Source organism: Miniopterus natalensis, chromosome 13 (genome assembly GCF_054644295.1).
Source record: "Miniopterus natalensis isolate mMinNat1 chromosome 13, mMinNat1.hap1, whole genome shotgun sequence".
Taxonomy (NCBI): domain Eukaryota; kingdom Metazoa; phylum Chordata; class Mammalia; order Chiroptera; family Miniopteridae; genus Miniopterus; species Miniopterus natalensis.
In genome coordinates, this window is record NC_142093.1 from 48,041,101 (window position 1) to 48,110,493 (window position 69,393).

General features: G+C 44.0%; 2 protein-coding genes across 2 annotated transcripts; one reads left to right on the plus strand and one right to left on the minus strand.

The window, feature by feature from the left end:
• Window positions 1–14,678: 14,678 nt before the first annotated feature.
• Window positions 14,679–46,780, minus strand: SUCLG1 (succinate-CoA ligase GDP/ADP-forming subunit alpha). Its single transcript, XM_016202530.2, has 9 exons — window positions 46,684–46,780; window positions 39,317–39,420; window positions 33,806–33,922; window positions 29,922–30,134; window positions 29,729–29,786; window positions 24,162–24,245; window positions 22,277–22,428; window positions 16,412–16,600; window positions 14,679–14,925 (listed from the first exon to the last, which is right to left on the minus strand). Exons 1-9 carry the CDS (start codon window positions 46,778–46,780, stop codon window positions 14,899–14,901), a joined length of 1,041 nt encoding a protein of 346 aa, XP_016058016.1. The 3' UTR covers window positions 14,679–14,898.
• Window positions 46,781–58,799: 12,019 nt separating this feature from the next.
• On the plus strand, window positions 58,800–60,478 carry LOC107529185 (uncharacterized). The gene is given in 3 exon segments (XM_087823754.1): window positions 58,800–58,832; window positions 59,644–59,966; window positions 59,968–60,478. Coding segments are annotated over 3 exon segments (867 nt in total).
• Window positions 60,479–69,393: the final 8,915 nt, after the last annotated feature.

Sequence of the window (69,393 nt, forward strand, 5' to 3'; positions counted from 1 at the left end):
CAGGCCAAAGACTTAAAAACAACAACAACACAACTTCAACAAGTTGGTCATTCTGTCTTGCCATGTCCCTTGCTGGAAGAGATAGTCCTTCATCTGATCTCAAAATCGTGGTCCAAACTCTAACTCTCCTGCCCACACTCAAGGTAAAAATAAGGGGGAAATGAATGATATCAGCCCCGTGGGCTATTTTTAACAATAAAACTAAAGTTTTCCCAAAGCTCCCACTGCCTCTTCCTTTACATTACAACTAGGCCACACGACCCCGTCGAGACCCGAGGTCAGCTGGGATCACGGAACCACAGGCTTACCTAGGGCTGGGCACATACTGATAAGAAAGGGGAATGGATATTGGGCAAGCAGCTAACAGTGCCAGTCACAAATGCTGGCAGGAGGAGAGCCAGGTTCAACAGGAGCAGCCTGTAAGAGAACAAAAACTGAGGGCGACAATGGGCTGAGAACCAGGCCCCATTCTTATTCTTCGGACATCAAGGAAAGAAATGACTCTAAGACTTTAGAAAGGAGGCAGGGTTGCCCCATTAACATTAGATTTCTTGCTAGCCCAGATACAGTGCCAGACTTATTTGTAAAATAGAATATCATAGGTTGTGTGTTTTTTTTTCCTGTACTCTTAGAGTGTGGAACAATCTACCAACTACATTTGTCTTCTGAGTTCTCTTCTGCTCTGTCTTTTCAGAAAACCTGGCATTTTAAAGTAGCCCTCCACAGAACCCAGGGCAGTGAATCGTGCGGAATTTCCAAACCTTTTGGCAATAGCAGCAGGGAGAAATTTTTGAGTACAGATGGTTTCTGAGCACAGAGAATTGAGCATCACCTAAGAATGTGACCCTTGGGCTGTGTACCCAACTCTCTTTATGTGGACATCTGTGTGATCCTGGGAAACCATCTCAGATGCACATTGGGATGGAATTAGACGTTCCATCTGCTCTGCTCTTCCCTTCCAGACACTAGGATGGACTATTATAAAAGGCTCTCTCATGCTGTTACCTAGTGTTCCTGTCTGGGGCTTGGAGACTGGCTATTTCCATACATAAGTCTCCCCACCAAGTCTCCCCTTTGTCTCCCCCCCCCACCAATTCACCACCACCTGCCCTTGAACTAGATTACAAGTGGGTAAGATGTCAGGGACAATCTTCTTTTTAAAAATTGCACAGTTCTTATGATCTGATAAATGGAAGCATTATCACTTATTCAAGCTAGGTAGATTCACGTCTCCCAGAAAGTAGGTAATTAAAAATATATTTACATATGCAAATATATGTGCAATCTAGCTTAGGAGCAAGTCATCACCAGCATGTAAAGGAGACTAAGCCTTCCTTGCAGAATCTCCAAATTGCCCAAAGGAGAAAAAGCTTGTAAAAATTCTGGAGTTCCTGTAGCTAATGAAGGACAGGGGCCTCTATCCATTGGAATTTGTTATGAGAAGTGAAAGTGGGGATCTTCAATGACTAAATGTCAGAGTAAAGACGTTTCTGCATTCTCAAAAATGACCCTTCAACACCACGTAAAAAAAAAAAAAAAAAAAAGAAGAAGTAGAGCCCTAGTGGTTAGAGCGTCGGCCCACAGACTGAAGGGTCTGGGGTTCGATCCTGGCCAAGGGCACATACCTCAGTTGCAGGTTCAATCCCCAGCCCGAGTCCGGAGGGTGTACAGGAGGCAACCAGTGGATGTATCCCTCTCACATCGATGTGTGTGTGTCTCTCCCTCCCACTCCCTCTAAAAAGCAATGGAAAAAATAGTTTCAGGTGAGGGTTAAAAATAAATAAATAAATAAATAAATAAATAAATAAATAAATAAATAAATAGATAAATAAATATAAAAACTCTCCGACAACCTAGATGATAACACTAATCATGGACCACTATGTATGAAGACAGACAGCAGACGGATTGATGAATGTCAAATGACATAAGTCGACTCGCAGTCCCTATGGAATAGAAGGATGCAGAAACTAATGAGATACAGCCAATTTGACCCCAAGGCACCCTGGAAAAGGTTAGGAATTAGAGGAACCAATCTAAAGCAGAAGGCGTGAAGGAAGTCAGGAGCTAGAAACAGACTGACGGAAAGTTTTTGTTAGGCTGAACTACATGCAATTGGTGTAGGTTGAACTATGGCTTCCCATTCATGTGTTGAGGTTCTAGCTCCCATTATGTCAAAATGTGACTTTATTTAGAAAGATGGTCATTGCAGATGCAGTTAGTTAAGATGAGATCATTGGAGTGGGCCCTAAGCCAATATGACTGGTGTCCTTATCAAAAAGGGGAAACTTGGGCACAGACACACACAGGGAGAACGCCATGTGAAGATAAAGGCAGAGGTTGGGTTGGTGCACCTGAAAGCCAAGGAATAAAAAAAAAAAAAGCCCTAGCTAGTTTTGCTCAGTGGTTAGAGCATCAGCCCACGGACTGAAGGGTCCAGGGTTCAGTTCTGACCAAGGGCACGTGCCTCAGTTGTAGGCTCAATCCCCGGCCCTGGTTGGAGCGTGCTCGGGAGGCAACCAATTAATGTGTCCCTCTCACATCAACGTTCTTCTCTCTCTCTCCCCCGCTACTCTCTCTAAAAATCAATGGAAAAAAAATCCTTGAGTGAGGATTTTTTTAAATCAGACTCTATGAAAAAGCAAGCCACAGACTGTGAGAAAATGTTTTCAAATTGCACATCTGCTAAAAGACTTGTATCCAAGAGTACATAAAGAACTGTCAAAAGACAATAAGGAAACAAACAACTCAGTTTTTAAAAGATTGGCAAAAGATTTGAACAGCCATGTGACCAAAGATATATGAATTGCAAATAAATAAACAAAAAGATGTCAGCATCATTAGTCTTGGGGAAACGCAAACCAAAGCCGTAATAAGATATCCCTGCACCTACTAGAATGGCTAAGATTCAGAGGTCTGACCACACCAAGTGTTGGGGAAGATGTGGAGCAACTAGAACTGTCTTCACTGCTGGCAGGAGTATAAAACCGTGCAAACACTTTGCAAAACACCTCAGCAGTTTCTTTTTTTTTAAAGGGTAGTTGATTGATTTTTAGAGAGAGAGGAGGGGAGAGGGAGAAAGAGAGAGAGAAACATCTATATGAGAGTGAAACATCAACCATCTGCCTTCTGCACGCCTCCTATGAGGGATCCAGCCTGCAACCCGGGCGTGTGCCCTGACCAGGAATCCAACCCGCAACTTTCGATGCAGGACACGATGCCCAGCCAACTGAGCCACACTGGCTAGGACATCGGCAGTTTCTTAAAAAGTTAAAAGTGCTCTTAGCGTACACCCCAGCCATTCCACTCTGAAGCATTTACTCAAGGTGACTGAAAGCATATGTCCACACAAAGACTTGTGAATGTTCAGTGCAGTGCTGTCCACTGACAGGCGAAGAGATGAGCAATTTGTTACACGTCTGTTCAATGGATGCTACTTCACAGTAAAAATAAACTACCATGCTGAGTGAAAGGAGTCAGACAGAAAAGGGAACAATACTGTATAAATCAACTTGTATAAGGCTGTAGAAAATGCAAACTCATCCATAGTCACAGAAAGCAGATCAGTAGTTGCCTAGGGGTGAGAAGAAGGGATTCCAGAGGGACACGAGGAGGCTTTGGGGGGGTAACATGTTCATCACCTAAATCATGGGGATGGTTTCATGATTTCGGGGGTGTATATTATGTCAAAACTTACCAAATATTACACTTTAACTATATACATCTTATTGTGTATATTATAGCACAGTAAAGCTGTAAAAAAAAAAAAAAGCTAAGAAAATAAGATTCTATTAAGCTGAGATTTGTATTTTCTCCCTTCGCTCCTTTTAAAGAGTATTTTAGAGTGATTTAAAACACGACACACATAGAAAATTTAGTTAAACCACAGCAAAGCCATAATAAGAAGGATTCGTGTCGATGTTAATGTTAACACCAGAGGTTGTATTTGCTGCAAGTAAGCATTGGATCTGGCTTTGAGAATGTTGACGGCTGAGGATGAGAGGAGGGCAGGAAATGTAATGGGTTGCACAGTTCTTACTATCTTATAAACAGAAGCATACCAATTATTCAGTAGAGAGTCGCTCTTGAATTCTGAAAGGAATTTAGCACATGGGACATGAATGATTTAATGAACAATTCTTTTAACAGCAATTTCATAGTAACAGCCAAAACCTTCTTATGCAGCTATTGCCTCAATTCAGACAAAGGGCATAACGTGAAATCTAACCATTCTTTAAGGTTCTAATCAATGTGGTCAGAAAGGTAGCCTTCCGGCTTTCTATGTAGAACAGTAGAGTTATATGCTCGTATCCTTAGTTATACAAATAAACTGCGCCCTGATCTCCAGGCCCCTCCTGCTGGTAGATGCACGCCTGGAGTCCAAGCAACTTTCATCTCGCCGCCTGCCAGTGTCCTCGGTGCTCTAACAAATCTGCTGTCCTTCCAGCGTTTCCGCCAGATGCAGCCGCTGCTCCTGCAGACCCCCGGTGCAGACCTCCCCTGGCACCACTCCGCGGCTGCTGGGCACGGTGCTCTGAGCCCGCTCCGGAGGTCACTCCGGCTCATTGGGCCACGTACGCTGCTACCCACCCGCCTTGGAGAGGCCCGATTTCAGGCACATTGTGAGAGGGAGCAGAGGAGCGGGCTTCTCTGCTGGGACCCAGTGCTTTACAGAGCTTTCCCTGGAAAAAGGCTTGCCCCTTCTGCTCACAGCCCTCTCCCCCCAGGTCTGAGACTTGCAGGCACGACACTAGGCGGGGGGCGAAGCGAAGCGGAGGGACCCAGAAGCAGAGCTCCAGCGTTCACAGCTGGGCTGCCTGGCTCCTTCCTCCCTCAGGATGCGTTCCCCTCTAGAGGCCACTCACCGCCCCCTCCAAGTAGAGTTCGTTTTATTTTGCGCAAATGCCTGGTCTCCCCCAAACCCGTGTAGTTGGCACAATGAGCGCCAGTTCTTCTCAAACTTGCCCGCAGGTTAGAATCACCGAGATGTCTCTGGCAAATCGCAATGTCCAGGGCACGCCCAGGCCAGAGGAGCTTGGGTGGATCCCAGGCATCAGGGTTTTGAACAGTCTCCGGGTGATTCTACGGTGCAGCCAAGTTTAAGGGCCTGTGGTCTAGGCAGAAGCTGAAGTTCATGCCACAAAGGCATCCACAGTTCTCTTTGGTCTCCCAAGACGAACGGAACTGAGAGTTAACTGACCTTGCATGGCGTCTTCACACCCTCAGTTTTGTGCCCTTTATTATAAATGCATCACCTAGAAGGAAGGAAGCTGAGGAATATTCAATAGGAAAAAAAAAAAAGTAAATTCAAAAGTGAAAACCAGAGACTGTGAAGAGTCTCAGTATAATCAGAAAAACAAATTTTATGCTCAGGCAAAAACACATAGCAGGAGTCATCTACTCCCACCTTTGCTTTCTGTTTGTTTTGTGCTGAAATGATATTTTGTAAGGAAAGCGGATTTCAGACTCAGCCTTCCCAGGAAGCCGTCTGCATGTTCTGTTTCAATGATGGCACTTAGAATGATGTATCAATTTCAAGGGGGCGACGTCCAAGCTCATCTCGGGGTTTCCTCGGGCGTTGGGCGTTGTTATTCATGAGGCCCTTTCTGAGCTCTATTCAGGGAGATCTGCAGTGTTTCCAAAGACGGGACCTACTGTAATAAACGAGTCCTTTACATGGGGAAATGAGAAACCTGCCACGTGTGCCAAATGGAGGCAGGCGTGCCTGAGCGAGAGGGACTGATAACATGAGATTAGAGAAAGCAGAACGCTGGCCTAACATATATCACATTTGCCGAGTAATGGAGAATATACCAGCAGTCCACAGGCACGGATGTTAGTATCTAGATCATGCTGAATTGATTTTTTTGATTTTTTTTTTTTTAGAAAGCAGTACCTATGAAAGCTCTAAAACCTAAAATTTGGCCAAATTATGGCCCAGGGATCTGGGACACCTGCCACATCCTGTGAAGACTAAGTACCTTTCTTACTGCTCCTTCCCTGTGACCAGCACAGCACAGGTGTCCCTCCAGCCTAAATATATACAGACCCCCTGTCATCTGTAGTCATCGGCAGCATCTGGGAGGACAGCTCTGCCTGATAACATAGCAGTGGCCACCAGCAGGAGGTGGCAAAGGCCAGGCAGCAAGGGGCTGTGGCTCGCTCCACCCACCTGTTCTGCGTCCCCCTCATAGGGCCTATCCTGGATCTCATCCCGCAGAACCTTCAGCTTCAAGTTCATTTCGTTAATTCACAAGCACTTACAGAGCACCCATTCTGTGCCAGGCACTGTTCCAAGCACTTGTCCGTAGGAACTCGTTCATTCCTTACAGCAGCCTTCCCTGCCAGGTAGGTACCACAGTGCCCTCGGTGTTACAGATGAGGAATCTGAACCCTGGAGAGGCTGAGTAACGTGCTCAAGGTCACACAAGGAGTATATGTGGAGGCGGGTTGTGAACTCAGCTGACTCCTGGCCTCACAGCTCTTTCCCTAACGACTATTCTACCCTGCTTTCCCGGCTACTGTGTGACCTAATGGTGTCTTGCTCTAACAATTATATAACTGTTTAAAAATAGGTCTGTGCTGTTGAAATGTCTTTAAAGTAATTATGAGGGGAAGATTGGGGGAAGGAGACATGCAATCCTTTTATATCTTTAGCCTAAGATCTTACAGCAGTGGTTCTGTAGGAAACTTCATCCTATATCAGAATCCCCCAAGGAGCTTGTTAAAGCACAGGCGGCCACCTCCTTGGAGTTTCTGGCTCAGTAGGGGGACCCCAGAGTGTACACCTCCAACAAGTTCCTGAGCGATGCTGATGCTGATGCTGATGCTGGGGCTTATGCTCTGGGGAACGCACTTTGAGAACCACTGACCTAAAGCACGATTTTTAACTGTCAAGAGACATTAGACAAATACACTTTTGGTTATTAAAGGATTTCATTCTAAGTCATTTTTTATATCATTAGGAAGGAAGGCAAAGAAAAAAGAAAATAAACACAAAAGGGTACGCATAAGATTCTGTGCAGATAGAGGGTGAAGATGCATGATTTTCTTAGCTTTTCTATTTCTGAGAAAGAAAAGAAAAAAAAGATTAAAATTAGTGAGTAAACCAGAAAGAAGTTTCAGGAACCTCTGAGATGGGAGGGATGGGGCTCTCAAGGAGCCTGGGCTGCTGACTGATTACAGCACCTCGTGGCCACATGGCACAGGCTCCACTGAAGGGGGAGTTCATTTAATTTATTTCACAATCCCTCAGAATTTGAACCTTTTTACATATGTCCCCTTGTTCAAATAACCAGTACATTATTATAACTAATTGTCACATCCTTATTTTTTTAAAACGGAACATTGTATAGGTAAAATGTAAGTGATCTGAATGGATGCTTCCATTTAGACTCTCATCAATTACACAATATTTTCTAGAATTTTGTTGTATACTTAACACTGTGCTGAGTTCCCAAGTGGCACCGACCAAGTATAAAACACAGTCTCCACCCGCAAAAAAATTCACAATGCAGCTGGGAAGGCAAGTCACTCTCACTGAAACAGAAAAAGAGCATACAACTATCAGAAGCGAGAGTGATGTTATTCATAATGTATAAAACAAATCCTTTTTCCTTATAATAACATCATCTTAGTGTTTTATTTATTTATTCAACAAACACAAGTTGGGCCAAGTACTGCGCTAGACCTTCCCTGGGAAAAGAAATACATCCTCCTTGCCATTGAGAAGTTCACAGTCTAGGAAACAAAGACGCTTAAACACTGTCTTACCAAACAAATGTGATCAGCAGCGTGACTAGTAACAGAGACCCGCACCGGGTGCTGTTCACAGAGAAGGTGGCCGTGGACGAGGCATGAAAGGTGGGTGGAAAACTGTCAGGTGTACAGGGGTACACTAGAGAGGACTGCGCACCCCGCAGAGGTGCGAGCCCCCTGTTAGGACTCACACCGCCTCCTAAGCACACACGTTCCCATTCAGGCCGGCATCCCAAAGGGAGCAACGATGTGGGCAGTCAGGGTTCATTTCATCATTTAACAGATATACAGGCATTTGTTAAGTAAAGCCTAAAATGTATCATTTTTATTGAAAATTATAGAGCTCTTAATAGGCTCTGAGCATGACCCAAGGAGACATGTATTTCACATCTGCTAGGTACCAAGCACTCTGCCAGACCCCAGCGATGTAGCTGTGAATTACGTACACTCGTAGGCCCTGTGGGTTGGGCATCTTGCATTTGCCTTAGCAATTTTTAAGGAAGAGAGGATTTTAGGTCTCCTGTGAAAGCCTAGGCCAATGACCTGGTCACCACCTGGTCTCATATGCCTGAGAATATGAAGTCCTTTAAAAGCAGGACCATCGCAAAGACTCTCATAGAAAGCCTGCCTGTGAGAGCGATCGCCAGCATTCTGCTGCTGCTCGTCTTTGCAGATTTTATGTATATATAACGGCTCCTCTGTGGGAGACATTTTAGTACTTACCGGCTAATTAGTTTGATTTTGTAGGCAGAGATAAAGTCTGGTGAGGAAGGAAAGTACAGAATCTGTACACGTGGGTTTCTGGGAGTGCGGTGTCCGTCTTTTCCAGCAGAGAGGCAGTGAGCAGGATTCAACAGTGGCCTGAAGGCTGGGCTCCCGTGGCTGACTCTGATCACCAACTGCCCTGAATTCACTCACGTAATAACAACTCCAAGAGAAGGGAAAAAATATTGGGCCCGGCCTCATTTTTAAAAATGCTTTTAGAGGGAGACACATCCTCAACTATAGGGTGTTCCGAAAAAATGTACACACACTTTGAATAATTACAAAGGCAGTGTTAATTAAAATGCATTTCCTTTTCAAGATTGAGCTATCAGCTGTTCAAGTGTGTATACATTTTGGGGGGACACCGTGTATTATCATTATCAACTGTGCACAAGTAGTGTGTAGCTACATTGAGTTCAGGTTGAAGGTTCATCGGTTGACTTTGAATGTCCCGCAGTGGAGGTGGGTGGAGAGTTTGTAGGTTTAAATATCTTAACACAGAATTCGAAACATGCAAAATTTTCTGCTGTTTCCTCCCTTTCCAGAGTATAGCAGTACCTCATATAACCTCTGTTCAATGACCTCCAAGCAGTGGCTGGATCAGAATGGTTTATTACAGTTTCACCCAGAGTCATCCTGATCACCATTGTCCCAACTGGCTGACTTATTACATTCAACACACCCAGGCTCCTGTTGCTTCCTTCCAGTGTGAATGAATTTTGTGATGCATAATTATCTAGTACAAGGCAAAAGCCTGTAATAAAATGTTTATGAGATTACTCCATTTTGGTATATGACTCTAGGTGACCGGGGGCCCTGTACCCTTACATGTCACCTCCTATCTATGAGATACAACAGAAATACAAGGTAATTTGGGGTCTATTAGGGGCATAAAGAATCTAGGAAACCACACCTTGGAGACATCATCAAAATGAAGATTGCAAAAGGAAGCGATTTTGCTGGGGTTTGGCTTTTTATTTCTGAATTTCATGCATAAAACAATTCCTTTGAGCCTTGCAAAGTAGGGTGTAAAAAGTACCGGTTTTTTCTTGAATATTTATTAAACACCAAGTAGGTCTAGGGCATGCCTCCAGGAGTCACACAGAGACATAAAATGCAAGCTCTGCCCATCAGAAATATACAGTCTGCTTGGGAGGCACAAGATAGGTGTAGAAAAGATAAATAGCAGGTCCCACTGAACATCCTGAGGAGCACAGACCATTTGGCTACAGGAAGTCAAATGCTGGACATGGTCTCTAAGACCTTTGGGGCAGATGGGGGATGGAGGAATATTGATGGAAAAGGAGGGGAAGCATGTAGGTTAAAGTTTTGGACAGATTTAGACTTATAGGAAGGTGGATTTTCAGCAGCCAGGTGGGCAGAATGAAAGGGGGAATATACATGATTTATCTCAGGGTTCACCAAACTGCGGCTCACAGGCCAAATTTGTTTTTGTAAGTCCTACCAGCTAAGGGTTTTACTTTTTTAAAAAATATTTTTTTATTGATTTTTTTTTTTTTTTTTAAGAGAACAGGAAGGGAGAGGGAGAGAGAGAGGGGAACATCAACATTGATTGGTTGCCTCCACACCCCAACCAGAGAATTGAATCAGCAACCTGGATATGTGCCCAGACCCAGAATCGAACTGGTGACCCTTCAGGACAGTGCTCAACCAACTGAGCCACACAGGCCAGGGCAGAGTTTTACATTTTTTAATGGTTGAAAAACACTCAAAGAAATATTTTGTGACACAAGAAAATTATATGAAATTCAAATGTCAGAGCTGACAAAATTCTAGTGGATACAGCCATGCTCCTTTGTGTGGTACTGTCTCTGGCAGCGTTCTCACAACAGTAGCTAAGTAGTCACCTAAGATATTTACTATCTGGTTCTTTACAGAAAAGAAAAAAAACCCTGCCTTCCCCTGCTTTATCCCAGGAGCAATCTCCTGGCCAGATCAAAGAACAGGGAAACTGTTGGGTTCCAGGTCATGGTGGGCCATACTGGATCAGACTCCCATGTCCTGGGGCGTACCTTGACTCTCTTCATAAGGATTCATTAAAGGCTTTTGAGCAAGAACAGAGAATAAGAAGAGGTGTGAGGGTGACGATAAAGACAGAGGAGAGGGCTGAGGCAGAAAACAACTTACGAGTATGTCACCTAAGCGCGAGGTGATAGACTGTACTGGGTCCCTTCACTCTTCTCCCGAGGACTGTTTCATGCATTCTTTCTCTTCAACCTTCCAACAGCTCTCCTCCCCTTTCACTCTCAGCTGATGACCATGTCCACATTTCCTTGAGAATTTTTTTAAAAGAAGAAAGAAACCAATAGCAACTTACCATCCTCTCACATGGAATCTCCCTCCAGCTGCACTGAAGGGTGTGACTAATCCTATCCCTGCAGCGCCCCCTGGAGACTTTCAGAGTAAAGTGCAAGCTCTGTCCTCAGGCCCTGCCTTCTCTTTCCCCTGGCCCTGTGAATGCTACCTTATTTAATAAAAGGATCTTAGCAGATGTAATTAAGGCTCTTGAAGAGATAATTGTGGATTATCCTCAGGGAGTGGGAGGAAGAGAGACTAGAGGTCCGAATCCAATGGTAAGTGTCTTTATAAGAGAGACCCAGGGGAGATGTGACAAAGAGGAGGAGGTGACATTGAAATCAAGCAGCAAATGGGTCCGGGCTGCCTGTCACTACTTGAGCCAATTAAGCACAGACAGAGTTGAATCATATATGCGTGTTTATTACAATATTGCTGGCAATATGGGAGAGCAGGGGGATCATCCATGAAACTCTGCTCTCCCGCACCCCCATAAGCCAGCTGCTTATATTGGGTAAAAAGATGAAGATTACATAGGGATGTAGGCAAGGTATAATGCTTATCAGGTTACAAGCAATGAGGGCTGGGGGTCGAAAAGGGTGGGCGCCCCCAGGATTCCATTGTTTCGGGATCAAGGCTGTTAATCTTCCCATGATGATAAAAGTATGAACCACATTCCACAGTTTACTCCCATGTCCCGGGGTGTACAACTCTCGACCCGGTTAGAATGTGCTTTCTCGATTCAGAACCGAACAATCACGGTTAACAGAGCATGATTAATATTTCTGCCCCTAACAACATAAGACAGAGGCAGAGATCAGAGTGATGCAGCGGCGCAAACCCAGGAAAACGAACAGCCACCAGAGCTGATTTCCCCCAGAGCCTCTGGAGGGAGTGCAAACCTGCTGCCACTCTGATTTCAGACTTCATCCCCCAGAACTGAGAGCGTACATTCCTGCTGTTTTACTACCCAGTTTGTGATCATTTGTTATCACAGTCCCAGGAAACTGACAGGGGGCTATTTTTTTGTACTGCCCCTGATGACATTTTTATTTCCACTTAAAAGCTTCAAAACCCTGATACTAATTTAAATCACAAAATTGCTTCAGGATTTAGTATGTCCAATTCCAAGACATAGGAAGTTCCCTTCAGATCTAAGGCTTCTCACCACTTTCATCTTTCCCATCCCCTCACCCACCAGCCAGGGCCTGCTTCAGGCAGGTGGTCAATTGGGGGTGGGCAGCTTCTCCCCTCCCCCTCGCTTTTGCCCTCACCTGCCAGCTGCTGTTTCTCCTCCTTCTGTGGTTGGAGCAGGAGAGCAGGGAAGTTCTAACTTGACCGGAACTATTATAAACTGACTTTGCCTTGCCCAGTCTTGGATAGTGCTTGAGGATGACTTTCCCCCACAGAGTACCTTCCTGTGTTCAGTGCCTCTTCATCCTCACCCCATCACTGGAAACCTGTCACCTGCAGGGACCTTGTTGAAGGTGACATGCTCGTCTCTGTCTCTGGATCACTGCTTATTCCTTTCCCAGCTGCTAGGAATCACCAGAGACCAACCAGATCACATTGCAGAGGCCTCCCCACCCCCAGTGTCAAAACTGAAGTTCTCATGTATTGAAACACCATTAATTCTGCAGCTGAGAGATGCTTTCCTTTCCACACCAGAATACTAATGAGCTGAAAAGCTATTAAAAAGACAGAACTCCTTTATTTGAATAAAAGCCACGAGTGCTGACCTTCACATGGTCCGCTCAATTTTCCCTTGGATAACAGCAGACCTAACCTGGCTTTTGATCTTGGGCAATTTTGAATCTTGATTCTCAATCTGACAGCACTGACACCAGACTCCCGGCCCCCCAGAACCCTGAGGGAATTCTTGATAAAGTGAAATTGATAAAGAATCGCAGTTCCTTTGGCTGTGGCCTTTCCTACAGCTGCTGAGACCACCCTGGCTCACCATCTCAATCATCTGTGGATGGCTCATTAGCGAGAAGAGTGGAGCTCTGGATCCTGACCTCTGCCCTCCAGTTTTGTGCCATCTTGTGGCCACGGACCACACTCTAACCGTGGCCCCTGCCAGGGAGAACCTATCCCACTTGTAGAACAGGTCAAATTCAAAGAGGGTGGTCACAGTCATAACTCACACTGTTGGAATGACTGTTTTCGGTGCCTTTAATGTCACTGAATACGTTGTCTACTCAGTTTCCCTAAATTGCTTAGTGATGACCCAATCATAAGCCCTCCTCACACCCCTCAAGAGAGGGACAGGTCTGGGGCCCAGGCAAAGTGACTAAGGTTTAATTTTCTGTTTTGATACCAACTTGGTAGTAATTTTAGGCTTTATCTTTGTGAATCAGCTCTCCCACCTGAAAAATGACGATAGGTCCATCTTTTCCAGATCTTCTCCATTACAGCACCTCTGTGTCACCCAGGAAACAAGGGACAAAGACAAATTGTCTGGAAACCACATAAGAGAATGGTTTCCTTGGCCAGTGCTACCTACCTCTGAGCCTCAGGTACAAGTTCCATCCTGCCTGCTGTGTGCTCTGGGCAAAATGCTTTGTGCTAGGTGACTTCCAGAGAATCACCCCGAAAAGCCAGCTAGAGAGCAGCCTGGGACCAAGAAACACACACTGCACAGCGGCTCCCAAAACTGCAAAGCAGAGTGCTGGGTTCTCCAAGGACAGTACATTGGCCCGGCCTCCTGACCTCTCCACCTCGAGTCCCAGGCCCTTCACCTCCTGGGCCCTGGGCTGCAGCTGCGGCCGCAGCCCTCACTCCTTTGAATGTTCTAAAGCTATCTTCACTCGTCTCATGGGACACTCAAGAAACCTAACACCATGGCGCACTCACCTACCTACAAACACCCTTTTATTTTTCAACTCCTTAGAGAGCACACCAACAATTTCCCCTGGGGAAAACTGCTAATATAGGGTATAATGCAAAATTCCACTAAGGATTTTCCTGGAGGCATCAGATTTTGCCCCAAATGTGCCCATGCTGACCTATCATGGTATCTGACACCTAGTTGCTCCCCAACTTCCCCAAAACAAGACCTGTTGCTGCTGTCCTGGCCAGCATCCCCAAAACCTCCAGCAGCCGCTCCCAGGGCTTACTGCCCCAGGCACTCGGTGTTCTTTAGCTCCTTGGGTGAGTTCTCCCCATGCCCCACCTTTGCTGGGCGCACCGGTACCTTCTCAGCCCTCAGGTCCCAACTCACAGAGGCCTTCCCAAACGGCCTTTCCCCAAGGACTTCTCCCTAATATTATTGTTTGAAGCTCTTGTTTGTTTCCTTCAGAGAAGTTACACAATTTGAAAATATTTTGTGTCTCTTCCACCTCCGAATGTACACTCCTGAGCCCTCTGTCCAGATTAGTGGTAAGTATCTACAGTAATTGACTCTTGTTGACAAGCTCCCTTTTAAACACAAAGGAGGATGGCTGGCAGCTTTCCTGCTTCCTTGCAGTAAATGTCAACCAAAGAAACGTGGGCTCTGGATGGGGAAGGGAAGAGCCCTCTGCGAACCGCAGAAAAACACAGCATCACTGAAGACACTCCATTTCCCAATTAGACAAAAACTAAAACAGATGAGCTTCTGCCTGTAATCCTGGTGATGATGATGGTGATGGTGGTGGTCACTCTATGTCTAAGATAATTAGACAAATGTCATACTAAAATTTTTAGTCTCATTCTTTCAAAAGATTTAGTTAGAATGTTCTCTACAGAGCCCATTAAAATGCACACACCCAGATACACTTGCATGCACACACACCCCTCAATTTCTCCTACTCCCCCATCCCTTCACGCTGGAGCAATAAAAAGTCCCCAAAGCCATATTCAAATCAAATGGTAGATTTATTGGCTGCCTCTGTTACACAGTGAGGTGACAGCATGTCAATACAGAACTCTCTAAGCCTTGTTTTGGCTTCCGCTGCACTGGAAGCCCAGGGACAGGCACTCAGGCTGACAGTCAGTGGACGACAGAAGCAAACTGCTGCTGGTTCACCTTATACAATGATTCATTCCACAGGCTTAGGGAACTTTCGGTTTTTTCTTTCATAGCATCTTCCTCTTTTCAAACTCCTTCAGAAACAGAAGAGAGGGAAAAGATAAAAGATCCAAATTATATTCATGGTCAAAGTTATTCTGAAACCTCTTCAGGATTCTTTGAACAACGAAAAATTACAGAAGTAAAATGTACCAGGATGAGGGTGCTTGAGTATAAAACAGCAGCTTTCAAATTTGTCTGTGTCAGCTTAGATTCCACTGAGCTAGAGGCAAAGCTTCAGGTTTATGTCTCCTAAATGTGGAAGTCAAGAGGCTGCGAGTTGTGCTATTTTTCTACTGCAGTATTTTTATTAGGAGTTGGCAAACCTGATTGTGTTTATCCAGACCTTTAAAGCAATGCATGAACCGCACTGGCCCGTCTAATAAGGAATGGAAACAGGTTTGCTAAGTTTCTCAGAGAATAAAACTAAATGCAGATTCAGTTAAGATTTGGACAAAATGTCAAGAATGTCAGAAATATCTGTGAAGGAAACAGTACTGACAATCACGTTTCTCTAGACTGTAACAAGGAGAACACATGCGGAGGTGGCTGCTGCCCCTTGCTGGAGGGAAAGGGTGATGCACGTCTCCAACGTGGATTTTTAAGCATCTGCTTTTTCCCCGTCTTCCCCTTTCAAATACAATCTGTCCTCACACACTCTGATGACTCAGATTCTTTCACATACTGCTGCACACAGTGTCGTATTCCAAAGACAGGACCACGCGAAGATTCAGTAAAACAAGTCCATCTTATAACCCTTAAGACAAGGGCAAAGATGGCACAGCTCCCTCAGGAATACAACTTGGGCCTGTTTCCTGCTTAAAAAATGTTGGTTTGCCTGCTTTTCTGTCAAGTCTGTGATCATCATAAAACAGAGCGAGCCTTAAATGACTCTCAAAGAAACAAGCTTAAAGTCGCTACAAAGAGATTACTGAAAATAGTAAATCTTAGAATACTTTAGACCACAGTATCCTACTAAAGGGGGAAAGAAACGAATGTTTAAGAAGCACCCTCCAACCTGAAACAATCATGGCCTCCCAACCCTGCCAGGGCCAGGAACTAGGGCTGGAACCCCCACCCTCCTCCACAAATCTCCCTCCACCCCAAATCCCACTTCATCCAGCTTTAATTTCTTGTTACTCAGCCTTCAACCCCTCCCCCTGGAAACAGAAACCTATGGGATCGGGGTGGCTGTACCCCAAAGGCCCTCCACAGGAAACACCAAACACAAGGCAATTTTGGGCACCGCTCCTAAAATAGAGCCCGTGGTATTTGTGGACTTGGACATGCTTTCTTGTATACTATATCTTGCCACTCACAAAAGAGAAAATCCCAATGGTTAAAGAAGAAAAGTTCTTAATCAGAACATCACTCCTGGTCATGCCTGGTTAGGACATTAGGACATAAACAGAGTTGCTAGGCACTGTTAAGCTGCACACCAGAAAGAATACAGGTAAGACCAGAAGAAAGAGCCATGGCTTCCAGGTGCCCAGAGCAGTGGGGCCAGTGCTAATAGCTCACCTTGTAGATGGTGGATCCCAGCTGCGCGGGCGACATGCTGACCACAACCCCTGCGCTCTGAAGAGCAGAGATCTTCTCCTTAGCTCCACCTTTTCCTCCAGCAATAATTGCACCTGCATGGCCCATTCTCCTGCCAGGAGGAGCTGTTAAACCAGCGATGAAGGACACCACAGGCTTAGCTTTGGGACCCTGAAAAGTGATATAAACACTCTAATGAAGAAGCTGATCAACATCGAGCATCAATTTCACAACCCTGTCAGTAAATGGCTTGGACAGGGAGGGATGTTGTACTAATACATACAAAAAAGCACAGTTGAAAATGCATGTTGCCCTGCTAGGCGTGGCTCAGAGGTTGAGCATCAACCTAGGATCCCTAGGAGATTGCGGTTCAATTCCCAGTCACGGCACATGCCCGGATTATAGCCTTGATCCCCAGTCAGGGGCGTGCAGGAGGCAGCCGATCAATGCCTCTTTCATCATTGATGCTTCTACCTCTCTCTCTCTCCCTTCCTCTCTCTGAATCAATAAAGATATATTTTTTAAAAAAATTATTGAGGATTGCAAAGAACTCCTGTTCATGTAGATTACATCTGATATTTACTGTATTAGAAATTAAAACTGAAAATTTTTACAAATACTTACTAATTCATTTAAAAATAACTTTTTTAAACTATTTTTAAAAAAACATTTAGTGAGAAGAGTGGCATTACTTTACATTTTGGTGAACTTTTTTAAAAATATGTTTTTGTTGATTTTAGAGAGAGAGGAAGGGAGAGAGAGAGAGACAGAAACATTGATGGAGAGAAACATCCATGTCGATCCGCTGCCTTCTGCACACCCCCCTCTGGGGATCGAGCCGGCAACCCGGGCATGCGCTCTGACTGGGAAGCGAACTGATGACCTCTTGGTGCACGGATCAGTGCTCAACAACACAGCCACATCGGCCAGGCCATTTCTGTAACTCTTGAATATCTAATAAAATGCAAACTGATTTCAGTATCTGCTTTTGCACACAATGTACTACAATATGTTGGCAGAAATACAAGAAGAAAATCCAGCCTCACAGGCATGCAGTTGGAAAAGGGAGTTATTTTGAGAGCCTGTCAGATAATTGTGGATATTCCTCTTTGATTCTACATGAACTTCTTCAAATGGTAATTTACTTTTACTTATTTATTTTGTTAATCTTCACCCGAGGATATGTTTAATTTTTTTTTTAGAGAGGAAGAGAGAGAGAAACATCGACATGGATTGGTTGCCTCCTGTATGATACGCGCACCGACCGGGGAGCAAACCTGCAACCCTGGTATATGCCCTGACCAGGAATGGAACCTTTGACCTTTCGGTGTACAGGACAATGCTCCAACCACTCAGCCACACCAGCCAGAGCTCAAGTGGTAATTTCTTAAAGGTTAGAGGCAATGTTGGAATCTGAAACCACAGCAGTGAACTTTTTGTCCTTTGTTACTTTAAAATCTAGTGGTCTGTCTTGCACTTTGAATGGATCTTTAGCCTACGATGATTTTGTAACATGCACTGGCCAGACGGAAAATATAGGTTTGCTGAGTTATGCAGATTTTCCCAATGCTGACATATTTCGTCATTCAGTATCGACAAGTCACACTCATCAGTATCACCATTGATCTCACTAGAAAAATCTTTAGCAGGGAGTCGCTGTCAAGTTCACAGTGGCAGACATAAGTTTCCCAAAATATTAACATTCACTTGAAACCTCAAACTGTATCATTGGCAACAAACACTACAAGTTGTTTTCCTTGACATGGCAGGTTTGCTTTGTTTCATTTTCGAGAAAAGGTCTGCCAAATACCTAAGTCTGAATAGCTAGTTTGCCTGCCAGTTCTTCCTGGTGAAACTAGTAGTCCACGAAAAAAACAGCTAGTTCAGCTCACAACTCAATTGGGAAAGTGCTTTACTTCCCATTTCATCACAAACTGACTCGAGGGTTAAGATTTAATTAAACTAACAATTTTTACTGCTTCATCAAGGGCATTCTTAAATAAAATTGGCTTTTGGTGTTTTGGTTTTTACTGGAGTGCGTGGCAGTGAACGATGACTAGCGCATTTGTGCCCACCGCCCGCATTCGTGCTAGGTGCCAGCAGGCCAGGTTCTACGCGGTTTGACGCTGCCCACTCAGCCGCACCTCCCACCACTCTTCCCTGCTCTTCATCTCCCGGCAATTCCAGGCTGCTCTCCTCTGTCCCTCTGCTGGGAATGTCTGCCGTCCTCCTTGGACTCCTGGCAAGTTTCTACTGAACTTTTAAGATCTCCCAGACTCCTCTTCCTCCATAACCTGTAACTCTTCCTCCACACTCTCCACAGATGCCCTTACAGTCAGTACTCTGGCTGTAACTTATTTCCCCCATGTCTCTCTACTGAACTATGAATGCCCTGAACACAGGGACTATGCCCTCAGTGAAGCAGAAAAGACTCCACACATCATTTATTCACTCATTCAGGGGCTCTACAGAGGATACGAGCATCTCCTATACGAGTGGCACTGATTCCACTTAATTCCTGTGTCCCTATACTCAAATAGTGGGGATACCGCACAAGAAGGAACAAGATTATGTGAGCCTAAAATGCCAAACAAGTTTACACTCCATCCTATAAACAAAGAAGAATCACTTGAGCAGAGAAAAATACAATTGACAGACTTTGGAGGAATTGTAGTCTAAAAATAGGACGTAGAAATGATGACAAGAGTGAAAGCCTAAAAACAGAATGGCCAGTTCAGATGCTATCACTGTAGTCTGAGCAGACACAGAGGAATACTGACTCCTGCCCTTAGTCCCTGAAATCTGACCCCTGGTCCCTCCGTGGCGTGACGCAGAAGCTAAGCAGACCTGGGTTCTCTGCTGTACACCTACCGCAGACAGGTCATTAACCTCCCTGTGCCAGTTTCCTCACTCATAAGAGAAGGACAAGGGGTCGAGAGAAGGGTTACACAATACTACTTTTGCAAATAATTACTGTCATTGTAACAATGATAAAAACAGCAGCTGTAGCAGCACAAACATTATTGAGAGTACACTATATGCCGGGGATTGTGCTAGGTGTTGTATATGTCAACTCAGCTATTCCACTAGAATCTTGTACTTAGTAAGTCTCAACAAAAAGTAGCTCCATAAGAATTACCCAGGGATAGAGAAACATGTGCCAAATGAAACAAAATCCACATTTAGTTTTTCCCATTAAACTCTGAGCTATTCAAGAGATTCAGAGTTGGGCCTAAATACATTTTAAAATTCACTTTAAAAAAAGTGTAATGTTTTATCAGGCTAAATCTGTTTTTCTAAAAGGAAGTCAATTTTCACCTAAATTTCAAACTTTATACTTTCCTGAATTCAAGAGTCCAGTAACATCTTACTCCAATCACCCAACAATCTGCATTATTCTTTCATTTATTCAACATTTATTGGTGTCTACTGTGCCAACGCCTGGGCTGGGCACCAAGGATAGCAGTTCCCTCTGTCCATAACAGTCTGGAGTGACAGTCAGATACTATGCATGCCTTGCAGAAGGAATAAGCAATGGCAAGCGGGAATGAAAACAGCTGGCACGTCAGATGGGGCACAGCTCTGAAACGGAAGGTTAGTGGTGTGTGAGGGGCTGGAACACCACGCTAAGTCTGGCCTTTATCCTACATGTAATGAGAAACTGCAATGGTTTAAAGCCAGGAGGGTGGAGGCACCGATGTCTGTGTTTCAGAAGGGCAGATAATTTGGGAGGCTATAAGCAGGATGCCCTGGATGGCAGGAGGGAAAGGAGTAGAGATATCAGGAGTAAGTTATCTATCGACATGGGCTAGGTGAGATAAGATGAGAGCCTGAACCAGATCAGAAGGACTAATTATAGGCAATGCTCTGAATCTCCACAGACTACTGAGATCTCAGAGACGGATCTTAGTAACTGAGTGGAAACAAGCGATAAGAGCTATAAGATGGTTCTGAGATTTCTGTCTTTTTTTTTTAATATGTTTTTATTGATTTGAGAGAGAGAGGAAGGGAAAGAGAGAGACACTGATGTGAAAGCCGAACATTGATCAGCTGCCTCCTGCATACCTCCTACCAGGGAAAGAGCCTAAAACCTGGGCTTGTGTCTTAACCAGAAATTGAACCGGCAACCTCTTGGGGCATGGGAAGACACCCAACCAACTGAACCACAACAGCCAGGGCTGGGATTTCTGTCTTGAAAGCTGAATAAAGGAGGATGTTGATATGTAATAAGCATTCACACTTAAGCAACAGGTACAGAAAGTGACTCCAGGGAACAAAAAGAAGGACCCAGAGGAAACCAAGGGAGGAAGGGTAAAGCAATTATTGAGGTCACTGGTGACCTCTGCAAAAGCAATGTCAAGAGAGTAAGCTTCAACAGCAGAGGCAAAGAGTTCAATAAAAGCACTTATGCCCTGACCGGTATGGCTCAGTGGTTGAGTGTCGACCTATGAACCAGGTCATGGTTCAATTCCGATGAGGGCACATGCCCAGGTTTCAGGTTTGGTCCCCAGTAGGGCGAGTGCAGGAGGCAGCCGATAGAAGTTTCTCTCTCTTTCTCCCTTCCTCTCTCTAAAAATCAATCAATAAGAGCACTTGCTATGAGCCTGGTGCGACTCTGCTATACGTTCCTAAGACAATGACACTCCACAGTCCTCACAACACTAGGAGGTAGGCACTGCTGTAGCCCTATTTTGCCAAGGAGAAAATTGAGGCACAGGGAAGTTAAGTAACATGCCCAAGGTCACACAGACTCTGAGTAGCAGACAGACACCAGAGTGCTGAGGATTAGGGGGTAAATAAAAAGCAGGGAAAGAGATCCAGAAAGTGAGGAGAAATCTGAGTTACATCTTACACAAAGATCAGGGTTTAAAATCACTACAGAAGAAAATCAAGTATATTTAAAACAACCCTTGAACATTCCTTAAATCACCCATAAATACGCCTTGTTTTGTGTGTACCACCCTGTAGGTGATACTATTAGTTCCTGTAACTCTCCAGAATTCATTATTTTTCTGTGGCATTTGATTCACTCACTCTTCAATTTCTTTCACAAACACAGAGAGTTACCTCCTCCCACTTGCCTGGCCCCCTGAAGATGCTTCCTCATTCCTGTGTCAGGGACATCCTGGAACTCCTCGCTTGTTTCCCCCCGAGGTCTCTGTCACAGCGTCCAAAGCCCCCAATCACTGAGCGGGGGCTGGGGGCACCAAGGTGCTTCAGTCCTTATCACGCCCTCTCTTCTTCACTCCAAAAATAGAGCCTAATCCCCTTAGGAATGAAATTAATATACAATTCCACACCGCTTTTTACGTTTAATCCTGAGAGAGGCGACAAGGACAGCCTTCATTGGGCGCAGGTAATAAAGATATTCTACTTGACCTCTGGAGGAAAGTACTACTCTGCAAAGAAAGTCTGAAGCTAGAGGGAGGTGAGACCCTGGAAAAGGGTATAAGGACCTTTAGAAGATCAGATTTGAAAAAGAGAAAGAACACTTATATTCCCCTAAGATCAGGAGAACGAAAAAGCATGTTGGCAAATCCAGGGAGGGCTTTCAGGCCGATGACCTGAATGGTTCTCGGTTCAGCAGGACCGCTCACCTGCCCCACGTGTGAAGCAATACCTGGGGAGGGAACTCAGAGCAGAGAACAGGCACCACGGGAGAGGGGGACAATAAGCCCAGACAGGGTTTTCTAAGTGACCGGTACTAAAGGCCCAGCTCAGAAAGAGTTTGAGTTTATCCCTCCTGTTTTCTTGAAAACTTAATCTTTGAAAAAATAAAAATAACTTCCAAACAAGCCAGTGGTATTATTCAAGAGCAGAGGTATGTTTTGCCAAAGCCAAACTTACTGAATTATGTTGCTTCAAAAATTCTGCAGCATTTTCTTCTGCATTACCACCAATTTCACCAATCAATATGATGCCTTCTGTGGCCGGATCATTCAAAAAGACTTCCAGGCAGTCAATGAAATCTGTTCCATTGAAAGGATCGCCTCCAATGCCTGAAAAAGTCAAAGAATATCAGCAAACACGAAAATCAGGTCGAGAAATGTTGTTTCAACTGGTTTCTTATTTTGCCTACCCCCTCACCAATATTTTCAAATGTATCATTACTCTTGCACTAAACTTTTTTTTAAAAATCACAAAAATGGTACACTTATTTGTTTATAATATTACATGAATCCTAAATGATGTTTGGATTCCAATACAAAGAAAAACCTCTTTTTGCTTTAGCTCCTTCATCGGTCCTCTTCCCTCCCACAAAATTATCCCTGGATAGCTGTTTAAAAATGAGCATTTTAAGAAAATGTAGGTTTGGGTTACGAGAGAGAATGTCTTCTCTGATTAAACATTTAACAAATTTCTTTGCACAAAGTTAACTCTCAGATGAGGCAAGTTTCAGAGGAACCACTCTCAAGTGTCAAGACACAAGTCCCAGTGAGGGACAGGGTGGAGGGTGCCCTGACTCCCTGTCCTCAGATCCGAAGTGGGTGAGGACAGAGACACACATAGGGGCTCTACGCCACACACATGACTTTTAAGAACAAGTACCTGGAGAGAATTGAATGTTCCTTACAGACTGGATGCCACTTTTTTTAAGTTATGAACTCACTGAAGGCAGGACTAATTTCCTACCTTTAATGCATCTCTGAAGCATGAAGCTCAGGAAGGGAAGCAGCATTTATGAGTGACAACCATGTGTCTTAGCACACGTTAGACCTGCCATCTCCTAATTCTTCCAACCTTTCTGTGACAAAGGCATTATTAGTCTCGATTTACAAACTAAAACAGAAGGTGGAGATGGAATTGGAAACAGTTTCAAAACATTTTTTATTCTCCATCAGACTGTTACCTAAAGTCTAAGATTGTGTTTTATACACAGAATGGCCCAACTCATGTTTCCAATACTGACTTTATGGATTTGAGTCTTAATAAAAATACTCCATGGCCATATTTTAAAATTTTTTTATTATAAAAAGCTATTTTTGAAAGGTTTTTAAAAGATATTATAAGAATTTAAAGAAATATTTATGAAAATGAGAAACCTGCCTGGCTTTTGGCAACAAATACCAAAATTATTTTAAAATGTAAAAGGCTTTTTAACTTCTAAAAGTAGGAGGCAGTGCCCTAGCCAGTTTGTTCAATGGTTAGAGCATCAGCTTGCAAACTGAAGGGACCTGGGTTCAGTTCGAGTCAAGGGCAAGTACCTTGGTTACAGGCTCGATCCCCGGCCATAGTCAGGGCGCGTGCAGGAGGCAACCAATCGATGTTTCTCTCTGTCTCCCCCTTTCTTTCTCTCTAAAATCAATTAAAAAAACATATCCGCAGGTGAGGATTAAAAAAAAAGAATCAGATAATGAATGGTAGAAAATTCAGTAACTGTGAAGCATTGAATTTTATACAGCTTATAATGAAAGCAAATGATAATTATATCAACAAAAGTCCTAATATCAAGGAGTGCTTGCTCATGACAAGCAAAATAAGTGGTGTTTTCAGACACCAAAAATCTCCCGAAGCCACATGTCTAAGGATATTTATTCTTCAACATGGAATCTTGGACTATAAATCTTGAAAAATGCAGCAGAGCTTCACACTTATGCAAATTAATTTCAAGATCATAACATCTTTTTAACAAAATAGTACTAAAACCTCTTGCAAATAATCAAAACAATTATTATGGGCTCATTCAATGAAAATACCACATTCCAATAAAATTTTAGCAAAAATCACTTACCAATGCACAACGTCTGGCCCAGTCCAACCTGTGTTGTTTGGTGAACGGCTTCATAAGTCAGGGTGCCAGATCTGGACACAATACCTTAAAGAGAGAGAGCTCAAAAATATTAGATTGTGTCCAGACGACAGATGATCACAGGATAAACTGAATTAAGATATGAGTACATATAAAATCCATTCCATGATCTGTCCCCCAAATCAACAATATCTTCAAATGACGAAATAGGGAGAAAAGGCTTAAATTAAAGCAGGAAGGTTTACAAACTTAGATATAGGAGAAAGCACATTATTAGTTAGGGTTATTTTATGACCTATAAAAAGCAGCATAAGAAAGACCTAAATTACCTCTTCTAAGAATCTTTGAGAAGGGAATAATAATATCCATGTGAACTTGGTGAGTACAATCCTGATTAGGGTGGCAGAACATACAGATTAGACTTACAGATACCCAAACTTAAACCACCAAAACCTTCAGCCTGCAGAACTGCCATCAGTCACACTTACCAATGCTATCTATCTTTCCCCGAACTATTTTTCTAATAATTTTCAAACAATATATAGGCTTTAAAGAAAACTGGGAAATAAGGTCACAGTCCGTCTGAGTTCAAGTCTACTGGGTAATCTTTATACAATGGGACTCTGTGAAAGGACCTAATTTCACATCTGCACAAGGTGTGTATACCTAGGGGTGGGGGTGGCGGTGGGGCAGTGGCAGCTAGACCGTCTTCTCTTTTCTAATCTTTACCCAAGGATATTTTTTCCATTGCTTTTCAGAAAGAGTGGAAAGGAGAAAGAGAGAAAAAAAAACATCAATGGGAGAGAGACACATCAACTGGTTGCCTCTCGCACGTGTCCTGCTCAGGAATAGAGCCCAAAACTGAGGTACGTGCCCTTGGCTGGAATCAAACCCGGGACCCTTCAGTCTGCAGGCAGACACTCTAACCACTGAGCCAAACTGGTTAGGAAAACTGTCTTCTCTTTATAGCTCAGTAAGTTTGGCTGAGCTACAGAAAGGAAATTTATTTCATGCCACAACCTACATATATAAAATGAGTGGATCCCTAATTTTAGTAAGTTGAGTTTTCTAAGAGGAAGAAATAAGACTGACCCTATTTGCAGATGACATGATTGTCTACATAGAAAATACAAAATTCGGAATCTACCAAGAAACTCCTATCAAGTTCAGCAACAAAAATCAATTGTGGCCCTAGCCAGTTTCGCTCAGTGGTTAGAGCATCAGTCCACAGACCGAAGGGTCCCGGGTTTGATTCCGGCCAAGGGCATGTATCTTGGTTGCAGGCTCCATCCCTGACCCCGGTGAGGGCACATGTGGGAGGCAACCAATCGATGTGTCTCTCTCACATCAATGTCTCTGTCTCTTTCTCTCTCTCTCCCCTTTCCACTCTCTCTGAAAAGCAATGGAAAAAAGTCCTAGGGTGAGGACAGAAATAAATTTAAAAATATATTTAAAAAATCAATTGTGTTTCTATGTATTAGCAATGAACATATGGACACTTATGTTCATTGCTATTTTCATTGCTATGAAATGAATTTTTATTGCTATGTTCATTGCTAATTTTCACTGGAAAATTAAAGTACAATGAAATTTACAATTTTAAAGGAAAAAAAATATTAGGTGTAAATCTAACAAAACAGGTACAGCACCTGTATGCTAAAAACTACACAATGCTGATGAAAGAAATCAAAGGCAATCTAAATAAATGGAGAGAAATACTGTGTCCACAGATTAGAAGATTCAACAGTAAAGATGTCTATTCTTCCCAAACTGACATCTAGATTTTAACACAATTCTTATCAATATCCAAACAAGAGTTTTTATAGATATAAACAAAATCATTCTAAAAATGATATGAAAAGTAAAGAAACTAGAATAGCTTAAATAATTTGAAAAAAAAAATAAAGTGCAAACAATCAGTCTATCCAATTTCAAGACATTATTACATTTACAATAATCAAGACTGTGTGGTACTGGTGTTAGGCATATTAGTCAACGAACAGAAGCAAGAATCCAGAAATAGACCATTCTTGACATAAATGCAAAAACAATTCAATGGAAGAAGAAATTTTTCAATGAATGATGCTAAAGTAACTGGAAGCCAATAGACACTAAAAGAAAAACTTTGATCTAAGTCTCACATCTTATAGAAAAATTAAATGAAATTGAATCATGGATTTAACTGTAAAACTTTCAGAAAAAAGATAGGGATCTTGCTCGGCAAAGAGTTCCTAGACTTGACAACAAAAGCACACCTCACAAAAGAAAAAAATTAATAAATTAGACTTCATCAAAATTTAAAACATCTGCTTTCTGAGCAAGGATGAAAGGATGAAAACACAAGCTACAAAGTGGGAGAAAATATTTGCAAACCACATATCCAAAAAGTATTAGAATCTAGAATAGATAAAGAGCTCTCGAAAGGCAACAGTAAAAAAGCAAATCATCCAATCAGAAAATGAACAAAAAAACCACGAAGACACATTTCACTAAAGAAGATATACAGGTGACAAATAAGCGCATGAAACGTAAATTAATACCATAATAATGTACCACTGAACAATTATCAGAATGGCTAAAATAAAAAATAGTAACACCACAAATGCTGGCAAGGATGCAGACCACACATACCTTACTGATGGAAATGGAAATGCTATGGCCAAAATGGATAAAAATTTGGCAGTTCCTTAAAAAAACGAACATGCAACTATCGTACACACCAACAATTGCACTCCTGAGCTTCCCAAGGAAATGAAGACTTTTGTACATACAAAAACCAGTACACAAATGTTTATATGTTTATAGAAGCTTTATTTATAACAGCCCCTAACTGGAAACCCAGATATCTTTCAAAAGGTGATTGGTTAAACAAATTGTGGTAAATTCATACCATGGAATACTACTCAGCAATAAAAAGGAATGAACTACTGATACATTCACAACCTGGATGAATCTCCAGAGAGTTACACTGAGTGTGAACAGCCAGTACCAAAAGATTACATACCATATGATTCCATTTATACAGCATTCCTGAAATGACAGAATTATATAAAGGGCAAACAGATTTTAGTCGCCAAGAATTAAGAAAGGGGTGGAGCAGGAAGGAAGTAGGTGTAGCTATAAAAAGGTAACTTGAGGGATCTCTGTGGTGACGGAAACACCCTTTATCTTCACAGATCAATGTCAAGATCCTGGCTGTGACCTTGTATTACAGCTTTTGCAAGCTGTTACCACTGGGGGAAGCTGGATAAAGGGTACACTGAAATCTGTCTAGATTATTTCTTGCAACCATATGTGAACTGACAATTACCTAAATATTAAAAAGTTTAATTAGCACTTTGACTCAGTAGCTAGTGTCGGCCCAGGGACGGAAGGGTCCCGGGTTCAATTCTGGCCAAGGGCACATACTTCACTTGCAGGCTCGATCCCCAACCAGGGCTAGTGTGGGAGGCAACCAATCAGTGTGTCTCTCTCACATTAATGTGTTTTTCTCTCTCCCTCTCCCCCTCCCACTCTCTCTGAAAAGGCAATGGAAAAAAATATCCTCAGGTGAGGATTAAAATTTTAAAATTAAATTAAATTTAAAAAGTTTAATAGAAATAAAATTTTAAAAAGGATGGAGGGGTCATGCATGTCTTGTGTGGTTGAAAGTAAAAATAACGTTTCTCATAAGAGAATCAAAAAACATGGTACCATTAAATACCAAGTTGGAATCCAATCACTTCAATAATATTCATTCAGCTGATATATACTTCTATGAACTCATTAGCACAAACCGGAAAGTCACTATACTATTGTACTGCTATCGTATTACATTATGTATGTCCCAAAAAATACTCAAGGGGTCAAAAAATCCTTCCTTCCCCTACCTGTTAGCTTAAGGATGTGAAGACAATAAGGCTTCTGAGGACTGTGGCACTGGTATCAAAGTAGAACTAGTCAGTGCATATAGTCATCTTTCCTCTCCTCACCTCCTTGAAAATCTTGTAGTATCACATAGTTTCTTTCAGGTGAATTTGTTTTAAAGTCCTTTTCAAAGGAATTAAATCAGTGTGTTATGTCCATTCAGAGAACCAAGGTCTAAAGGACTTCCCTCAACTTCTCAGTTTTTTGCTTTTTAGGTTTATGGGCATGTAGGAAAGCGGGGTAGTGATAAGAAAGACAACTCAGCACAGGCGCCCCCCTTCTTCCATGCTCACCTCAATTCTATAGCAGCAGCCATTCAAAGCAGACCAAAGAGCATAAAAAAATATTCAGATATGACAAGAACATCAGTGACTAAATGGGCCAGGCCCCCACTAGAACTCGGATGGTCTATGGAATTCCCTTGGCAAGTGTCCTACAGGCATCAGGGCTGCCAGCTCTAAGAGACATTCGTAATGAAGAATGTAGTTTACAGAACCCAGTCCTGTAAACTATAAGCTGACATTCACTTACTGTGTTGATTATTCTTACTATTATTAATAGTCATGGCTCGTAGATAAATTACTGTAACCATCAAGTATTGTGGAAACAGTATAGCTTTGTGAGAGTTAGGTGTGAAGAGTATAACAACAGGCATAATGGGCTTTGAAATGTTAATCTGGTTATTACCTCAAGAACTAAACAAGCAGCAGTGCAATTTTCCCAAAACATTTTGAGAAAGTTTGTGATATCCAAGAGGGCAAAGTAATTATAGGGCAGGACACAGAAAAACTAACAATAAAAATATTCACATATATCTGACAAAGAACTTCTATCCAGAATATATATAGAAACCCCATAATCAACAATAATACAATGCAACAAAAAAATAATGTACAAAAAAACCTGAACAGGTAATTCACAAAAGAAGATATATAAATAGCCAATAAGCACATACAAAGGTGCTCTACATCACTAGTCATCAGCAAAACTCAAAACCACAGTGAGGTATCATTTCACTCTCAGTAGAATGGCTAAAATTAAAGACTGACAATATAAATAACTGTGAAGATGTGGAACAACTGGAATGCTCAACCACTGACGCGGGGATGGCAAAAATGAACAGCCACTCTGCAGAATTTTTTTACAATTTCTTAATAAGGTGAACATACTTCAACCCTGACTTAGCAATTCCATTCCTAGGTATCTGACCCAAGAGAAACGAGAACGTGTCTACAAGGAGACCTGTACATAAACATTCACTTTAGCCTTATTTATAATGGCTCAAACCTGGAAATAACCCAAATGTTCATCAATGGGAGAAGGGACAAATTGTGCTCTCATTACATAACTGAATATTAGTTAGCAATAAAATGAAATTAACTACTGACACATGCAAACACGTGGAAGAATCCATGGCGTCTGAGCAGGAAAAGAATCTTTTAACATACCCCCAAAATACCTTCATTGATTCTATAGAATCATTACAGCTTCTCAAGCTCATTTAATTCAGGATATAGAATTGATTCACTACAAAACTTCTCTGGTAATTAAAATGAATTTGACTTACACAGTCACAAATTCTCTTTGTAAATTCTGAGTTTAGGGCAAAGAATTTTTTTTTAATCTATGAGAAACATACTCACCAATTCTTCCTTTCTTGTGAATATGTCCAGGCATGATGCCAATTTTACATTCTCCAGGCTGAAGGAGGAAATCATAGTTTCAGAGAAGTGAAAAAAATTGTAACTCATAGGTCATACACACAAGTACATCTGGACTGATCCAAAGGTAATGAGCCTGTGAGAGGCTAAAACTGGGCTTCTTTTGTACACTCACATTGATGACTCCCGGGCAGTTTGGCCCAATCAGCCTTGTCTTTCCCTGGCGCAGTATTTTGTGCTTGACCCGTACCATGTCCTGCTGTGGGATACCTTCAGTAATGCACACGACCAAGGGCATTTCTGCCTCAACAGCTTCATCAATGGCAGCAGCAGCAAAAGGAGGAGGGACATAAATGACAGACGCTGTGGCCCCTGTCTGTTCTTTGGCCTGAAACATTAACCATAAAGCACTTTATTCTTGGTTAAGTCATAATCATTGAAAAATGAATACAATACCATGATTTGAATAATGTCTTGGGGTCATAAAAGGACACCACCAGGGGCCATGGGATGTCTTTGTGGCCTCCTCTCAACCCTCTTGTAATGCTACTGAATTTAAAGGTTCTGGGACATCCCTCAGGTGATGGCATATCAATAAACCTGAAAGCACTGCCTGATTGGCATTTGTGTCCCTCATTCCTGTGGCCATGTTTATTTTTGTTGCTTACAAGACACTGTATCACCTATTCAGTACTAAAGATCCTATAGCTCCTCAGGAGAAAAAGGACTACTGAGGTCCTGAACCTGGGAACTAGACTCTCAAACATCTTTTTAAAAATATATTATACTTGCCCCGGCTGGGTAGCTCAGTTGGTTAGAGCGTCGTCCCGATACACAAAGGTTGTGGGTTTGATTCCTGGTCAGGGCACATACAAGAATCAACCAGTGAATCATAAGTAAGTTGAACAATAAATCAATGTCTGTCTGTCTACCTATCTGTCTCTTTATCTATCAATAAATAAATTATATGTATTATACTTAATAAATATAAGAGACACCAAAAATGAAGTGTTTTCTCAGCTGACAATTTTTACTCTAAGTGCACATTTATTAGAAATAAACTAAAAAGCACATGTATAAGTGGCCACAGAATAAGACTGTGGGTGAAATAAGCATTAGGGTATATTGTACATCATCTTTCACAATGCAAAGCACTTAAAGACCATCAATGTGATCATCCTTCTCTATGTGGACACGAGCCTGCGTTTGGTCTTTCATACTCTGTGTATATCAACACAGATGTATCCTTCCCACTTCCACATGTGGCCATGTCTCTTTTACCGAAACGAAGCTTCTTGAAGATTATCAGTGATACCTGACTCTCCAAGAGAGCTGACCTATCCTGTGAGAAGGCTCTATATAGGTCTGTTAAGGCTTCACCACAACCCTGCAGGCTTAGATGCTGAGGCCAAGAGATATTAAATAACTTGCACAAGGTTACATAGCCAGGAAGTGGCAGAGCCAAGATTCAAACCTATGTCCATCTGATTCCAAAGTGTCCATTCTTTTCAATTACAGCAGGCTACCTCCCGGCAAATGTTAAAATGTAACTTAGTCATGATATAAATCAAAACCTTTTAGAAGGCTGTGCCATGGGATTTTGCAATGGATAATACAAATACAAAGCTACGGAACATTCAGGTACAACCAGAAGGGGACAGAAGTAAAGATAGTGATGCTCCATGTTCCCAGACACTGAGAAGCTTTCTCCACTGCATCCCTAATAAAAGAGATTATCTTAATGATGATAGAACAACAAAGTCAAAGGATGCTGCCAGATCATCCACAAATGATGCCAGGGGTAAAAATATGTTTTTAAAAACTCTGTTCAAGGTGGTAACAGAGAAAGGGGAACAAAAGAAATAAAAAAGACTGAAGCCCTGGCTGGGTAACTCAGAGCACTGTCCCGAGATGCCAAGGTTGCAGGTTTGATCCCTAGTCAGGGCACATACAAAAATCAACCAATGAATGCATAAATAAGTGGAACAACAAATCGATACCTCTCTGTCTCTCTCAAAATAAATTAATTAAAATGTTTTTAAAAATAGACTGGAACCAGAAGTCAGATCATGGGCACACAGGTATGGCATTTTATGGAAAATATATCCCACAGTTCTCTATCTTTTAAGGCTACAAACACTGTCAGAATCTGGACTGTAATAGTGGATGAAAGGTATCCATCCTACTTATTCAGAAAGCTCCTTGTAAGAGCTGAACAGGTGAAAAATAAATAATATCTGTCAGAGAACTTACAGAATATTCCAAGTATCATATCTATTTGTATCATGGCGAATAAAAAATGAATTGCTTAGCAACAAAGAGTTTCTTGAAAAGATAACCAAAAAAGGCTCATGACAACAGTCAAACCTACTGAGAGGAACTGTGAAAACAGCTCATCTCCGTATTTTGAGGTCATGAAGGCAGCCATAATAGAATTCAAGGGGAGGAAAAAACAAAACAAACGAAAGCAAAAAGACTTTAAATGATTCTCCTACCAGTTATATGACTTGTAACTTTCTTTAAACTCTTTAAACTACACTACGCTTCAAGCACACACAGCACGCCGCCCGATCTTCAAATTTCAAGTAGATAGAAAATTCAAATTTGAATGACATGTTGTTTCCTGCATCTTAGGATTCAAAGCACAAATTAACTTCCATCTGAAGTGAGCATTCTGAAAAGAAACTGTCTATAAATGTGTACTTTAAAAAATGCAATACTTAAAACATGCTCTAAAAGAAAGGGGGAGCAGTATATATTTTTACAATTAATATATCACTACAAAGTACTAAGTTTATTTCCTAGATATTTTTAATTAAAGAGTCAAGAATTTGTACTACTATTTCCTTTATTTTTCTTTTTAATTGAATTTATCGGGGTGACATTAGTTAATAAAATTACATAGGTTTCGGGTGTACAATTCTATAATACATCACCTGTATATTGTATTGTGTCTCCTTCGATCACCATTTACCCCCCTTTCCTCTCTCCTACCTTCTCCTACCCCCCATTTCCTTTAAAATACTATTATTTTTTTATATATTAATGCAAGTGTAGAAAGGAATTACATACAGCTTAAATTAGCTCTCTGTAAAGACAAAAACTGGAATGTGGAAAATGCTATAAAATTTAACTTTACATACATACCTTCATATCTGAATTTGTACAATAAGCACATTCGATGAACCTCAAAGGGAAAGTGGGGGTGGGGGGTGGGGAGATTAACCAAAGAACTTATATGCATATATGTATAACCCATGGACACAGACAATAGTGTGGTGAAGGCCTACAGGGGTGGGGGGGGGTCAATGGGGGGGAAAAAGGGGGACATATGTAATACTTTCAACAATAAAGATAAATTTTTTTTAAAAAAAGCACATATTCGTTTTGTAACAAAGAATTAAAGTTGAGTTTTAAAATCATTTTTTAAATACTAAGAAATCAGCAACTTGAAGAGGCTAGAACTCTATGATCTGTCCATCTGACTGGACAGGACAGCTCAGTCTTTTCACATGTTTTCGAACCCACTACTTACTCTGAGCCATGCTAAGCCTGCCACTTATCAGTTGCAAGACTTTGGGCTGGACCTTAACCTCTCTGCACTAGTAACATCCGTGTCTCTAAAATGGAGATGATAACAGCACCTAGCTCAGAGGGCTGTGGGGAGGCCTGAATGAGGCCCTGTACCAGAAGCACCTAGCACGGTGCCTGGCAAAACGGCCCTGCACAGCAAGTGTTAGGGGTGAGTGCTGACGTGCACCACTAACATCCTGGCGGGAGAAAGGGTAACAGGCCAAACAGAGGCTGAACCACAGCACCTCTTCCCTCAAGGACAGGTGTATGCCTAGAAACAGTGGCACAGGCTGTAGAGAAAGCATCCTCAGCGTATGTGACTCAAGTGAACCCATTGGTTTTTACTGTGATTTAAATTCCTCTAGGTTACTGGATTTTAAAATGGCACGTAACTCCCCTAAAGGCGGCACAAGTAAGATCTCTATCAAAACGACCTCACTCTTCCCTGCTCTTCTTTTCTTGTCAAACTCGGGTACCATTAATTACCTCCTTTACAGTATTAAAGACCGGTAAGCCCAGATGCGTCTTGCCTCCTTTCCCGGGAGTGGTTCCTCCAACAAGTTTGGTGCCATATTCCAGTGCCTGCTGGCTGTGAAAGGTGCCCTGAGGGGAAAAGCACAGGACTCATGAGAAGAGGCAGGTTGGGATGCCTGAAGGCAATCTTTAGCAACTCGGAAAAGGAAAGCAACGAAGTGAACTACTCACAGCATGACAGTAACATATACCCAGCATTCTCATCAACTTACTGAACAGCTTTAAACCATGAAGCAAAACAGGACTCTGCAAAGCCAAAAGGCTGTTTGTAAAAAAAAAAAAAAAAAAAGGCAGGGGAGGGTCCTCTTTTTATTGTTTTCAAATTTGGCTGAGGATCGGAAACGCTGTAGCATTTACTAAACACCTCTTTCACTATTCCTCAGCTCCTGAGGTCCTCACCTCCCTCTTCACTCAACTAAAACCCATGGTCAATCATTATACTCACGCAGCAACCTTGGCTCGCTCACTTCAACTTACACATCTGGAAAAATCGCAAACTTCATTAAATCCAGTTCTCCACCTACTCTAAGATGGTACATTTGTAGCCAAACAGTAGATGAAGAAAAAACAAACCATGCTAACTAATCTCACTTTAAATTCATGATCACTCACCGTAAGTGAGCCCTTTAAGTCTGCCAGACAACTGTATCTCCATATCCATTCACTCTCCCTGCTCAACCTCGGCACTATGGACATTTTAGACACGCTGAGTCTTTGTCCTCTGGTTTGTATAATGTTAGCAGCATCCCTGGCCTCCACTCGGTAGATGCCAGCAATACACCCTCTTCCCCACCACAGTCAGTTGTGACAACCAAAAATGTCTCCAGGGATTGAACTATTCTTATTCTTTCTCATTAAGCTTCTGGGGCTCCACCTCCCCTGGTTTCCCTCTTCTCTCTCTTTCTCCTTAGATTTCTTGTTTTCATCTAAATTTGTGCCATTGGTAATCTCATCCCTTATCATGGCAATAAATATCCTCCCTCTCATACACAATGACAGCCCCCACACACGTACATCTATCTAGCCTTTGCCTTAAATTCCATACTCACATTATCACCTGCCTTTCTGACATTTCCACTTAGAGAAGTAGTAGGTATCTTAACTTAAAGTGCCCAAAACTGAGCTCCTGATCACTCCCCTCCACAGTCTAGCAACCTCAATTAATGACAACTCTACTCCTAACAGGCGTTCAGGCCAAAAATACTGGTCATCCTCGATTCCCCTTCTTACGTCTCACATCAGATACATTAGTAAATCGTACTGCCCTGCCTTCAAAATGGAACTGACATCTCACCCTTCCTACGGCTTCCGCCTTGGTCTAAGTCACCACCAACTCTTGACAGAATATTGCCCTTGCTCCCTTTCAAACTATTCTCAACACAGCAGCCAGTGATCCTGTTAAAACATAAGGAAGATCATGTCACTCTTCTACGCAAACCTTCCAGTGGTTTTCCATCTCATTCACAGTAAAAGCCAAACTCCTTACACGAGCCTACAAGTCAGCATCCAGCCTGCCTCCCCATCTCAGAACCCTTACCTGCCCGACCTCATTTACTGTTCTCCCACTGCTCGTTTCATCCAGTCGCAGTGGCCTTGCAGCTTCCACACACACCAGGCACATTCCTGCCTCACTGCCTCACTGTCCCCTTTGCAGCACCCCGGGCCTCCACTCAGCAGATGCCAGTACCATGCCCTCCTCCCCATCAATACACTGCTCTACATACCCACTTGGGTCTCTTCCACATCTCATTTAGATCTTGGCCCAGAGGTCAGGCTTTTCCTGACCACATGATATAAAATCCCCACTTCCCCATCCCAACCACCACCACCACTCCACAAACGTACACACATTCCTCCTTCTCTGGTTTATTTTTTCCATAGCATTTATACTTTCTAATGTATCACAAAACTTACTGATTTTGTGGATGTGTTTTTCTCCCCTGCAACTAAAATGCACATCCCATGAAGGCCGTGATTTCTCTTTGCTCACTATGAGATGGCACCTAAATCAACACATTACATACAGTAGGCTCTCAACAAGTACTTGTCGAAAATTGTATGGATCTATGTGGTCATTCCACAAGGGCCCAAAAATGCTAACTCAACTACTCAGATTCTATTAAAAGCATAAAAATTAGGGCCTTAAGAGGGACTCAGAAGTTTCCTAATTCAACTTCTCAATTTTTCAAACTAGGAAACGCCCCTAGCAGGTGAACTGATTTGTCTACAGTCAGTGATAGAATTCTGGAAAGTACCATAGCTCTCTCTTTAAAGTAGTGCTATTCAAAGTAGACTCTTGCTGGTCTGCAGTGACAGTGACACACACACACACACACAAGAAAAAGACAAGGGAGGGGGAGGAAGAGAGGGAGGAAGAGAGGAGGGAGGGAGGGAGGGAGGGAGGGAGGGAGGGAGGGAGGGAGGGAGGGAGGGAGGGAGGGAGGGAGGGAGGGGAAATCTAATAAAAAAATCTAATAAAATTTAAAAAGTGAGATCATTTCCAAATTTTTACAGAAATATGATACTGCAGCGATTTTTCTTGTATTGTGCAAAGATATTGATCTGCATTAGACTGGCAGGTAAAAACAAACACCCAAACTGGACTCTAATTCCAGATAGTTTGAGAAGCACTGTCCTAGTCTACACTGCTGGATAACTCCAAATGACCTAATTTTTTAGTCCTAATGTAGTGCTAAACAGGAATAACATTTCCTGTTAATAAGCTTACTTTCCTTAGTTTTCCCATTATTGCTAGCCAGTACACAGTTAAGCACTGGAATAATTTTAGCAGCATCTAAGACAGTATAAGAAATTCTATCACTGAAAATCTGCACTGTTGGAATCCACTGTGAAATAAAAAAGAGCTAATGAGACAAAAATTCAGATTTCCTATGCAGATAACCTCTAAATTTCAGACCTCACTGTTACCTAAAATATTAGAATCTTAACCAAGAAATCTAACTAAATGAGAAGCAATGTAATTGTAGGTCACTGAAAGACACTGTAACCAACCTTGGATTTCAATGTTTAGGTAAACTATCACCTAATTAGAGACAGTTCCAAATAGTGCTTACACCATGGATAATGGTTCTGAAGAAAATAGGTAAGAGGCTAACATGTCATAAGATCATATAAAGTTTAGCAAACAGAAAAACAAAATTATACATCATAAACATATGTGGGGAATTGGGATTATTTGGTTATATGCTAACAAAATTAATAAATAATCCAAAGGTACTGCATATGATTTTCATTGGCGGAGGATGTTAAAATGCAGTTCAAATATTAGATGTGCATCAACTCTGTTTATAATGTAGATATGTGGAAGTGATACTCACAAAATGTATGGCTATCAGAATAAATAAATCAATTTTACCTATAAAGAAAATTTCAAGGCTTTGTCAGTGTTTCTTTTTCTTAGTAGTGGCTTTTTTTTTTTAAATAGTAGAGGAATAGAAAAAAAGGAAGTCTGCTAATTCATATTTTTGTGCCTAGTTATTTCAGAAACAAGTCAAAAAGCAAAGGGACAATTTACATGAAAAACCTTCTAACCAAATTCATTTTTTTAAAAAAAGAACTATATAATTTTAAAACAATTTCTAAGTACTTTAAAAACAAAAGTTATAGAAATTATAGAAAACAAGTTATATTAGGTATCATCCGCTAGATGAGGGGTTGGGAAACTATGGCGTGAGGGATTTGGCCTGCCATTTAATTCTGTAAATGATGTTTTACTGACAGGCAACATGCCCACTCACTGACATAATGCCTATGGTGACTTTTGCTGTTACAATGCCATTGAGTAGCAGTAACAGAGCTGGCATGGCCCACCAATCCTAACATGTTAACAATCTGACCCTTTACAGAATAAACTTGCCAACTCCTGCTCTAGATTACCAAAATGCTGCTGAATGAGCATGACAATTCTTTTAATTACAGAAAAATCAATAACTTTTAAAACCATCATTAACTGCTTTTATCTTGACATTTCTTTCATTTAAGACACGACTATCTGCCCGGACAGCGTGACTCAGTGGCTGAGCATCAACCTATTATCCAGGAGATTCTGGTTCAATTCCCTGTCAGGGCACATGCCCGGATTGCAGGCTCAATCCCCAATAGGGGCCGTGCAGGAAACAGCCAATCAATGGCTCTCTCTCATCATTGATGTTTCTATCTCTCTCTCCCTCTTCCTTCCTCTCTCTGAAATCAATAAAGTCATATTTTTAAAAAAAAAGGACATGATCATCTAACCGATTTGGTAGTATACCCTCATTAAAAAAAAAATCTGTACATCTACTATGGTGGAACTATATATTTGTACAAATGTTTTAAAAAGCAATTTAGCAGTAGCTGTTGAAATTTTTAATACAGAGAAACTTTTGACACCCAAATTTACTTTTGAAAATCTATTTTAAAGACATATATTTGTATGATCTATATTATACACTGTATGTGTTTTTATATACGTATATGTTGTGTATATGTATGTATATATTGTATATATACAATATTGTATATATTGTAGAATAAAATCTGGAAGGATACATGTCAACTTGTTAACAAAAGGAATTCCAGGAAAGAATGGTAGGAAAGAGGGAAAGGAGCTTCTTCTTTTTTTTTTTAAATATATCCTTGATTTCAGACAGAGGAAGGGAGCAGGAGAGAGAGATAGACAGAAACATCAATGATGAGAGAATCATCATTGATCGGCTGCCTCCTGCATGCCCCCAATAGGGGATGGCGCCCGCAACCTGGGGAAGTGCCCTGACCGGGAATCGAACCTCGATCTCCTGGATCCTAGGTAAGTGCTCAACTGCTGAGCCACGCCTGGCCAGGCTGGGAAAGGAGATTCTTATGCTGCATTTTATTATAGAACCAGGTCACAGATTTATTTAAACTTATGCAAATTATACAATGTAGGCAGGGGATAGGGAGACAGAATAAGATAAATGAATGAGAATTAAAATGCTTCCGGCAATTCTTCTTGTTAATCTCCTCCAGGACACTGCACAGAAAGAGTATAAGATAGGAAAAGTCAGTGTGTTCCAAACAGCCTATCTCAGATCCCATGAGCTTCTCTGAAGACAGATCCATGTTTAACTGTGTACAAGGCCTAAACACAAGCCATCCACTTTGCCTAGTGCTTAGTTAAGGAAATGGTGATCTGTTCCAATGCCGCGAGAAAACCAGCAGTGTTACACTTGCTGAAGGAGAATATGTGGGTTTCCAACATAATATAATCCTTATGAGGAATTTTCAAGGTAGTTTAAACACAACTTTCATTTTACAGGCTGAGTGTAGTAACTAACTTCCTCCTAAGATACAACTCCACTGCTGGACTGTTACTTTTCTGCAACAATCATGTATTATAACTTTTGATATAATAAAAAAATAGAAAATCATGAAAAATGTTTTGCATCTCTAGCATACATCCATTTAAAAAAATCTTGAAACACCTACCTGCTTACCAGTGAAACCCTGGCAAATAACCTTTGTATTTTTATCAACATAGAGATGTTTCCGGGAAGCTGTATAGGAACAATGCCGAATTCCATTCTGTTGCACTGAAAAGCAAAGCAAATACGACACATTATAATTTTTCCAAACTTCTGGACCATCAATTGAACTTAGTGACAAAAAAAAAATCCTCTAATGCAGAAGGTATCTTGTGATCACAGCAACTATAAATGTCATTTTTTAAATGAGATACATTGACTACAGAACAAGTAAATCTGTGATGGGGAGGGAGGGGGGAGAGGCAGGGATAGAGAGGGCAGGATTAAGAAATGGATTCGTCATGAGGACTACAAGAGTTCATCCCTAAAATCTGATACTTGACCTCCCACCTCCTAAAAAAAAGTGGTTTGTGTTCCTGGCTATGGCTGTAATCCCTCAGGAACTAAAAACTCTCTTCACCTCTGCCCTAGTCCTGGCCCATGCAACCAAGCTTGGCCTTATCGTCCAGACTGATGCCTGCACCTGCATGGTAGGGATAAACCAGTCGCAAGAGGTCACAGACAAGGAATCGGACCGTGACCGCCTCCTTTTCTGGAATACTGCTCTAGAACGTGTAGGTCACCTGGAGGAGAAATGATGTCAATCAAAACAGCCTCAGCCCCAGAGAAAAGCCCTGAGGCGCCAGAGCAAGCCACCGTGATATTCTCTAATCACCATAATGCTCCTAATCCCAGAAGCCCACGCCACACTGGAGGATGCACCTGTCCTTGCCCCTTACTCCAAGCACTCTCTCCCGGCTGCCAGGGCTGTGAGGAGGGCCTAAAGGCAGCTGTCATCATAATTCTCCTCACATGAACTTCTGCCCCCTCACAGCTTCAGGCGACACATACTCCACCTCGGACCAACCCTGTTTCTGCCACTCCTCACCAGCAGGACGCGTGTTAACAACTGGTGGATATATTTAAGGTAATACTGTTATTAAATCAGCGATAAGTCTTACCACTGTTAACGTTATGGGATCAAGGAAATTCTTGCTCTTTTCCCATGTTCATATTCAGATGAAAACAATGCAAAACATGCTTACATTCCACGTAAAACGCCCCCAATTTTAAGTCACTTATGTCCTTCTTCCCCAGTTTCTACAATCCAAGGCCCAGAACCACGGGCTGGAGGCCTGCCGCCTCTGCACCTCCTCGCCTTCCCTCCCACAGGCCCACCACTCTCCTTCATCTGGGCCGGTGAAGACGGCAAACTACCAGCTGCTGTAAACATTACATCTGTCAGGCTGGCTCTTTGCATTTTTTTCCCTACTTGATTTCTTCTCCACCCAAATTATCAATCAGTGTCTTAAGTTATGAAAAATAGCCTATTCTACTTCTGTGGAAGAGTGCAAAGTGGTTTACAGTAGAATTCAATTGTCTGTCCTACTTAAAGAGGCCAAATCATATTTTGGTTTTAAATAGAAACCTGAGCTCTGTGGTAAAACCATCAAATAACTAGAGTATGCTATTTCCTATAGCTAAATCTAGAACACAGGCCATACATTAGTGGCCAAACCACCTTGCAAATATCTCCCACCTTTCAACTAGAGAGTCAATGTACTCTATTTGCTAAGAATTTCACTTGCATTAATTCATAATAAGTTCATGTTTAAATAAAACATTGTACAGGGAGGAATCCTTAACTCCGCACATGTCATTCATGACTTGTGATTATAATGGGGGTTTTTTATAGACGTATATTTTAATCCTCACCTGAGGATATTTTTTCCGTTGCTTTTCAGAGAGAGTGGAAGGGAAAGAGACAGAGAGATAGAAACATCGATGTGAGAGAGACACATCGATTGGTTACCTCCCGAACGTGCCCCTGGCCGGAATCAAACTCAGGACCCTTCAGTTCCAACTCTTTGTGTTATTTGAAAAATGTCCATCTCACACTTGTACATGCAATGATTGTAGGTCTCCCTAAAGTCCATATAAAGATTACGCAGAAGTCCAGCCCTAAATGCTACTAGCTGTCCTCAACACTGCATCAATCTAGTACAAATTCCATGCTAACCTTTTTTTTTTTTTTTTTAAACAAATGAAATCCAGAACCAGCAATGTAATATAAATGGACCATTTCACTACTGGAGAAAGAAAGAGGTTAAAGCAAAACATACCCCAGGCAGAGTTAAGGCAGCGAGAACAGGAAGTGTTTTCATAACATGTTAACAGACAAGAAATTAACCGTAGCAACATGGCAAACATGAGGAGATACCTGGCTCTACTAACATTAAGAAAAGAGCATTTTAAACTACACATTAGGGCAGCACGAAGGCCTGAGGCCAGCCACCAGGAAGAATTTCCCAGTGACGAAGGCTGTTGCTGCCACACCTTGGGCCACCTCCAGGAATGTAGTGGAGTGGCCTTCTCTTCAGGTTCTTACCAATTGGCCAGCCTAGACTTGGGACTGAGTCCCAGGAGCAGCTGAGAACACAGTCCCGGGACTCACACAGACCTGAGCCTGAGTGTATGCTCAGCTGCTCACCAGCCATATGGCCTGGGCAGGTCTTTTGATCTCCCTTAGCCTCAGTCTTCCCATCTGTAAGTGGAGTAACAGCTGCCCTCAAGGATGCTGTGATGTTGACAGGAGATCATGCCTATAAATTGGGTAGCAAAATGCCTGGTATATTCCCAAAACTGGGTTCACATCCTATGTGGACAAAAAGGTAAATCATCTAAAAAGAGAGCACATGTAATTCACATTTTAAAATAAATCCAACCAGAATGTTTTATGTAAGTCTTCATGCACATCTTATGTTCCTATGTATGTTTATGTGTCAATGTACTAATCCATGTCTATATATAATGTGTATATGCACACACATTCATGTAAATTTTTAACATATTCAACATTTTTAAAGGTGCAGCCACACTGCAAAAATTGTGATAATACTATGTAGCTCATGTAAAATTTGGGAATTAAATAAATTCATAATATATAGAGCATGGAAAATAATGCCCTGAAGTAGAGCAAATGCTATTTCACTATTAGCTATTTATTATCATTATTCTTACTGATGCAGAATAAGAAGACCACACCGCTCTGAGGTGTTCACTGCGCCAGGCTATGTGCCAGGTACTAGGGATTCAGGGCAGAACAAAATGGACTCAGGCCCTACCCACATGAAACATCTGTACAAAAGCTAAACATCAAACAAAGAAACACAAAACTACAAAAGTGCAAAATGTAGCAAAGGCTCTGAAGGAAAGGGGCTGAGAAATCTGAGACAGATGGGTAGCCACGTGCTGAGTCTTCCACATAGGGAGCAACCACATCATTACAGGAGGCTGCAGGACTAACGAAGCTGGGGCCAAGGTGCCCCTGCCTAGCTGTGCCTCAAACCACAGTACCATGTTCCTAACCAATATCTGAGACTCTGTTCATGAAAATACTCCTCCTCCAACTTACCTCTCAAATCGTGTCCTTGTTACTCATGTACTCATGAATTTAACAAACGTACACTTAATAATATGATGCATATGTATCATATATGTTACAATACAGCTATGGTGCTCTCTACCTATAGTTGCCACTTACTCCCAAAACCCAAACAATCCACTATTCAAATGCAAAATTATATATGTATGTATATATATATAGATATTTTAAATATATCTTTATTGATTTCAGAGAGAGGAAGGGAGAGACAGAAACATCAATGATGAAAGTCATTGATCGGCTGCCTCCTGCACGTCTCCCACCGGGGATCCAGCCTGCAACCCAGGCATGTGCCCTGATCAGGAATTGAACTGCGATCTCCTGGATCATGGGTCAATGCTCAACTGCCAAGCCAAGCCAAGCCAGTCGGGCTTTCAATATTTACTTACAAATCAAGCTTAGCTATAAGTGCCTTATCTCATCAAATCTAAAACACCATGGAATTTCAAGAAGTACTATTAAGAACCAGAAAGAAAAATGCTGCCAATTGATTTTAAGATACCATCAATGATAAGATACATCCCAATTTTAGAAATGCTAAAATGTTTAAAAAAAAAAAAGTGGGTCTATTGCAACAAAATGCCTGTCCTTTGGTGACATGAAATTGCTCCCTCTATTAGAGAAATTATTTTGCACATGCCCATTATGTTTCTATGAAGGAATGAGTTTGACGTGAGAAAAATCAAATCATTTTTTCATGGCTACTTTGGTGCATTTACATCAAAGCCATCTTGTTGTTTTGAAATAAAGACTTGGTTCTTAGATGCAATGACAACAGATACTAGTATCAGAAGCATCACTGTTAAGGGTCTCCTTTTCCCAACTACACCTCTAAATGTTTTCCCGATTCTAAAACAGGCCCACACAACTTGGCAAACACATGGAAAAGGCAGGTGGCACCTCTGAGCAGGAGTCAGTCACCTTCTCAACAAACCAGACTGCCAAAAATAAAAACCAAAAACAAACAATAAAAATCAAAGCTCCATGAAAGGAGGCTTAGCCCTGGCCAGTGCGGCTGGCGTGGCTCAGCTGGTTGGAGCACTGTCCCATGCAGTAAAAGGTTGCAGGTTCGATGAATTCCCCATCAGGGCCCATAGGCAGCCAGGTTGCAGGTTTGATTCCCAGATCCCCAGTCAGGGTGCTTTTGGGAGGCAACCATCAATGTTTCTCTCTCCCTCCCTCCCCCTTTCTCTCTCTAAAAGGAAGCTTACAGTATCGCACAACATGTATTAGTGGAAAGGACACTGCAGAGTCAGACAACTTGCATTCTAGTACCCACTCTGATATTGGCTAGGAAACATACTGGGTTTATCTCCTCATTTGCCAAACAAAGGTATCGAACTGTAAGGTTCACTTTCTGGCACTAAAACGGCGTAATTCTGAGGTTCAAAAATACTAGCTCTTCTCCGTTTCTTCTAAAAGACCCAACTTAGGGGAACTCCTGGGCAGCGTTTAAAATGACCTCAATTGCTTTATACTTCTTGAAAAACTTTACTCAATTTCGAAAGTGCTTAGAAAAACAATCCTTCTAGAAAGTCTTCCTTATTTTTCATTTTAGTTTCTCTCCCACTTCAACTGCAGTATCTCCCTTTTTCCCAAACCTACAAAACTGTTGTTGTTTTTCACTCAGGAATCTCTAAACATTCCAGGCTAGCCCAAACAGAACTCCAGAAGGCATCAAGTGTTTGGGATTTTTTTTCCTAACTCAAATCAACACTGCAACATTCAGGACCTTCAGCACAAAATGCACCATCAATTAAAACGTAAGAGAATAGCGGGAACAAAATTAACTAGCATTTCTAGTTTTCGGACTAACCTCAGAGCCTAATTGGTGATCACCTTTAAAAGAAAAAGGTTGCAAAGGTGCTATTGTTGTGGGTGCTGTTTTTCTACTTGGAGCAAAAATGGGCTTAGAAATGTGGCATAAGAAAGAGAAGATACGGGGAATTTAGCCGTTTTTATACATTAAAAACTGTAGTCTGTAACCCCTCTAGTATAGGAGATAATTTGGTTTAGATCTCAGACTTCTCAGACCCTTAGTGAGCAGGTTGATCACATGACTAGATAACTGAAGACCACTCCAGCAACAGAAAGCTAAACTAGATGATCTCTTAAGGCCTCTTGGTCCTGAGAGTCTAGGGGGAAAAAACTTTCAGTTCTGTGAGAGGAAGACTGCTACATGTTGCTAAGGGTGGATTGAGGGTCCTGATCTTTTAGACATTCTTTCTTTGTACTCTAGACTCTCCTCCAACTAAAACAGCAGGCTAGGATTTTTCAGAAACTCAGAGGAGCAAAGACCCCAGGAGAGAAAGACATGGATATAACCAGTTCCTTTTTTCCTTCTGCCTACAGCACCTTCAACTGTTCTTCAAATGACACAATAAGAATCTCCAGAAATCTTTCCCAAAGAAACCCAACCTTTTCCTACTTGCCAACATCATGCCAGACCTTTGTCCTCAAGTGATCTGGTATCTGAGTGTAGCTATTGAGCACACATCCCATCGGCTACACACTTTTAAAATGTAATCTTCTCAAGAAATGAACTGTCTCATCTCGTCTAATATTCAGCATTAGAAGCAAAGCAGAAAGGAAACAGAGAAAAACAACTTGTTTTAGTGTCTATTTCAGCCCAGGTGCTTTATATAAACTGTTTCATTTATTCGGTGCAATGAACCCAGATCACCCTGTATGTCATCATCTCCAGGAAGCACATTGTTTCACTTTTTAGCATGTCTTCAATCCGGATGCATCTGACAGCCAGTGGTGTGTCATAATTTTAATTAGCCATCATTTTCCACTGTTAAGGGTAGACAAAACAATGGTGCATCTCACACATGATGCCTCAGCTTCTTTAAAATACGGTATTATTTTCATGGGATTTAAAACAGAAATTGAGAAATAGATTGAGAAGTGCCCAGGGTTACTACACAGGCTGGAAGGGCCCGGCCAGACTTCAAACTCTGATACGGCTGATTCCAAAGTCTCTTCCTTCACAAAGTCCCTAAAAACACAGAGACTTTGAACACGACAAGAATTTTCAACAGTCAGCGCTACTCAAAGGCTAGGAGCCTCAGGGATTAAGTTTCCAGGAACCGAGGGGTCACACCACCTGGTGCAGACACTGCAAACGAGGTGGTCAAGGCCCCAGCCAACCCTACGCTTCTAGAAGTCTTCTGGGCTCTGCTGGCTCTGGGTGCGGAGCCCACTTCGCGTTGCTGAGCCTACCACCGACATGAAGGACACTTGGAAATGTAGGACCCTTCAGTGCAAGGGACGGCCTTACCCCCCACTTTCCTAGGACAGACTTCCCCTGCCTCTAAATCCAGAAGACCGCCCTCCCACCTCACCTCTCATTTAACTGGCCGTCAGCACGCCGGCCCCATCCCGCCACTCAACTGCGGGCGGGGCAGGAGCAGGCCCCCAGGACTGCGGGGCTCCCAGACCCCACCCCTGGCTCAGCCACCCTTCGTGCCCACCCACCAGCATCCTAAGTCATGCCTGCGCCCCACACATCCAGCAAAGTTTCCTGCACCCCCGAGGGCCCATGCCTCGGCCCCACATATCCCGCAAAGCTCCCTGCACCCCGGAGGGTCCATGCCTCGGCCCCACATATCCAGCAAAGCTCCCTGCACCCCCGAGGGTCCATGCCTCGGCCCCACATATCCAGCGAAGTTCGCTGCACCCCCGAGGGCCCGTGCCTCGGCCCCACATATCCCGCAAAGCTCCCTGCACCCCTGAGGGTCCCCGACGTGGGGCCGGGCTCCCGGGGCTCCGGGGCCCTCGCCGAGGTCCCGCCCCGCAGGGCCCAGCGCGGCCTGCACGAGGACGCTGGGACCCGCGGGCCCAGGAGCTCCCGGGGCCTGGAGGAGATTCCCCGCGGGACTCACAGAGGAAGGAACGCGACAGGAGGCGGGCGGCGGTGAGCCCACTGCTCCCGGAGGCCATGGTCGCGGCGGCGGCAGCAGCGGCAAGGGCTGCGGTCATCCACCAATGACACTCCCAGGCCCCCGGGGACCTGCCAGGGGCCGAGGCCTGAGGCGGAAGCAGGTGGCCAGCGCAGTCGCCTGAATGAATTTCCCTTCGCAATGGCCTCTCCACCGAACACGGGGGATGGCAGATGGAAAAGGGGGAAAAACATAGATGTCTTAACGGAGACGTGAACAATAACTCGGCTCTCCGCCGGAAATGTGGGTTTGATTCAACATTAATTACAACGGCAGGTTAGGAAAAGCCTTGCGCGAGGCTGGTCGGCGCGTGGCGTTGTGGGAAATGTAGTCTTTTTTTTTGGAGGCCACGACTTGTTTGTGGTTGAAGCAGAGGATGCGGGAAGGGAAGAAGTCCGACTCGGGAGGTGAGGTGGCGAAAGGAGTGCGGGCACCGCGGGGCGGGCTGCGAAGAGCCGGGCGGAACTTCCCGCGGCCCTTGGCCAGTCTGCACCTCACGCGCCTCGCCTGGCAGATGGAGACGGTGACACGCCTCACCCCCTTGCGAGGATCTGGGAGCATTACCGATGGCAGCAGGCCTCTGAGCTCAAGCTAGTGTCCCGGGAGGGTAAGGCCGAGAAAGACCAAAAGCTACCGTACTGACTCTTAATTCCCTGGAATATGGATGTTTTGGTAAAACAAGCTATGATTGCAACGCAGCCCTTGACTAGCGCCACGTGCACGAGTGCCTGTCCCCCGGGGACCCTGGAGGACTGAAGTTACAGGTCAAATGTGACCGCTGCCGCTGTGCACAGACCCATCCGTCACTCTGTAGGGGCTTCAGGAGGAACCGGAGAGAGTCCCAGCGTCCAGGGGAAACGAGAGATAGAGGAATCGCCTCCCTGCCTCCAGCTGTGTCCCTGAGATTCATTATCATCAATGAAATTATAATCCCGATTCACATTAACGGGCATAACTTACACCGAGCTGCGTGCTGCCCGAGTGGGATTACCCAAGCAGATTGCCCAGTGTGTCCTCTGTGACCCAGAGAGCCTCAACCCCAGGTTGACTGCACACAAAATCCCGCCCTCGTCTAAAAGTTCGTGTCCTTGCGGTCCTTTAAATCCTGTCCGTGGTTTCCAAATAGGCCCAGTATGAAAATTTATTTTAAATAGCAGAAGTTTTCCCAAAGCCTTCACACGATAATAGTTATGTTTTTAGTTTCACTCGATTGGTAAAAGTGAATGATGACAAAAATGTAATTTTGGTATGACGTTAATGAATTATTTCCATAAGGACAGGGATTTTCGTTTCTTTCGTATACTGATGTCCCCCCAACACCTAGAACACTGCTTGGCACAAAGAGAGAACTTATTATTTGTTGAATTGAACGGAATTGATTTATAAGAGAAACGGCATATACATTTGTTTATTGAATCTACGTGCAATGTTTGATGATATTTCGATCCCTCCTAATAACTACACCTCCACTCCAATTCCATAGATCATTGGTGACAAATTATTGCACTAGACTCTTATCTATACCATTTATCTTTATATGCAGATGGATTTTGGAGTCAGACAGACCTGGATTCAAATTCCAACTCTGCCACTAGCTGTGTGACCTGTGGGTCTCGGGTTTTCTTACTGGGATGGTGATGAAAATCCCTAATTCATAATAGTGTTGTGAGCAGTTAATGCATTAATATGTAAAGTTCTTAGTACCTTGTAAACATTCAATAAATGGTAGTTATTATAATTAAAGATACATTTCTGCTTTGCATGGCAGGATGATGTTTTGAGTTTTTACTGTTGTAAGTAACCATTTGTCTCAAAACCTTGGCTACAGCCCCAACGCTAAGGGCAACAGCCCGTAAGTACCTGCACATTCTAAGGAGGGCAGTCTCGAAGCCACCTCTCTTAAGACTGATAAGAGTTGGCCAAACTTGTTTCAGGATTCTCACCCTCACATCCCGCAGCTCAAATAAGCAAAAGACTAGAACTCATTGAGTCAGGGAATTTTTCTGAGTCATGAGTTCTCAGCTTAATGATCTCCTTTCCTTCCACTCCCAGACAAGTTGATGAAAGAGGCTCCTTGCAAAATGATTGGTGTTAAATCCCTGCAGAACTGCAGAAATTCATGGGCCCAGCTCAGCATCTTAGAGCAGATCTGGTCAAAGAATGTGCAAAAAAACTTGAGTTTGGATGGCAGACCTAAGCTAGAAACTGATGTCTGTTTCCTGCCTGGAGAACCAAGGCCGCTGGAGCAGCTTTCATTGGTGTACAAGATGTATAATATTTCCATGGGTGAAATGAATGCCAGGAAAGAAAGCTGAGCTTCCCTCTAAGAGGATCTTCTGCTGGGGAAGGAACTCTAGCATAAAAGACCGTGGAAGACTCTGACAGGGTAGCTCAGTTGGTTAGAGCATCGTTCCAATACACCAAGTTGCAGGTTGAGTCCCTGGTCAGGGCACATATAAGAATCAACCAATGGGTGCAAAGATAAGTGGAACAACAAATCTCCCTCTCAAATCAACAACAACAACAAAAATTTCAAAAAAAGACCATGGAAGACCCCTCAGGAGCAGGATGGGGAGGAGGGAGTTCCTAGCGGTCAGCCAAAGAGCATTTAACTCACTTCAGGATACTGTGCAGATACGAGTTCCTTAGGACAGGGTGAGGGGAGCTACTGAAAATTCCACAGAGAGCCAGAGCTCCAGAGTGTGTGGATGGTCAGGAGAGACCCATAAATAACACCACCTAAGAGATTTTATCCAAACTTCTTCCCACCCTGGCAGAAATCAGGAGCAAGGGAGTGAAGAGGAAGAGGAGTGGAAAGAAGAAGAAAACAGAGCTTGACTCTGTCCCAGCTGCAGGTTGAGGAGCCACAGATTATGCCAGACCTGGGAGGGGGGAAGGAGCTTTGAATTAGGTGCAAGATTTAAGGGGGGTTTTTTTGTTTGTTTTATTTTCGTAATCCTCACCCAAGGAGTGAGGATATTTTTTTCTACTGATTTTTAGAGAGAGTAGAAGGGAAGGGAAAGGCGGAGAGAGAGAAACGTCCATGTGACAGAGACACATGGATTAGTTGCCTCCCACACGTGCCCTGACTGGGGTCAGGGATGGAGCCTGCAATCAAGGTACATGCCCTGTTCGGAATTGAACCCAGGACCCTTCAGTCCACAGGCTGAAGCTGTAACCACTGAGCCAAACCAGCTAGGGCGCCATTAATGTAGTACTGTGAAAAAGCTGCATTTAACACTTTCCAAGTCTCTTTCCCACTGATTGATGGGGGAAGGGACTAGACAAAGGCAGTTTAGACGCGTGCCCAGTAAGGTCTGAGTGACATGGGAAGGTGCCTACCTGCCTGCCTGTCAATCACACCTGGCAACAGGTAATTGGTCAGGATGGGCGTGGCCACTGCAAGCACAGGAAATCTAAATATATAAACTTTCAAACAAAGGAAGTGTTCCTTCTCTTCCTTTTGGGACTCCTGTGGCAGGGGATGCTCCACACATGGACTGATGGACTCTAATTTGGTCTAAATGCTGAACGACACCCGGCTGCAACTTAGCACAGAAGCTCTGGACACTGGCCTTGTTTCTGGCACTGCTGCAGCCACAGCTGCACCTTTTCCAGGACTGGCTTAGGGGCAGGGAACTTTGGAACCCTAGAAATGTAACTCCATGCAAATAAAACCTTTTTCTACATCTCATCCTCCCATGGGGGCTTCTGAAAATGCCTTTTTCAGCAGCACCCCCAAGAGCCTCACTCCCACTTGTGTCTGGGAAGTCTGGCCCATTCATTCCTCGGGCATCAGTTTCATCTGCATTGTACCCTTACAGGAATGTCAAGAGCTCTGACCTCTCCTTTAGAAGAAATGGTTTCCAAATGTAATTTCTCTTCAGCGTAATCAAGCCCTGTTGCAGATTTGATCCCCTAGGAAGGAGACTCTGAATACCTGTGCAAGAGTCCCCCAGGGCCAACTCCTGTTGAAGGGAAGGGAAGAGAGCAAGATTGGCAAAGAGGGAGAGGCCCAGCTGCAATGCACTCCCAAGGACAGTTTTGGCCAATGCCCTTCAGAATTGCCCCGAACTGGGCAAGATCAGGCCTCTATACACCTGCATGAGTTATCACTAGGTGTGAGCAGCCCTGAGAGGGGCATGATTGTGGATCCAGGAAATTCCTAGAGGAGAGGGAGGGGAGACAGCTGAAGGCTGCATCCGCTTCTGCCAGATGTATCTTCCAGGAGCAAGTCTTATGACAAAACAAGAGTCCTCAGCAAAACCAGAAAGAAGACAACTTGGTTTGGGTGTTCCTCCTTCCTCACCCTGTCACCCTCGCTCGCCTTTTGAAGGCTGACTCCTTTCTTTTTCCCTGGGTGGCCAGTGCTCTCATGCTGACCAGTGCTGGGTTCAGCCATTCTCTACCACCTCTAAGAACTTCTGCAGCCCGTTGCCTTGTTTCTCAGGGCAATGCTATCACCTTGGGAGTAGAACACTAGGACTTCGGCCTCTCTGAAATGACATTATTACATTTTGTAATGTTAACGTAAGAAACATTGGCTGAATTGGGCACCTTGAATAAAGACGGAAGATTAGGCCACCCACTTGGCCTTTGTTGACAGGCGCGGGAATGGGGCCATGTTTCTTTCCACAGTGTTTGGCTGGGGTACACAGACTGGTGTCTTAATCTGTTCGGGCAACTATAAAGGAGTAACATAGACTGGGTGGTTTGTAAGTAAGAGAAATTTACCTCTCAGGTTCTGGAAGCTGGGAAGTCCAAGATCAAGGCATTGGCAAATTTAGTGTTTGATGAGGGCCTGCTTCCTGCCTCCATGTACAAAATTCTTTTAATAACCATAGGACAAATGCTTGTGAGATACTAAGTCTTTAAAAAGAGGCGAAAATTGTGATTTTACACAATGATACCAACTTTCTGAGATAAGCTGGAAAATACTTTACCTTAACTGCTCACACTTATCCCTGGGACTTCACCCCAAACTCTTTTCTGCCTCGTTTCCCATTACAGACACTAGCTTACCCTACACACATCTTTACACTATCCGACCTTTCTCAAAACATCTTAACATTTTCACAATCCTGTACCTTTGCTTTTAATTATAAAATGTAAGGACCCAATGCCTTGAGAGGCCACCAACGGGGAATAAGCCTTAAATAGTGAGAAAATACACTTGAAGTTTCAGGGAAATGTAAGAAGCAGTTTAAGTCTCCCCCCATCCCCATCTTCAATTCCTGAGACTGCCCCCTTCCAGCTTTACTCAGCCCTCAGCCTGCAGACTGCCTGTGGGTCTGTGACGCCACCTCAATCAAGCTACCTGTGTTCTGGCCACCATGGCCAGAAGAATATACCTAAGGAACTAACAGTAAAGGTAGAACAAGATCCCTACTGTACAGGACAAGGCCTGACAAGCTAGCCCAATAATTGCCGCCCCCCCTGAGTTCCCATAGAAAGAATAAACCAGTCACACTCGGCCAAGCATAACCCCATTACTCATTGTAAGACATTGTGTTTAAATCGTTCCTTTCGTGTTGCTAAAGGTCCCGCATTCTTTCCTGTACCAAAAGCTGACAGCCTGACAAATTATTGGAAACCCCTTTACTGCAGTGCCTTTGTGGTTACTGAGCATAAAGTAAGGGAAGAACTGAGGGTCGGGGCTGCAGTTCAGCTCTCACATGGGTGACGCTGTAACTATAGCCGCTGGCCAGCTCATAAAGGCTCCAAAATTCAAACACAAACTCTGGTGGTTGTCCGTCGCGGGTCACCCCAGAACACCTGCTGTTTATTGTAACCCACGGACCCTCTGCCACATGGATACAGTGGGGGAAGGGAGGGAGGGCAAATGCACATTGTGACTCCCCAAGGTCTCACTCTGCCTGACCACTTTGCGCTGGAAAAGTCAGGAAAGGGCTCCAAAGGGAGGTGCCCAGAGCTCAACGAGTAGCTGAATTACCTTGCCTGCTAATAGCTAACCGATCACCTCCTCTAGTGCCATACAGACTTGGCTGTCTTCCAGGTTTGCATGGCTGTTTGCCTTTCCCACGCCAAGAAAGGAGTTTTCTTTCACTGCAAAAGCAACAGAAGAAAGAAACATTGAGTGGACAAGAGACAAAGAAGCCAAAGGACACTTGTTCTGGGCAACTGTCTGCAATATTCCCTGGACTCACTGGTTGAGAAAGAATTTAATAATCAGAACCAATCAGTTGTTCATTCAACAGATATTTATTCAGCCCTAGCTGGTTTGGCACAGTGGTTAGAGCATCGGCCTGCAGACTGAAGGGTCCCGGGTTTGATTCTGACCAATGGCACGTGCCTGGGTTGCAGGTTCAATCCCCGAACTGACTCCGGTTGGGGTGCGTGTGGGAGGCAACCAATCGATGTGTCTCTCTCACATCGATGTTTTTCTCTCTTTCTCCCTTCCACTCTCTGAAAAGCAATAGAAAAATATCCTCTGGTGAAGATTTAAAATATATATATATATATTCAACATTTCTGCCCCCTCCTACTGTCCAGAACTATTTCAAGGAACAAATGTGGACAATAATAGAAGGTATTGTGTCAGTGTAGGATATTATCATATTATCTGAATGCCTCAACTTCGGGCACACCAGTTATAAATAGCACCACCTGGGCTGGAAAATGAATGAATGAGGAAACCCAATTTATCCCTGACAGCTTGAGAAACTACAATGTTATTCATGCCTCATAGCTACAGGGAGCCTGGCTCATACTGTATCCCTGGATGACAAAAAATAATTCCTTCAGAGCCAATGAGCCAGCACCTCCGATCTGTGCATGCAGAAGACAGAACCCAAATTTATTTCCTGCACTAAAGCCATAGATGGCATAGGAAAGATTTGTTGCTAAATCCCAAGCACTTGCAGACACTCACCAAATGATGCTAATGAAGCTGGCTATGAATTCAGGGGCCTGCGACTGCTCTTGACCAAATCCTGTTCGACTTCACAAACATAATTTGGGCCCTGAAAGAAGAGCCGGAAGGCAAGGACAGACCTCTCCTACCTAGGTCAGCGGGAAAGCTGAGGTCAGCACCGGCAGCCTGTTGCCTGGTTTCTGACAACACTCTTTGAACCTGGTACCAAGTCCTATCCACGAGGAAAGCTGCCAAGAGAGGAAAGTACATCTCTGAGGACAAACACCCTACTCTAGGACATCATGACCCTGTTGGATATTTGTACAGGTCAAGGCTATCTTTTTAAAGGGGTTCTGTCTCTTCATCATTAACTGACACACTCTAAAGACTCCAGCCCGCTTTTACGCTCAGTTTGGGGAACATAAATTGGGTACTTTGTTCTTAGACATGAAAAGAAAATTATCCTAAGAAAATAATTCAGATGGTTACCATTAGCTGTTTGACCATTTCTTAAAAGCTTATTCTGCCTTCCCCAACTAGTCAGAGGACAGGAGCTACATTTTGTATATATAGTTCTTATGGGTGTCTGGCCTTTTACATCTCCCCCCAACCCCTACTCCTACTTCCATGATATGTACACATTAGGCAGTTAATAAATGCTGTTAATGACTAACTGAAAGTCTTAATTCTTCCACTCAAAATCTTGTATATGGATGTTTATAGGCAGCATTTTTTATAGCAAGAAGTGCTGTGTGTGTGTGTGTGTATAATTAATGGAATATTACTCATTAATTTAAAAAATGAAATACTGATACATGCTACCCCATGGGTGAGCCTTGAAAAGATTATGCTAAGAAAAATAAGCCAGTAACAAAAGACCACATACCGTATGATTCCTTTTATGTGAAATGTCCAGAATAGGCCTATCTGTAGAGACAGAAAGTAGATGGGTAGTTGCCCAGGGCTAGAGTGGGCAGAATAGGGATGACAGCTAGGGGAGCAGGGTTCCTATCTGAGGTGACGGAAATGTACTAGGATTGATTGTGGTGATGGCTGCATGACTCTATGGGGAGAGCAAAAACCATTAAACTAAACACTTTAAATGAGAGAGTTGTGTGGCATGTGACTTTTAGATCAACGAAAGTGTTATTAATGAAGATGAAAGAGGAAGGGAAAATTTAGACATCCTTACAAAGATGTGCAGAGAGAAATAAGAACTGGACCAGATGCCCAAAGACAGGAATACTAGAGAGGTGAGCTAGTTCCCTATTGTGATAGTAACAAATCACCACAAAACTAGTGGCTGAAAACAACAAAATCTATTATCTTACTGTTCTGAGGTCCGAAGCCTAAAATCAAAGTGCTGGCAGTGCTGCATCCTTCCTGGGCGCCACCCACATTCCTTGGCTCACGGCACCTTCGTCTTCAAAGTGCATCCCTCCAACCTCTGCCTCCTTTGTCACTTCTTTTTCTAACTCCAATCCTTCTGCTCCCCTTTTGAAAGGACCTTCATGATTACATTGGGCCCATCAGGATAATGCAAGATCATTTCCCCATCTCAAGATCCTTAATCACATCTGCAGACTCCGTTTTGCACGTAAAACACTGCCAAAGTGGTTTTCAAAGTGACTGTAGCTTTTTGGAGCCCCCCCAACAGCGTGTGAGAATTCTAGTTTGGACTGTGTTTCTAACATTTTAACCTGTTTACTTTGGTTCTTGTGGCAGATATACTTTCCCACACTTTTTGCCTATTCTTCCTCATCAGTAGGACCTTAATTTTTCTTTGTTAATCTTCACCCAAGGCTATTTTTCAGAGAGAATGGAAGGGAAGGAGGGAGGGGGAGAGAGAGACAGAGAGGGACAGAGAGAGAGAGATCCACTTGAGAGAGATATATCGATTGGTTGCTTCCCACATGTGGCTCTATCAGGGCAGGGATGAACTTGCAACCCAGGTACGTGCCCTTGACCGGGAATTGAACCTGAGACCCTTCGGTGTGTAGGCCAATGCTCTAACCACTGAGCAACATGGGCCAGGGTGAATCTTAATTTTTTATGGGGGTTTGGGGCAATATGTCTGGCCCTAGGTAATGGACCATGTGTTCCCAACTCATTGATGACAATCCTGTTCCCTACCTTCTCAGCCTCCCTTTCAGCTGGTTATAACATTTGGACCCAGTTCTGGCCAATGAGGCATAAGGAAAAAACTAATCTCAGGTAGAGGATTCTGGGAAAGCTTTTGTTTTTTTGCTATAAAGAGGCAAATATATCCTTTGACCTTACTCCCTTTTTTCTGCCTTGAATGTGGACATGATGGCTGGGACTGCAGCAACTATATTACCACCATAATGAGAAGGCCAAGAGAATCATAGAAACATCTGACATCAATGACCTCCGACACCGCTGTTTAATTAAGCAACTGTTATTGAGTGTTCTGTTACTTGCTGCTGAACACAATCCTATCACACAGCCTCTGCCCTTCCCTACTGTGGGGAAGGCTACCACTGTTGGTTAAGGATGGGACTTTCCTTTGTCTTTGCTTTGTGACCCAGATATTTGTCTTTCAGACATATTCTTCTAGATTTTATTTTGGGGAGGACCCCATTGTGAGAGATCATGAAAAGTTAGTGTGTTCTTGGCCTGCCGAAAGCACACATTGTTAAATGAAATCTGGTCTATTTTTACCTTCTTGAGCTGTGTGATCCACATTTTAAGCAAGGGTAAACAGCTGACTTGGAAATTTTCTGTACATAGATTATGGATAAAAAAGCAGACACGTGAAGAGGCAATGCCATTCATGAGGCATGCCAGGGCAAGTTGGTTGCCAGTGACAGAAAAGCTATTAAAACTTATGCCTTTTTTCAAAAGTGTTGGGACTTAGCAACTCAAACAAACAAGCATTGGAAAAAGCCAAGATAGCCTTAGAGATCATGGATTTTGGCATAAAAAGTCATCAAGACTCCATTGAGTCCATTTCCCATGAAGGCATCTCTATGTGGCCAATTGTGGTCTTCCCTTTACAAAGGGGAACCTGGCTTCCAGGAGCTCCAGGCTCATGTTCTAACAGTATCATGGCTAGAGAGGAAGAGAGGATTCTTTCTCCCATATCCACTTTTTGAAATCCAAACTAAAGATTCTGATCATTCCAACTTGAATCATATGCTTACCTCTCAAATTGGTTTATTTCTGTTTAAATGTTTTGGTTTCTGTCTTTTGTGTGAGAGAGACCTTCTTTGAATTACCTAATAATAATCCTCAGTTATCTGCTTATTTTTGAGAGGACGGATCTAAAAATATGATTGAAATCTCCACATACCCAGATAGAGCTTGTTTGCTCATCACAAGGTTAATCTGGCTGGACCATTCTGTTGTAGGACCCCCATACATTCAGATCATGGACCGGTCAGATTCCCCAGAAGAGATGCTCCTGGTCTCCTGCCCCAAGGGGTCTGCCTGCCAGTGTTTGAGACTAGGGTGGTTTGCTGAGGATTTTGTCAGTTTTAAAACCGAGTCCCCATCCTGGGAACACCTTCAGTCCCAGGAAAATTGAGACAGTTGGACACCCTATGCTACTATTCTGGGCGCTAAGGAGGGAAAGATGGTTGGGTGATCCCAGCATCTCATATGCCCACATTCAGGTCATCCCACTGTTTTCAGTGTGGTACCCACCCTCAAGTGTGCCTACTGTGCCTCAGTCTAGAGATCTTCTGTTTTATCTCCTCCAGAGGATGAATTCCCAGTCTTCTGCTGAGATTGAGGAGGGTGGAACAGATTTGAATACCTGACCACTTCCAGAACAGACTGTTGACCAATCTCCTTATTTAAGCCCCTGTTCCCAGAGATGTCTGGAACCACTAATTCCAATTCCAGAGTCTTTGGAGATTCTCTAGGGTGTAACAGGTTGCTTACTATCTTTGCCCAACATTGCTTAAAATCTACCTTTTCTGTGTCTGTTTAATTATTTACCATTCATATTTCTGCTTTTGAGAGTTCAAATTTGTAGAGCTATTTTTTTTCTCATTCTCTTGAGTTTATAGCTTTAAAAAAATCCTTTTAATAGGGTTTTATTTGGGGGGGGGGTTGCATAAAAGTAGCTGGGTATATTCAAAATGCCACATTTGCCCTACAGTCTACAAGAATAATCTTTTCAAACACTTGTTATCCAAATATTTCACTGCCTTGAGGTAATGTCTCAGAGCTTCCTGCTGTTGTCCACTGTGTGTCACTATCTCCTTTCCATTTGAAAGCACAATTCTAGAGTCTTTCTGGTATTACCTTACTGATTTTCAACATGTATCAAAACAGTAAAAAAGTAATGATACAGACTACAAAACCATGACCCTGGCAAAGTTTATAGTAATGAGAAATTTCCTAGAATTAGAATGGTAATTTATCCTGAGTTGGTGTGACCACTTTTTATATTTACTTCTCACTTCTCTCTGTTTCTGTCTCTGTCTCTGTCTCTCTCTCTATATATATATATGGTATGGGAGGAGTCAGCAAACTTTTTTCTTTTTTTTTTTTTTTTAATACATCTTTATTGATTTCAGAGAGAGGAAGGGAGAAGGAAAGAGAGAGACAGAAATATCAATGATGAGAGAGTCATCATTGATCGGTTGCCTCCTGCACACCCCCGACTGGAGATCCAACCGTGATCTCCTGGATCCTAGGTTGATGCTCAACCGCTGAACCGCGCCCAGCCGGGCAGCAAACTTTTTCTTTAAAGGACCAGATGGTAAACATTTTTTACTTTGTGGATCATATAGTCTGTCACAACTACTCAATTCTGTTATAGTGCAATAAGGACCAAAGGAAATATGTAAATAAAATGGGTGTGGCTTTATTCCAATAAAACTTTATTTACAAAACAGGCAGCAGTCTGGACTTGAGCCATAGGACAGTGTTTGCTCACCCCTGCTCTATACTGTTAAGATTATGATCCCAATTCTAACGTGTGTGTGCAGGGGTGTTCTCACACCAACACCCAATTCTCAGACACCAGCTGGGTGTCCTCCAACTCAGTTGCAACACTACCTGGATATAGCATCAGATCCCACAGGTTAAGGGCTCAGAATCCAAATCCTGAGTTCACCCCGCCCCACACTGCAGCTGCTGACCCTTGGTCCACCACCTCCTGGACATCACCCAACCCCTTGGTTTCTGTCCCTAAAGTCGTCGTCTTTTCCCAATGGACCTTTCAGTGGACTATGCTAAACTTAATGTAACCAAATCTAAGTCTTACGCTCTACCTGGCATCCAAATTATCCCCTTTTTAACTTGGTCTCTGAAGTTTTAAGTTTTATTATTTTTAACTTTTGCTAGAAAAAAACATATTTCTGCAGGGGTTATCTGGAACAAATTGGCCATAGGTTAAGTTTATTTTGTGACATTCCAAGTGATATATTTGAAAATAACGCATACAATACATAAAACCGAAAAGCAAGCAAAAACCTTTCCTAAAATCCACCTGCTAAGAACATCACATTTCCCCAATGGTTAATAGAGCAATTTAGAATCTATGGTATCACTAAATGAGTTGTCTTATGTAAAATGAAACTACTGCCTAAAGGCTTTACAAGACGTCTTTCCTGCGGCACGCGCTCCCAGAGGAGCCCCACATCTCGGGGCAGCCGGCCTGCCCGCCGCGCCTGTCCCTCTCCCGGGGCGGGGCGGGGGGGGGGGGGGCGCTCAGGCTGCTTTCGCCCTCAGGCCCGAGCGGCCAGCAGAGGGAGCTCCAGCCGAGGCGGGGGCCTGGTCGGGCTTCCAGACAGGTGATGGATGGTGGCTGATGGATGGTGGCTGATGGGTGGTGGCTGATGGGTGGTGGCTGATGGATGGTGGGTGATGGGTGGTGGCTGATGGATGGTGGGTGATGGGTGGTGGGTGACGGGTGGTGGGTGATGGGTGGTGGGTGATGGGTGGTGGGTGACGGGTGGCGGGGCGGCGGCTCCAGCCTCGCTCCTGGCTCCCCATTGGGGCTGACGCTGCAAACGTGCATAAAGAATTACCGATCAGGTCTCTCCCTCCGAAAGCCTGCGCCCGGGAGAGAGCGAGGCGGCGGCCAGCACCCCAAAGGCACCGAGGAAGAGGCCCCACCCGGCGGCCTCTCTGCCTCTCTGCGCTCGTGGCTCGAGCGGGGCGCGCTCCGCCGGCTCGCCGCTCTCCGGGCCCCCGCCTGGGCCGCGCTCCCAGGGGGCCGGTACCGAATCTCGCCGCCCCAGGAGCCCGGCCGGAGTGCCCGCCCCGCGGCCTCGCCTTCTCGCCGAACCGCCAGCGCCTCGGGACGCCACGAGGACCCGGGCTCGCCCGCCGCTCCTCGGCTGCGGACACGTCGCCCACGCGCGGGCCGAGGGAGCCGATCCCCCGCGAGGTTACGGAGAGGCCGGCGCGCAGCGAGATCCGCAGCGTCTGGGGCCTCCAGCGACTCCTGGAGACAGACTCCGGGCTGAAGATGCTCCGGGAAGCAGCCTGAGAGTCCACGGGGGCCGCGCCACCCAGCACGCCCCTGAGACGCGGCCTGCGCCCGTCCGGAGGAAACGCAGCACCGAGGAAGCCGTCCCCGCCGTCTGCAAGGCCAGCGCGGTCACTTACGGGATGCCTCCGAGCCGGGCGGACCCCTCCATTGCCAACTGTCTGATGTGGCCCCGGTGCGCGGAGGTGAAACGCTGCAGGGGCCGCTGCAGCACCCGCAGCTCGGGTGCCAGCCCTCCCGCGCGCACCAGCGCTGCGCCCCGGGCCGCGGGGCGGCACGTCGGGGAGGAGCCCCAGCTAAAAGGGGTCCGGGCGAGCTGGAGGGGCGCTGGGGTGACGGGCCTGCCCACCAGCCCCAACCCGGGTCACCGAGACGGGGAGACAGGCGTGAGGTGAGGGTGAGCCAGCACCCCTTTCCCGGGACGCGGGGTCCGTGGCGTGGCGCAGTCCAGAGCCTACTGCGCGCGGCGCTTATGGCCAGCGTGCGGGCTTCGCTCCCGTGAAACGCCGCCTCCGTGCGCACCCCGCGGAACAAAGGCGGGGCGCGTTTGTTTAATGTGACATCAAAATAAGTATTGTAGCCCCGGGTGAGGCAGGAGGAAGGGGGAGAGCAAACGAAACCGCCGGACGGGACGGACAGAACTGCCCCGGGAAATGCCTCGGGGATGGAGGGGCGCCCTGCGGGACGGAGCGACCGAGGCCTGGGCGGACGGATGTGTGGCCAGGCGTCACAGGTGCTTTCGCCAAGAACACCGAGGGAGCCTTTTCTTTCTGGAAGACAGAAGTGGTGCGGCACGCAGAGCCCGGAGTATATCGGAAACCGCGGCGGGACCCCAGAAACCGCTTCTTCTTGCAGTAGTGTTTAAGCCTGCACAGAACCTTCCTGAAAGCCTTAAGAGCGCTTTCTTTTCTTTTCTTTTCTTTTCTTTTCTTTTCTTTTCTTTTCTTTTCTTTTCTTTTCTTTTCTTTTCTTTTTGTCTTTTTTTCTTTTTCTTTCTTTTTTTTTTTTTACCATAAAGTGATTATTAAGCTTTTCTTTTTACATTTTGCCTAGCTTTTATATATTTTATATATATATATACATATATATATATAATATATATAATCTCTTGGGTGACATTGACGCCATAACATCTGGCTGCTGTAACAGAACAGTTAGACGGTATTTTTTCCTAGCAGGATGCAAACGAATGAGATGCATTAAAATAAACATGGTATACCCGCCTAAAAAAAAATTGTCAGCCCTGGCGGGTGTTGCCCAGTGGTTAGAGCGTAGGCCAGCGCACCAAAGGGTCGCAGGTTCGATTTCGGGTCTAGGGCATGTACCGAGGTTGTGGGTTCGCTCCCCCGCCCCCGGTTGGGGCTAATGTGGGAGGCAATCAGTAGATGTGGCTTTAGCACATCTCTCTCCCTTCCTCACCCCCCTCTCCCCTCCCCCTCTCTCCCTCTTCCCCCCCCTCCCCCCTCTCCCTGCCACTCTGAAAAAAACAATGGAAAAAATATCCTCAGGGAGGATTAGCAACAAAAAGCCATCTTTCCTCCTTTTAACTAGCTTTTTCCATGAGAATGTGGACTGTGAAGTGCTTTACATACATAAACTAATAAACCACAAAAATGCAATGGTACAGTAACATGAAAGCCCCGCAGGGAAACTCTCCACATGGGACCGGGCTGACCTCATCACCTTAGCATTTTGCCTTTTCCTGGGAAGTAGATGGACCGTGCACCCTATTTGCTAGAGCCTGTTTTTGAAGCAAGGTCTCTGCCCTTCCCCAGAAGTATCAGGGGAGGAGTCTGTAACTTCTGCAAAGCCTGCTTAGCACTCTTTTGGGTAGAAATTATGCATTCCTGGCATTTTATGTTTCTATAAAAGACTAGGGAGAGACTTGCCCCTCAGAGTCCTCAATGTGGTAAGAAGGCTGTGATTAGGCAGGAATTGTAATTGGGAGTCTGTGGAGAACAAGGAAATGAGCGGGGTCAAGAAATACACATTCCCTACCGGTATTCTTCCAGGGCCTTGACCGAAGGCCAAACAGTCACAGAGTGAGCCATGCCAGTTGTGGGACTCAAGATAGTTTGGATAATTAATAACTAAATATTAATAAATAATGACTTCAATAATTAAAGGATCCCTACCTTCAGGCTGTGAGCTGCAAGCAGTGTTGAGCTGAGACATCGTGCAGCCTGAGACATAAAATAATCAGGAATACTTTTTCTGTCTTTATCAAAATTTTGATATTTTATTATAGGTTTTTACAAAATTTTTATTTAAAAAATATTCCTTTAAATATTATTGAATTTGATTACTGAGTTTTTTGATGCCCCCTTAAACTTGGCACCTTTAGCAAGTGCCTTACTCATCTTCCCCCAGCCCATGCCTTGTGCCCAGAAGCAATGTGAGGGATTTCTAAGTATTGTTTGGCCTGCCCTTGAAAGGGACTAAAGGGAGAGCCAAATACTTGGGCTGGTCTCTCACCCTTGGTGTGCTGAAATTTCCAAATCACTGAGATCAAAAGAATCCAATTACAGTCTGCTCTGGAGATGAGAGACAGCCCTCAGTCTTCTGTGCACCATAATCACCCCATTCTACAGATGAGAAACAAATTCACTACATGTGACAAATGCCCAAGACAACCAATCTGGAAAGTGGCAAGTTGAGGACTTGAATCAGACTGTGGGGACTCCGTAGGTTGTGTTGAGAACCGGGCTCTGAGAAATTGCCTATCTGTTCTGTTTCCCATCATTCCCCATTGACAAAGATAAATCAGGTATTTTTTCTCACTTAATAGCCAGTTAAAAGTTAGGACAAAGTATCTTCTAATAACTTCAAGCAACTTGTATTATCTTTTTCCTCTTACGGAAGTAATATATATTCACTGAATAGAAATTAGAAAATGTGCATAAATGAGAGTAATCAAATAAATCAAATCCCCACCCCAAGAGCCACCCACTATTAGCATTTTGTTGCATATATCTCCAAACTTTATTTTAATTAAGATAAATTATATGTTCATGATTTCAAAATGAAGACATGCTACACATATAGTTAAAAAAAAAAACCTTCCTTCTTAACAGTACACCCTGAATGTCTTTCTCTGTCATCTTTCTCATTGCTTTTTTGCAGAGAAATTTGAAATGGCTTTATAATATGTATTCATCTGTTCATGAATATTTAGAGGGCCTGATGCTCTGCAGGTGGTGAGCTAGGCACTGAAGATATATCAGATAACAAAACAAAGAATTGGGCCCTCTAGGGTTGACATTTAAGTTAAGGGAGACCTTCAAAAGTAAATGACTTTTACTTTTGTAAAAATAAATGACAGTTAATAGGGACACTATTTTAGATGTATCAGGAGTCTTCTCTGATAAGAGGCTGTTACGGGCTAAACTCTGTCCCCCCTCACCCCCCACCTTTTAAATTTATATGTTGAATTTTAAACTCCCAGGACCTCAAAATGTGACCTTATTTAAAGACAGGGTTTTTACAGGGGTAATAAGCTAAAATGAGAAGTTTAGGATGATCTCTAGTGCATTATGACTGGTGACCTTTAAGAAGAGCAAGTTTAGACAGGGACACATTGGGAGGATCACATGAAGACACTGGAAGGAGATGGCTGCCTATGAGAAGGAGAGAGAGTTGGAACAGTTCCTTCCCTCATGGAGAAACCCATCCTGCTAGCACCTTGGTCTTGAACTTTCAGTTTTCAGAACTATGAGAAAATTAGTTTGTGTTGTCTAAGACACCAGGTATGTGGTGCTTTGAATGGCAGCACTACACACTCATACAGGGCAGAGAAAAGCCTGAATGAGGTGAGGTGTGAGCTTTGCGTATCAGAAGCAATGAGTGCCAAGGCCCAAAAGTCATGCTTGGTTGTTTGCAACAGAGGAAAGCAAAGGGCCAGATGCCTGGAAGTGTGTGTGAAGGCAGAATGACAGGAGATGAGGTCAGAAGAGGAAGCAGGGTACAGCGGGATCCTGAAGCACCTGCAGGCCTTGGAAAGGACTTCAGATCATATTCTGGAGAAAGAAGAAAAACACTGGACAACCATTGAACCACCTTATATTTTAACAAAGGCCCCTGGCTCCTGTGTAAAGCCTAGACTAGATGTATCAAAATGTTTGCAAACCTCTTATTAATAGATATAAACTCATTTAGCACGACATCTTAAAGGGTTGGAGTAAGAAACAAAGGAGGACTATCAGGGACCCTGGCCCCAAATCCTAAGCCCTCTTGGTACCCTTGCCTTCCCACTTGGCCATCCTAATGACCCATCTGATAAACTAAATGAAATGTCATTTTAAACAAGCCTCAGGCTGATCCATGAGTCCTTTACCCCAGAATCATTCAGTTGACATCTATTCCCCAAATTTTAGGCCAACTGGTTGCTCCCCCTTCCCCTCCCTGATGTCTGTTTTCTATTTCTATATCTTGCACCCAAGTCCCCAGTCTTCAGGTTCCATCCACCCCAACTCAAGCCTCACTGCTACCAACTGCCAACTGGTTCCAACTGCCAACTGCCAAGATTTCACCTTACTCTCCTTTCTTGCTCCCCCTCCCTCCTCTATCAGTTATTTTTTTTCTCTCTCTCCCCCACTTCCATTCCTGGTGAACGGAAAAATGAAAGCCTCCTCTGATATTTACAAATAAAATTTCAGGAAAGTGGGCAATCTCTATTAGTCAATTATGGGAACAAAGTTAATGGCTACCCAGCCCAATCTGGAAACTCCCAATTTACTATCAAATCACAGGTTATGGCTGCATGAGCAGAAACATCGTTCAGTGTTGGATTAAACTGGGACCAGCATGCTCCTCTCAGAAAGCTTTTGTTAGTGTCCAAAGCCCTCTTATGATCCTGAGGGCTCCATTCTTATGGAAAGAGCCCTCATCAGTAACTTCCCTTAAGATGCATGTACTGCCTGGCTCTGTGGTTGAGCTTCAACCTATAAACCAGGAGGTCATGGTTCGGTTCCAGTCAGGACACATGCCCATGTTGCGGGCCCTGTCCCCAGCGAAGGGCATGCAGGAGGAAGCTGATCAATGACTCTCTCATCATTGATGCTCCTATCTCTCTGTCTCCCTTCCTCTCTCTGAAATCAATGAAAACGTATTTTTTTTAAAAAGATTTCAGTGTTTTCTTTTCTTAGGCAATAAAAAGGAGCTAAGATTTTTCTATTCCTAGTATTGATTTACTACAATAAAATGTAATGCCCTATAGAATATTGAAGAGCATTTTATTGCAGTAAATGAAAGCCAATAATAAACATTTGTCAAATTTGAGACAGTGTGACAAAACAAATGTATTCCAGGAAAGGTGTGTGTGAGCACAGGCTGCCCATTTGCGAACAACTGGGGCCTCGCGGTCTCTCTGGGCCTCAGCATTGTCATCTGTAGAATAAGAGCGGCGGAAAAGACTCTCTCAGATCCAAAAAACAGACAGAACAACTTTAACCGTTTAACTCTGACTTCATGCTTTAATGACACTGGCATTACATTACTCAAGGGAGAACCTCAGAGAATACTTTCCATTCATTTCTAAATATTCACTTTATTTTCTAACCCATGTGACACCCATCACCACCGCGCCTCACTCCGGCTGCTCTCTGCCCACAACGCCCTCATCTTTCTTCTGGTCCCGGCAAGCCGACCCTCCCGCACCCCAATATACCTGCAGGATACCTTTGCCAGCCGCCCAATACCAAGCTGCTCCCTTTCTGTGCACTCGCAGGTCTCAGTTCCCACCTGCTACAAGGTAGCAGTTGCTACCGGGGCCTCCCCCATAAACAGGGCGCTTCTCTAGGGAAGGCAGGACTCCCTCGTCTCCTCCCTGCAGCTGCTTAGCCACAATCTGGGACATGCTGGAGCTCAACAAGTGTCTGACACATTAAAGTTAATTAAACAGAAAGGTCAATCTTCCTACAGAGACAGATTCACATTCCTCTGCAGCGGTATTGGAGAGGTGACAATAACTTTTTGAGAACCTCTAGAGAATAAACTATCTTTAACCCAACTTAGAAGTATCCAGTGATTTTTGAAGTGTCCCTTGATTTGTAGAGAGCACAACACTATAGCAAGGATCAAAACTGAAATAGCCTACACGACGTTAGCACAATTCTCCTCCTTAAAGAAAGCCAATATCTAATCCCAGTCCCTGTAAGAAGCTGAAAGTAATAGCGCTTTTTCACATCACAGAATACCAACAGTTTTAAATGCTCGGGTTTGTTGTATGTTTTTAAAACTAATTCAGGTAGGTCGGCCTCCTCTTATTCCTATCAAATAGCTTTCATCAAGCTGTCAGTCTGTCCCATCAGTGTCCCCGCAAACACACAAAAGATGGGGCAGAGGGAACATCTCCTTGATGCCCTTTAAAGTCCCGAGCATTGCTCAGGGTTTCCGTTGGCCTGACAGAGTCACACGACCCATCCACGCCAGCTCCCAGCATCGCCTCCACTTGTCTTCACCGGCTGCAGGGACACGGAAGGGACAGTGCATTTTATTGGCAACTTCCAGTGAAGCTTTGTCTTTGGGGGAAGACAGGACAATGCACTTTCTGAAGTGGCCAACAGGCCACATATGAGAGTCTGCGTGATCGCTCCGGGTGCAGGGGACACTCTGACCATCAGTGTTCACACGAAGCCGATGACACGGTGCCCCTGTGGCTGGACTGGGTGGTGGTGGGGTGTCCTCAGATTCCCGGCCGGGGCCCAGACTCTCCCTCAGGCCCCAGAGCTCTGCGCTGGAACCAAAGGCCTTCAAAGGGCATCAGAGTATCTTTGCAGCTGGAAATAAGGTGAAATTAGTGAGGCCCGGGAGGGGGGAGCGTGTTTAGGGCGCTGTGGGGGGCAGCGCTGGGAGAGCCCGGCCCCTGCCAGGAGCCACTCGGGCGCCTCTGCGTCTGCTTCCCGGGGCCTGAGCCCGGGCCAGGGGGGGTCAGGGAAGGAGGTTCTAGCATGAGCATCAGGCCCGTCAGAGCACTCGGGGGGCGCATTCCAGACGGGGTGTTTACAGACACGTGGCACACGGTGGGGCCGGGGGACCAGCTTGGTCTCACAGCTGGTCTTCAGTAATGAGGGCGTTCATTCCTCATCGCTCTCGTCCCAAGCGGGGCTCGGGCTCTTCGGGCCTCTTTCCTGCAGCTCCTCTAGATCTCTGAGGACCCTCTCTCCTTTCTCCAGAAGCTTCTCCATGTTCTCTCTGATCTTCCTTAACTCTTGGAACTTCTCTCGCAGCTCGGAGAAAATATCAACACTCCTCTCTTCCGCCGGCTGAGCACCGTGTTCAGCTTCTGGAGGAGAAACTGGAGCAGCGGGTTCTCCCCCGGGGCTCAGCCGGCCTGTGGCCCGGGTGCGGGCGCCTGTGTGGTGAGCGCCAGTGGCCTCCAGAATGCGCAGGGCTCCTCGCAGCGCAACTGGGCTCCTGCTCAGCTCCCGCTCTTCCTCCCACGGCTCCTGCTCGGGCGTGTGCGCGGGCGGGGCTTCCTCGTGGTCTCGCGACTCTCGCTGAGCTCCTCCCAGGAGCAGAGAGGAGCCCGAGGCTGGAAAGGAGCTGCGGGTGGAAAAGAGCTTGGGCTCCGTGCCTTGGGGGTCTTTGGAGGCTCCAGGGGCCACCCGTTGATGCTGACCTCCCCAGGGCTGCGCCGGGAGGGCTGGGGCAGCAACCGGGAGTCGGGGGTCAGCTGCACCTCCTTGTTGCCGCCATAACGCCCCCGTGGGGTGAGCGAGCTGCAGGGGAACACAGGTCGCAGTTCCCTTGGCTTCTTCAAGTTCTCAAAAAAGGACCTGATGTAGAGCTCGTCGAAGCATGGCCAGCTGTCTGCCAACTTGCAGGATACGGCGCTCCCTGATGTTTCCAGGCCATGCTTGGTGTTTCCCCTGCTCTCAATCTGCACAAGAAAAGAAAGGGAAAACTTAGTAGACTTAAGATTCTTTGGCAAAGGCTAGAAAAACAATCATACTAGAAGCCTAACAAGTCACATCACAAGCTGTACAATCAGAGGTAAAGGACCCGTGCAAATTACCCCCACCCACTGTGCCCACTGCCTCTCTTAACCCAATAAGAAACAAAGCTGAAGTTTACTTTTTTCTCTTTATTTTTCATAGGACAAGTTTCGCATAGTAAGAATTAATAACTTTTACTTAACCTAAAATTATCTGACACTTTGTGCATTAATGAAAACTGCTCCATCTCTGTTCCACATTAAAGGGACACAATGGCAGGGTGTGTGGTTTTAAGAGAATTCTTAATCAAGACGTTAGTAAAAAAGTGTAGTACGCTAGTTACAGGTATAACCAAAAATATTCTCTGAATTAATATTATTACTTATGTGGAATTAAACCTTTCAACTTTGATTTCCACTTCAGATATAGGTTCTAAGTGTGTGTTAAACATGGAGGCCACAAATCCATTCCCTCTCCTCTTCCTTTTAGAAATATCTCATGAAAATTAAAGACTTAGCCCCGGCCAGTTTAGCACAGTGGATAGAGCTTGGGCACCCTGGCTGAAGGGTCCCAGGTTTGATTCCGGTCAAGGCTGTGGACCTGGGCTGCAGGCTCCACCCCCGGCCCCTGTCAGGGTCAGGGCGTGTGCGGGAGGCAACCGATCCATGTGTCTCTCACATCAATGTTTGTCTCTCTTCTCTCTCCCTTTCGCTGTCTCTGAAAAGCAATGGAAAAAAATCCTAAAGTGAGGAATAAAAAAAAAAAAGTTAAAGACATAAAAAAAGGTTTTTCACAGTATAGTATATGCACCAGATGATTTTTAAATTTTGATGGCTGAAAACCAGACAGAGCAGTGGTAACTGACGTGGCAGAACTCAGGAAGCACAACCTTGGTGCCTGCAAATAGTGGCTGGGGCAGGGTTTCGAGAGCTGGTTTTCCTGAGAGCACTCAAGGCAGCTTCAGAATTCAGAGGCTTCACCCCCAAATCCTTGCAGTGACGCCTGTCACTTAACACAAGTCTTGGGCACTCCTGGTGCTTCCAGTTATTCTTAAGGGACAACCAGGGACCACTACACATCTAAGGAGAGCCAGCTAGTAAGAGAGATCAAAACAGGAAGAATACAATGAATGGGAGAGATAAAATTCAGAAGCAAATAAAAAGCTAAAACACATTAAGGCAGATCTTTATATCACAACCATGTTATTGACATTTAGGCCAGGTGGCCGGTGTGGCTCAGTAGTTGAGCATCGACCCGTGCACCAGGCGGTGAGCAGTTCGATTCCCAGTCAGGGCACGTGCCAGGGCTGTGGGCTTGACCCCCAGCGGGGTGTGTGTGGAAGGCAGCCAATCGGTGTTGATGTTCATGTTTCTCTC

Coding starts and splice junctions, on each gene's coding strand:
- SUCLG1 (XM_016202530.2), bottom strand. CDS start 46,780: ATGACCGCAGCCCTTGCCGCTGCTGCCGCCGCCGCGACCATGGCCTCC. Junction 33,923..39,316: donor AGGGTTTCACTGGTAAGCAG/GTAGGTGTTTCA, acceptor TTTTCCCCTCAG/GGCACCTTTCACAGCCAGCA. Junction 22,429..24,161: donor GGGCCAGACGTTGTGCATTG/GTAAGTGATTTT, acceptor TGACTTTTTCAG/GCATTGGAGGCGATCCTTTC.